The sequence below is a fragment of the Papio anubis genome, chromosome 1 (assembly GCF_008728515.1).
Source record: "Papio anubis isolate 15944 chromosome 1, Panubis1.0, whole genome shotgun sequence".
Lineage (NCBI taxonomy): Eukaryota > Metazoa > Chordata > Mammalia > Primates > Cercopithecidae > Papio > Papio anubis.
Window position 1 is genome coordinate 29,054,231 of NC_044976.1, and position 70,259 is coordinate 29,124,489.

The following is a 70,259-nucleotide window of genomic DNA, read 5'->3' on the forward strand; positions in this document are numbered from 1 at the left end:
ACCCCAGGTCACCACCCCCATCTCCTTCACCCTCTCCACCACCTCAACCATCAGCTTCATCTGCAGCACCCCATGCTGAAACTTGTAGTTGGCCTCAAGACCGACAGGCTGCCTGATATGTCATTTCTTTGAGAGGTGGTCATGGCTGGGATGATATGCTGTTGTCTCTGTGAACACTTTTCCCACTTATTGGCTAAGCAAGTTGCTTAAGCTCCCTATGCCTCAGTTTCACCATCTGTAAAATGGGGATACCACCTCTGAACAGGATCGTGCTCATTTATTCACTGCGTGCTACAGAGTGGGGTATGAAGGGGGGATAAGAAAGAGAACCTCCCCTGGGCTGGGGCCCTGGGCAGGGAAGTGGTGACTGGTGCTAACGAGGGCTGCGGTGGGGAAGTGCTGGAGCCTATGGGTGTGCCGCAGCAACAGAGGACACCTGGCTTAACCTCAGGTTCTGTGCTGAGCCCTGAACATGACAGCGAGGATACAAAGCCTGGGAAACGCTCAGCTCTCTGCCTGGAACCCTCGCTGACAGCGCAGGTGGCCGCACAACCTTTCCATTTCCGAGCCCCTGCCCTCAGAGGATTATGAAATTAAAAATTAGCAAATGCCATGACGAGGCTTATGTGGTGCCAGGCACCGTTCTGAGTGCCTTATGCTTATGAACTCAGTCCTTGTAGCAGCACGTGGGGAAGGTGTTATCATTACTCCCATTTTACAGGTGAGGAAACCGAGGACCAGTGTGATGACATCACTTGCTCAGGGTGGCGCAGCTTGTATGGTGAAGCAGGGCGTGAAGCCAGACAGGCTGGTGGCGGAGTCCACACCTTCACTCCTCCCGTAAGCATCTGGTCTGTCTGCAGTGTCTTCAAGGGGCTCAGACTGGTCGGGGAGCCAAGGTCAACTAAACTGAAATGATTGTGAGCTCCTAGGATGGAAAGGTTGGGTAAAGGTGGCTTCATATCCCACCTCTGTCACTTGCAGCTGGTAACCTCTGTCTAATGACCACCCCACTCTGACCCTGTTTCCCCAGCTATGAAATGGCCACCTCATGGGGCATCGTGGGAATTAAAGTGTCTGCAGGCAAAGCTCGTAACTCTGAGCGGGAGCCTCCAAACAACAGCATCCTAGCAGGGAGGTGTGCACGTACCTTGCTGATATCAGGGGACCTGGAACGGCCACCCTCTGCATCGCTGAGGGCTTTGGTGATGGCGAACTGGATGGCCAGGCCAGTCATGGTGCCTGTGGACAGTGGCTGGATGCGGCGCACAGCCTGCAGCAGGGCGGCCTTGGAAACGTGAGCCCGCAGAGAGAACTCCTGCTTCACGGTGCTGGCATAGTTGACCATGCCCACCCGGGTGGCATTGGGCCCCACGTCCAGCGACTCGATGACCTGGGACAGGAATACCTTCACCTTCTCAAATTCTACAGGCCGCACACTGCGGGAGCTGTCGACAACAAACACCAGGTCCGTGGGCCGCGTCCGGCAGAGATGGCCTGGGAGTGGGGCAGGAGGGGTAAGCAGAGAGCAGGGACACAGGTCAGGGACTGGGCCTGAAGACACAGAATGTGGCTTCTTAGATCCAGTGCGAGGCCTCAGGCCCGGTAGGCTGCAGACTTCAGCTGGGCTGGCTGAACCCTTTTGTCAACGTGCAGACACCAGCAAGCAACTTGTCACAGGCCCCTGGCTCAGCCCATGGGGAACACAGAGGGCCAAGCCTGGCCTTGGGCCATTCGCTTCACTTCTCTGAGCCTCAGTTTCCTCATCTGAGCAGTGAGCTGGCAATCCTGCCTTACAGAATGTTCTGAGGAGCCAGGAGAGGGCTGGGCATGCAGTGAGTATTCCAGGGGTGGCAAAGGATCCCATGGCCTTGAAAACATACTTAGGTTTCAGCCCAGACTTGCTGCCAGAAACAAGGGCAGCTATTTCTTCTAGCTGGGCAGGAGGGCACCAAGGATGGGCCCTCCGGGCATGGGTGCAGCCTTGAGAGCCAAAGCAGTGCCCGTCAACATGGCCTTTTTCATCTGAGCATCAAAGCAAATCACCAAAGTGGAACCAGTTTCCCTCAGCCTGGCAGCGCCTGCTGGCAGGTTGCGGAAGACAGGGGAAAGAGCAGGAATTCCAGGTGGCCACCTCAGCAGCCTGATCAGGTGCACCCCCAAGACACACCCCCAAGGAGCAGTGTCCTCCAGAGACCCAGGAAGGCAGCGCTATGTGCTGGGAAATATGCAGGGTCGGAGTGAGTTCAGGCCCGGGTTCAAATCCTGGCTCAGCCACTCTGTCGGGCCCTGGGCAGATCATTGCACCTTTCTGAGCCTCGGTAATCTCACGTGTCCAGTGGCGAGAATGAGGCTACTGCATGACACTATCACTGGCCTGGGCCTGCAGTCAGGAAGGGCTCACTACAAAGGCCCTTCCCTCCTCATCCCATGTGGAGTCTGAACTGAGCGGAGCCAATCCCAAAGAGGAAAGGAGAAACGTGCAGGGCCGTCCCAACCCCCAAGTCACAGTAACTCACAGTGCCCCAGACTGGAGCTCTGGACATCAGAGTTCCTCAGGAGACCTTAGACATCACCATGCAGCTGGCTCCCTGCTGTCTACGAGCTAAGGCTACAAATGGGTGAACTGAGACCCAGAGAGGGAAAGGGAGTTGGCCACATCGTACAGCAGTAGATCAGTAGCTAGAGGCTCTGGGGCTATCTCACTGTGTGGTCTTAGGCCCTCGCTGACCTCAGTTTCCCCATCTGTACAGGAAGAATGGGCATTCCAGGACTCAGTGCCCAAACCTGAAACTCGGGGGGGGGGGTGGTGTTGCCCCCAGGGAGCCCACGGCTGGAAGGACCCGCAAAGGGGGAATGAGCTCTTGGCATCCCAGGTGTGCTCTCATCAAAGAGCTGTGGACTCAGCCCTAGGCTTGATGCAGCTCCAGAGACCTGGAAGACCAAGGTCCTTGCCGCATGCATGGTCCCTGAGGGCTGAGGAGCACCCCTGCCTGACCCTTATCAGCACCATGGTCCCTGTCTGCTCCTGCACCAGCCCACTGCCCACTGCTGCCACCCTGCTCCCTTTCCCAGCCTGGATCCCATTTGCTCCCTGCCATATCAGCACCCAACCCCCAGTGCTGACGGTCAGGGCCCACTCGCTCAGTATCCCCCACCTCACACAGGCCCCCTCACCTCTGGACTGGGGAACGAGGCCGGGGCTGCACGGGGCCTGGAGCAGCAGCAGGCTGCAGAGCACGAGGCTAGTGCCAGAGAGGACCCTCATAGTTCTGGCAGCACAGGCAGTAGCCGGCGCGGTTGTGGGGGCCAGTGGGGTCCAGGTCTTATCAACCTCGCTGCCCGCCCAGCCTCTGGGTCAGGTGGCCCCCAACTGACGACTGATGTGGGGGCAGCCCGCCCTGGCCCCTAGGCCCCCAGGGGCGGGGCTCGGGCTGAATGGAGGTGTGTGTGCCCTGAGAGGGCGGGAGCGCCTGGCCCGGGCTCCGGAGGCCCCTCTGACCACAAGGGCTCCTTTGCCTGCAGAAGCAACCAGAGCCGCAGCTGGAATTTGGGAAATCTCAGGTGGGTGGGGGGTGGCTCCTCCAGGGGCTGGAGCCCACACTGCCTTGAAGCTCCACCCCAAGCCCAGGCATACCTGAGTCCAACGGCCAAGCCCAGCCCTGCCCTGCACCTTCATCCCACACCCAAATCCTTCCCCCACCCACAACCCCAAGTTTCTCATTAAACGCACTTCCCCTTCCCTAGCCTCACTGCGCCCTGCTCTCTGCACACACCCTGCTCTCCAGCTACCCCTGGATTCTCCTCGAAGGCCTCCAGGCCATCGCACATGCACGGCCATCTGCCCAGAATCCTTTCCTCTTGCTAACTGTCTGCCTTGCAGTATCTTTCAAGGTCATAATCAGGGCTAACGTGTACCTTCACTCAGTATGGGCAGGGCAGTAGAGACCATGGTTAAGAGCACAGACTTGGGAGCCAGGTTACCTGGGTTTGCTATACCAGCAAACCACCTGTGTGACCATGGGCCAGTGACCTCACCTCTCGTGTCTCAAATTCCTCATCTGGAAACTAGGGATGGTAAGAGCGCCTGCCTCCTAGGGTTGACTCAAGGAGCAAAGGAGTTAGGTGTGGTTTCTCAGTTAATCCTCATGACAACTTTGTAAAGCAGCTACTGTTAAAGAACAGAGAGGTGAAGTAACTTGTCTGAAGTAACACAGCTAAGAAGTGTTATTGCCAGGATAGAGCCCCAGGCCCGGCTCTCGGCCATGCTGCTGTCTCAGTGCAGCATGATGGGGGTGCCTTCTTCATGCCCATCTCTTCCCGCTGTGGGTCCCTGCTTGTCCCACCTCACCTGTGAGCCAGTGGATTCAACTCTACATCAGGCCCAGCACAGAGAAGGCAAAGATAAAGCTTTCTAAACAAAGTGAAATCACCAGGAACGATCCCTTTCATTGCATTTGGGTCTAGTAGGTCATGAGATAGAACGGAAAGAGCATGGGCTTGTCTACCTGAGAGATCCAGGTTGAAAGCCACTTCTGCTCCTATCTGGCTGTGTGACCTGGAGCTGGTGACTTAACCTCTCTGAGCCTCAGCTTGCCATGGTGCAGTGGGAATGGTCGTTCTTGATCTCCCTGCCCCATGTGAGGGGCAAGAGGGGGACAGAAGTGGAGATGGGGTTAAAAGATTGTCATTGCTCCCGGAGGCAGAATCCTAAGACTTGGGACCTATGCCCTTCACTCGGTGTAAGTTATCCTTAATAAAAGGAAATCTACAGACAAAAAGTGATTGCCGGGTGCAGCAGACCCAACTCATGGCAACCACGCTCTCTGGCAATTATTATAATGATCCCGTCCACCCTTGACATGGCACAGTTACTCATTCTATCACTCTATCTCCTTTGCTCTCCCAACAAACCTGAGAGGTCAGCAGATCTGAGTGTGTTGGCGCATTTGTCAGATGGAGAAACTGAGGCCCAGAGAGGTTCACTGACTTACCCGAAGCCACCAAGCCAGTTTGGGGCAGAGCCAAGCCTAAAGCTCAGGCCTCACTCGCCTTTGCACCAGTGTTAGGGAAGGAGGATGTTAAGAGCATCGCCTTCTGACTTTCTCCTCTTACATTTTATGTGTGCCTGATTCACAGCCCTCCCCAATTCCAAAAACCACGTGAAGCTGCTGATTCCTTTTTCTGCTACAACTTTGAAGTCGAATTCTCCTCCAGAGGTACTGCAGGGTGGGGCGATGGTGGTGCCTCTCCCTTCCCAAAATGGTGTAATAAAGATGTTACCTGTCTCCCCCACAGGACATGAGCTCCCTCTGAGCAGGGGACTTGCCTGTCTCAGTCACCACTGAATCCCTGGGACCCAGCGTGATGCCTGGCACAGGATCTCTGGTGAGCAAATGAAGGAAAGAATGAAAAGAACTAACTACGAACCGGTTCCATTTCCCTATAAACCACCCAGGGTCACACAAGGGCCATCGACGGTGACCAGGGGTGAGAAATGTACAGTGCTGTCCTCGTGCCATGCTGGAGGTGAACGAGGAGAACGTGAGCTGGGGTGTCCTCACCAACTGCGCACGCCCCCCCGCAACTCCCCTGACGGCCAGGGCTGTGTCCTGGGCCTCAGGGCACAAGGCTCCATTAGCTGGGCAGCAGCTGGCCCATGAAACAGCCCTTTCAGCTCCACCTCTGAATGGCAGTTCTATGGGCTCGTCGGAGGAACACAGGCGCCTTCTCTGTGTCACTTCTGCGCTCATTAGCAGAGCTGTAGAAATACACTACAGGTAAGTTTTCAGGAAGAGAGATGGGTCCCCCACCGACCACCACCAAATAAGAACCTTTGGCATTCTATAGCAAGGGGATAAAGGCCTAGAGGCGGTAGTGGAGATCTGGAAGTTCAGCATATACATTAAGGAAAGAAAATCAATATTTGTGTTTTTTTAATGTGAAACATTTTTCCCTAGGACTCAAAATCGAGAACAGTGTGTCTGGTATGAGCCGGAGGAAGAAAAAAAAATGCACGGAGAGGCCTTCTGCGTAGTTGCTCACAAGGCAAACAGTGAAGGGCTCTGCTGTTCCCTCCTCCTGTTTTCACATCCCTCGGGCTTCCAGAAACTTAAAGCCGTTAGTGTTTAATGCAAGAGAGAGCATTTGTGATCCACGGAGAGGCCCCTGGGCAGTGTGGTTCAGTGGGAAGCACCCAGGACTCCCTCTCCAGTGCTCCCAGGATCAACTCTTTCCCTAAAGAGCAAACTGGTTAACTTGCAATAACCTAGCTAACCAGATGCAACATCAGCCGGGGCAGGCTGCCCCCTTCACTCTTCGCTCACCATCATCAGTTTGGCAGTATCCACATACGCCTTTACCAGTACTTATTTAATCTTTTTGTATAATTCACTCTAAACCAACTCACTTCTTAAAAATTTCTCTGCCTTCTAAGAAATAATAGCCATGAAATCACTGGTTTGATGTACAGTTTATTTATTTATTCCAATAAACATTCATTCAATATAAAATTTAAATAAATTCAAAACTAATTAAATTTAGCTTTTTCATCCACATATCACTGAAAATTTTGTTTTCTGCCGGTGGCATGCACGACAGACTTTGAGGAATGCTGTGAAGTGAAACGGCTTCAGAATCAAAGAGAGCTGGGCTTGAGTCCCCCTCAGCTGTGGCGATTTCCAGTAAATCCCTCCCTTTTCTTCCTGTTTCATGTCTGTAGCATTGGAATCTTAATGCTAATGCCACTGGAAGATTGTAAGGAAGCAATGCAGTGAATGCTACATCAATGCGTATTGGACTTTTTGTTTTAGTTTTTGGGTTTTGTTTTTTGTGTTTTGTTTTTTGTTTTTAAGATGGGGTCTCACTCTGTCACCCAGGCTGGAGTACAGTGGCACAATCACAGCTCATTGCAGCCTCCACCTCTCTGCTTCAGGTGACCTTCCCACCTCAGCCTCCTAAGTAGGGGACTATAGGTGTCCACTACCATGCCCAGCGAATTTCTTTTTTTTTTTTTTTTTTTTGGTAGAGACAGGGTTTCACCGTGTTGCCCAGGCTAGTCTCGAACTCTTGAGCTCAAGTGATCTGCCCACATCAGCCTCCCAAATTGCTGGGATTACAGGCGTGAGCTACCATGATGGGCCAATGCTTATTGTTCTTACAATGCCATCTTGTATCAGTCAGGCTAGGACAGGTTATGTTGCAATAACAAACACGCCCCCCAAATCACAATGGCTTAATATAGGGTTTGCTTCTCTCTCCTGGCACCGTCCAGGGCCAGGCAGGTGCCCCCCACATAGGCCCTCTCCAAAGTCACCTCCACCATTTCCAAGTCCTTGTCTCTGGCCATGTGGACAAGAGAGAGACAGCAAGGGTCTCTCTTAACTGCCTCAGACAAGGAGTACACATTACCTGACTCTACCTGGATGCCCAGGGCCAGGATATGGCATTTAGTTAGCAATGACAGTCTCTGTCACCATTGCCAGAGGGGTAAGGCTTTGTTAGCCCTGTATCACCTCTAGATGGAAATTCAGACTTAGCTGGCGTTTAAAGCTCTTCACTGTCAGCTTCCTTCCACCTTCCGGGCCATTGTCAGTCTTTCTCTTTCTCCCCCTCTCCTTCCCTCCCGCCGTCTCCCTCTCTTCTCTAGCACAGAATGAGTCACTCCTTCTGTTTTCAGAGCCTCCCAGAGAGACTCCAGTCCTCATACTAACTGCCTATCAGAGTTTGCACTCAATCCATGGTGACCCATTTTATTTGTGGGGAAATGTCAAACCCTGAAGCTCAGGCTGTGAAGGAAACTCAAAGGTTATCTCTACCTGGCCACCCATGCTACTCACCTGTTGTTAAAACTACAAGCTCCACCCCTGCCTTCTCGGGGCCAGAGGGTCAGCTGTCACCCCAGGAGCAGCTGTGAGAGCTTCCCAAGCGAATGGTTCCTGCAGTCAATCACAATGGAAGAAGAAATGAGCATCTGGAGGAGCAGGCTCAGGTTTAGCACTGGGAACTCTAGCTGGCCCAGTTAATGCCCCGACCCATGGCCCTTCAGCCCACTGTGGGTCCAGCTCACCTACAGCTGCAGCAGGTAGTTCCCAGGGATGTGGGCAGTGGGCCAGGCAGCCTGGGATTTAACATCCCCAGGGGTAACCCACAACCCGTGGGGATCAGAAGACCCCAGCATCCCCATCCCCCACTGGACAGTTCTGAGACACGCTCCTCACCATTCCTCAGAAGGTCCCCAGCAGGAGTGAACCCCAGTTGCCCACGGAGGTGACCAGTTTATTCATGCACATTGTATTGGCTTTTATCCTGTCCCCACCTCACTTCCCCTCACTGTATTTCCTGGGATCACCTCCCAAATAAGCTACCTGCACCCAAGTCCTTTTCTCAGGATACCTGGTCACATCTCCAGGCCTTGGCCCAACTGTTTTCCAGCCTGGCATGTTTTCCCAGCAGGTAGAGCAGAGTAAGCAGCAGGCGAGTGTCCTGTTTGACCATCTAGGCCACTGAGATGGCAGCAAAATTGTTTCTCAGGTGGATGTTGTTTATTTATTTAGAACTGCGGCTCCCTCGTGCCAGCAGCTCTCTGCTGTGCCCACTGACCATCAGAGCGCTCTTCGTGGCTGATTAGGGAGGTTTCCTCCCGGAGACCCAGGAGACAGACTGGAATGTGAGCACTGGTTCCCAGAGAGCCCATCCGGGAGGGCAATGGGCAAGGCCTGTGGCTGCAGAGACACACAGTTGCTGCTGCTTACACCCTCTGCGGAGGCCCTGCTGCCACCCAAAGACCCAAGGAGAACCCAAGGATGGGTCCTGCCCCTGACTTCCTTTAACCTGCAACTGCTTTTCTTGACACTTAAACAGTTTCATTGCAAATTGGAGACACTGCCAGAGTATCGGACTGGGCATGAATCTCTGGTCTTCCCAAAAGTCAGGCAGAGACGTGGCGGGACCCACAGTCACAGGGCAGGTTCCTCATCTACAAGGTGGTCATGTTCATCCTGGCATCCAGGAGCCTGCAGTGCAGCTGGGCTGCTCCTCCTGCCCAGGCCCCATTCGGACCACAGTCCCCATGATCTGAGATGTCACATGTGGTTCATGACACCTCCCATGTGCTGTCTTGGTCTCAGGCCCCACGCCTGGTCAGCCAAACTGGAATCCAGGGTGAGGAGGCATGTGCTTTCGTCCGCGGGCCTGTCTGGGGAGGCTACGGTGCAGCAGCGCGTCCTGCTGATGGGTTAACACCTCTGTGAACTTGAGTGACACCCACCCAACCTGACATCCCACCCACACGTCCACAAGTAGTGCTCACATCTCAGCCTGCCTCCTTCCTCGCTCTCCTGAACTCCAGACCTAGAGACCCAGCTGCCTCCTGAGCGCCTCCCAGTGAATGTCCCCCAAGGTAGTGCAAATCCAGCACCACCGAAACTCGATGCGTCCTTTGCCATCCCCCACTCTGTGTCCTCTGCTCAGAGCTGGGCATCACTATCCAGGGGCCTGCAACATCCAAAAGCTCCCTGCCGCCTCCGAGGCCTCCCTCTTATGCCAGGGCCCTCCCAAGAGGGCTCAGAGCCTGGAATAGGAATTAAGTGAGGGCCTTGTGAGGTGGAAGTTCCCAGAGGAAGGGTGAGGTTACCCAGAAAGGTCTAGAGACACAAGCTCAGGTCCATTTGGGTGGACTGAAGTACAACCAGCTCTGCCCCTTGGCCGATGCATGACTGTGGGCAGAGGCAGCCCCTCCCTGAACCTCAGGAATGATCACCACCCAGCACCTGCCGTGTGAGGCCACTGGGAGCTTCATGGAGCCAACACACTGAAGGGCCTGCTCAATTATGGGGAGTCTTCCTGCTACCGTCACAGCCCCCGAGAAACCTGAGGTTGCCCCACTTAGCACCCCAGGTTTAATTTTACCAGCTCTTTTTTCCCTCCAAGAGACAGCCACTCTAGGCTGCCCTCACCTGCCCAGGCCTGGGAGCAGCTCCCTCTATCCTGGGGCCGGCTCCTTTCCAGGCATGAAGCTCAAACAGGCGCCGTCAGTGGGTCCAAACCATCGCAGCCCCGTCAAAGGACCCCTGTGTGAGCCTCAAACGGGGCATTGATAGGGCCTGGGTGAGGGCTGCCCAGGCGATCGTGGGCTCGCTTGGCTTGGCTGGTCATGCGGACTTCCCCAAACCCAGCTATTTCCTGTCCCTCGGGTGGCCCCCTCCCAGCTGCCTGGCCACAGGGTACAATCCCACTACACAGCTCAGCCTGTTCCTCGGCTCCAGGCCAGAGGTGGGAGTCGGGGAAGGTGGGAAGGACAGGAGAGTCACGCTGGCAAGTTCAGGGCCTCCTGGTCCTTGTGATACAGGCAGCCATGGCCCTTCGGTCTCCTTGTGAAAGGATGCAAGACTGGGCCAATGTCTCTCCTCCTGTGACCTCTGCTCTCAATCCACACTTCCTGGGGCTTCTCAGCAGGCCCTCTTCCCATGGGTCTTTGCAAGAAGCAACAACTCACACAGACTGGGGCTCCAGCCCCTCTAATAGCCTCCACTCGGAGTAGAAAAAAAAAGGTGCTTGGTCTCATCTCTGACCACTGTGTGGCCTCAGGAAAGTCACTTGATGTCTCTGGGTCTCTGCCCTCAAGTGTGAACAGGAGCTCGCTTTCCATTTCTGTGAGTTACACTGCACTGATTGCTTGGGGGTCTGATAAGGAGCAGATAACATCCATGAAGAAATCTGCCATTTCCCCCAAAAACTGACACCACCAGAAGGTTGACAATGCCTCTCAAACTCATCCCCGTCCCTACCTCCCCATAGGACGACTTCCCCAGCCTTTGTAGGGGTCCCTGCACTTGGGCTCTTCCTTCCTAAAACCCAAATCTTGTAACTCCTTGGCCCAAAATCCTTCAACGACACTTGTCTCAGGTTAGTCCATGTTCCTCGGTGTGACATTCAAGGCTCTATGAGGGCTCTTTTGGTATTGGTGACAGATTCCAATTCAAACAGCCCTGGTCTCTTTATTAACTTTACTCTCAGGTGAGCCCTCAACAGCTCAGCTACACCAGGGGAGAAAAGATAAGAGATGGAGAAAGAGAAAGAGACATTAATAAAGAGTTGGAGTCCTGGATCCTGCCATACCTGAAGCCGAAAATCCCTGGATTTTTTATTTGTATGAGAGCCAAGAAACATCGTGAACCACCTTCTGGTTTTTCATAATAAACTTGGTTCATAAGGCTTCTGTTACTTGCAACCATGTCCCTCCTGTAAATTCCCTTCTTGGCTGAACTTAGCCAGGGCGAGCTTGCACCCAAAGAGCCCCACTGTCTGCAAAAATGCTCTTTCTCACCCAGACCCCCACAGCTGGCCCACAGCTGGCTGGCCTCCTCTCCCTCCCCACCCAACTTGCAGCCACGCTGAGCGTCTCGCCCCGGCTCCTCTGCCCAATGCCACAGAGTCCTTGCACATCCTGCTACCTAGACCTAGAGCACCTTTCCCACTCTGCTTACTGCTGCCTTCTTATCCTTCAGACTCCACTTGGTGACACCCTTCAAGAGGCTTTCTCTGGCCCTCAGGCCACATCTGAGGTCCCCCAGGCTTTCCCTATTGTGGCAGCCCTTTTGTGGATCTGTCCCTCCTACCCAGACTGGGGGGAACTGGAGGCGAGTCCTACCTGTTGAGGTCATCCCGTGTCCAGAGCAGGACCGGCCCCAGGGGAGTGGAGTGCGCGCCCGATTAGGGAGACGTCAGAGTGCTTCATCTCAGGCTGTGGTTCATGATCAGTCAGCATCGGGTCAGGACCACCTCTCACTCAGCATGGCTCATGGGAGGAGTTTCTGGATGGAACAACCAGGTGTGTGTGTATTTATGTGGGTGTGTGGAGGTGGGTGTGATTGTGTGGAGGGGTGTGGGGAGTGTGTGTGGGTATGTGGGGGGTGTTTGTAGGTGTGTGGGTGTGTGTGTGTAGGGGCATGGGGGGTGTGAGTGTGTGGGTATGTGGGGGGAAATAATAGGTATGTAGGCCATATGAATATATAGATATTTAATAGAGTGTATGGAAGGTAGAGTGTAGAGTAATGTGGAGAATTAAGAGGATGTGAGTGTATAGGTATAGAGGTGCTATGGGAGTGATGTGAAGTGGGAGTATGTATATGGAGGAGTTGTGGAGAGGTAATGTGTGGGCATGTGGGAGGTGTGTGTGTGGTGGCTGTTTGTGGGTGTGTGGGGTGTGTGTGGGTGTGGGGTGGGTGTGTGTGGGAGGTGTGGGGGAGTGTGGGGTGGTGAAGGTATGTGCGGGGTTGTGGAGGAGTGTGTTTGTAGGCTAGTAATTAGTGGGGGTAGAGGGTATGTATGTGGATGTGTAGAAGTGCCAGAAGTGCAGGAATGTGTGGGTGTGTGTGGATGTGATTGCTTGATGGGTGTGGCTGTGTGTTGGATGTGTGTGGGTGTGTGGGGGTGTTGGTGTGTATGGTGGTGTGTGTGGGTGTGTGTGGCTCTGGAGAGTATTAATGTGTGGATGTGTCTGGGTGTGTGGAGGGTTGCTGTGTATGTGAGTGTGGGTATGGGAGATATGTGTGAGTGTGTGTGTGGGAGGAGTGTGAGTGCATGGGTGTGTGTGGATGTGAGTGTTAGGTAGATATGTATATGTATATATAGGAAGTTAGTATATATAGGTATTTGTAGGTATATAGGTGTATGGGTAGTAGGGGTGATATTAATGTATGTGGGTGTAATGTGGATGTAAGGTTTAGCTGGAGTGTGGAGTGTAGGAGGATTGGAGTATGTGTATAGAATTGTAGGTGTAGGGAGTATATGTGTGTAGGGTGTAAAGGTGGGAGTGTGTGGGTGTAGGTGTGGCTGTGTGTGGATGTGTGTGGGGGTGTGGGGGGTGTTGGTGTGCATGTGGGTGGTGTGTGGATGTGTGGCTGTGTGGGTGTTTGGATGTGTAGCTGTATGGGGGAGTGTGAGGGGGTAGGGTGTGTGAGTGTAGATGTGAGTGCATGGGGGGTGTGTAGATGTGAGTGTGTGTGGGTGTGTGGAGGGGTGTTGCTGTGTATGTTTGTGATGTGTGTGTGGGTGTGAGGGGTGTGAATATGTGTGGATGTGTGTGTGGGTATGGGGCGTTGGTAAGTATATGGGTGTGTGGGTGTCGGTGTGGGGGTGTGGGGGTGAGGGTATGAGTGTGCATGGATGTATATGTGGGTGTATGTGGGTGTGTGAGTTTAGGTGTGTGGATGTGTGAGGGGGTGGGGTGTGTATGTTGGTGGGTGTGGGGTGTGGGGGATGTGAGTGTAGAGGCATGTATATGTAGATGTGAGGAGTAGAGGGTGAGGGAGAGTGTAAGTTGTAGAGGTGTGTGTGAGGAGTGCATATGTGGATGTGTATATATAGGTAAGAGTGTGTGGGTGTGTGGGAATTAGGGGTGAGGGGGGGGTGTGGTTGTGTGTGGGGGTTGTGGGTATGTTGGTGGAGTGTGTGTGCTTTCGGTGTTGGGATTGTGAGTGTGGAGGGGTGTGTGTGGGGGTGGGGGGTGAGGGGTGGGTGGTGTGAAGTGTGGTGAGAGTAGAGATACCTGTTGGTGGAATTATGGTTGTGGGGGTTGTGAGGGGTGTGTATGTGGGTGTAGGAGTGGGAATGGGGTGAGGGGGTGGGTGTTGGTGTGAGGTGTGGGGGTTGGGCATGTATGTTGGTGGGTGTGGTTGTGGGAGGGTTTGTGAGGGGTGTGTATATGGGTGTAGGAGTGGGAGTGGGGGTGAGGGTGGGTGTTGGTGTGAGTGTGGGGGGGCTGTGGGTGTGTACATTGGTCAGTGTGGTTGTGGGGGATGTGTGAGGGTATGTGGGAGTGTAAATTAGAGTTAGTGAAGCAGAGTAGAGGTGGGTATGAAGTGTAGGTATGTGTTAGTGTGTACGTTGGGTGTGGTTGTGGGGTGTGTGTGTGAGGGTGTGTATATGGGGTGTAGGAGTGGGGTGGGGGTGGGGGATGAGGGTGGGTGTGAATGTGGGAGTGTGGTGTGTACGTTGGGTGTGGTTGTGGGGGTGTGTGTGTGAGGGGTGTGTATGTAGGTGTAGGAGTGGGAGTGGGGGTGGGGGATGAGGGTGGGTGTGAATGTGGGAGTGGGTGTGTACGTTAGGTATGGACATGCAGAGGTGTATTATTAATGTAGAGATGTGTATATAGGTGCTTAAGTGGGAGTAGGGGGTGGGGATGAGGTGGGATGAATGTGGGAGTGTGGGTGTGTACATTGGGTGTGGTTGTGGGGAGTGTGTGTGAGGGGTGGGAGGTGTAGGTGTGGGGGTGGGGGTGGGGGTGAGAGGTGGGGTGGGTGTGAGTGTGGGTATGTTGAGTAAGTTGGTGGGTGTGATTGTGGGGGGTGTGAGTGTCAGTGTGAGGGGTGCGTATGTGGGTGTGTATGTGGGTGTAGGAGTGTGGGTGTGTGGGGGTGGGAGATTGAGGGGATGGGGTATGAGATTATGTAATAGAGATTCTGAGTATATTGTTATGTATATTTAGTGAAGTGGAGTGTTAGGAGCGTAAAATTAGAGGTGTGTATGTGTAGAGGATGGGGGTGAGAAGTGGGGGTAGGTGTGTGTAGTGGGTATGGCCAGGTGTATGTTGAGTAGGTGTGGTTGTGGGGAGTGAGTGTGTGACGGGTACCTATGTGGGTAGTATGTATGTAGGTGTATGGAGGTGGGGTACAGGGGTGATAGAGGTGGGCGTTGGGGGAGTGTGAGGTGTGGGGGTGTGGAGGTGTGGCCATGCTGGGTAGGTGTATGTGGTTGGGAGTGTGTGAGGGGTGTGTATGTAAGTGTAGGTGTGGGGCTTAAGTGAGGGGGTGGGTGTTGGTGTGAGTGTGGGGGTGTGGGTGTGTACGTTGGTGGGTGTGGTTGTGGGGGTGTGTATGTGGGTGTGGGGGAGTGTGGGTGAGTCCTGGGGGTGGTGGAGGTAGAAGGCTGGTCTCCGCCCTCTCTACACTGTATTTCCAGAAACACATCAGCCAGAGAGAAGCTTGTTGCTGCTTTATTGAAACTTCCTCCCTGTCGCACACAAAGCAATTACACAAGGGGGTATTGCCAGGAAGCTTTTGCAGAGCCTTCTCCCTCTGTACCCCCCGACAGTCCCCAGAGACCCTGCCTCTGTGGTCTCCACCTCTGGGTCCGCTCCCTGGAGGACCCCGACACACAGGGAAGCAGGCACAGGAGGGCTGTGGGGGCCAAACCTCCCTGGTTGCCACAACCACCATGACCCCAGTGGCAAGGTCTGTGCCCACAAGGGGGTTGCCTGCTTTGACTGAACTAACCGGTGGGTTTAGTCCAACGAACAGATGTGCCCGACTTCAGGGCTGAATTTTTGCTTGATCACAAGCCTCAGGCAGAACTGAGTCGTCTATGACTGAATCGACTGAATGGATGGCCAGCAACGGCCTGGCCTGGGAATGGACTGGCAGCTCGTCACTAAAATGACTGTGATTGAGCTGACTCCTTTCATGGAATCAACCACTATGCAGCCACACTGACCACAGAGCAACTGAATAGGTGAGCATTGGACTGTTGATGACAACTCTTCCGCAGAACAATTGTGTGTTTGAAGAGACTGTTTTGTGATGAAATAACTGTTATTTCCTGGAGCTAATTATTGAATGACAGTCTGTCAACTGTTTAAATGAATCTCATTTGAATTAACAATTATACAGTCACTCAGAGGTCCTACATTCACCAGAGTTGGCATCCAGTTGATGGGTTCATTTGAATTAAATGGTTTGGAGGCTAACTTGGTTTTTTAAATTGAATTTCGTCACTATTCTATGTATTCTATTTATCACTATTCTAAACGACTCATGGTTGGCTAACTGATTATCATTTAAGCAAGCTAGTTGAAGAAATTGATTACATGTATATTTATATGTGGGGGTAGCTAATTGATGACTACTTGATTAAATTGCTATGTGAAGTGACAACTATTTATAAATCAATGCAATAGACTGTTGTTTTGACCAAATTATGTTACTGAACTGACAAGTGGGTTTTTAATGCGTCAGTTGCTTGGTTGAACTGATCAAGTCGATAGTTGCTTAACAAACTCACCAACTTTAGAATGACCGATGGTCTAAACAAGTGTCGGAGCTGATTGACATAAACCAAGCATTGTTGGGCTGAATTTTTGAGAGACCTGAGGAGTGATTCAGCCTAAAGCGTTGACCCAATTGTGAGCAGCTCACAGGCCCTGCAGGAGGAGCAGGCCAGCGAGGGAGACACAAGCAGATTGTCCTGCCAGGGAGGGGCAGGAGGGTCCACCCAGGCCGCAGGGGCCACCAAAGCAAAAAAGCAGATTATGAGGCAGCTCCACCCCTCCCAGCACTGGGGCTGGGGCCTGGCGAGGGTCACACTTCTGAGTATGGGGGTGGTGCTGGGTCGCCCTCTGGGGTCTTCGATGGCAAAGACAGGGCTTCCTCGTAGGACGGAAGGACCACCTGGGAGAGACACAGAGATGAGGGTTGAGTATGGTCAAAAACGACCTGCAATTCCAACCCGGGGTCATGGGACCCAAACCCCCACCTCTGGCAAAATGATGCTGGTGCTGCTGCTGCTGCTGCTGATGATGATGATGATAATGACTGGCAGGTCTTGGATGTTTGCTATGTGCTAGACACTGCCTGCATGAGATAGGTGCAGTCCCCAGCCCTGTAGTGGACATACTTGCCTTTGCCTATTCAGCATCAAGTCCCCCTTATTTTGAATACAGTGCACCATTTTCCTTGGGAAAACATTCTCTGTCCATATACCTCCAAACGAACTCGTCCCATCCCTCAGATCCAGCGGGGTGGCTGGACTTGGCCACTCAAAGTAGAATTCCATCCTCCTGGCTATCGTCCTTGGTTTGGGGATAGGCACGTGGCCCAAGTTGGTCCAATCAGACAGACTCCTGGGACCTTCTTTTTCTGTTGGGATTACTGAGAGGGTGGGATATCGCCTAGGGGTTTTGGCAGTCATTTTGCCACCACAAGGGACGGGCTTCCTGAAAACGAAGCCGACATCAAGGAAAGTAGAGTCAAGAGATGGAGAGGATGAGATCGTATCCTGATGTCATAATTCAGCCAGGCCCAAGCCAGACCTACATTTGGCTGCTAAGTTCTATGAGCTAGTAAATTCCTTAAGTCAGATTGAGTTGGGTTTTTGCCACTTGCAACCAAAAGTGCCTTAACTAATACAATCTCCACCTTACCGGGGAGGAAAGTAAGTTACCAGGAATTTAAACCATCACTTTCCAATAAGCTACTTCTAAGTACACCCCATCCTCTCTTTCCCGAAAGCCTCCTTCTCCTTTCCCAGCTATCTCATATCCATTGTCCCTCCAAGACCAGTCAACTGTCACCTCCTCCAGGAAGCCTTCCCTGATATCCAAAAAGAGGCCAGGTCTTTCCTCTGTGCTTACTGTCCCTGTGCTTCACACCAAGTTGTAATTGTATCTATGTGTCTGAACTATACACTCCTCTAAGGCAGAGGTGGCATCTTAGTTTTCTCTGCGCCCCCTGGGATTGATATGAGACTAGCAAAGAGTGAGAGGTAGTAAATACTGAATAAATGAATGAGTGAGTGAATGAGTGAGTGAATGAATCTTAGACTACCAGAACTGAAAGAGACCACATTTCTTCTGTTCCAACCCTCGTCTTACAAATAGAGAAACCAAGGTCCAGAGAGGGAAGGAGACTCGACCCAAATGGCACAGGCAGTGAATGGCAAGGCTGGCACCCACCTGCAGCCAAACTCACCTTCTGGAACATCTTGGAGTTGCTCCTCTCCTCAATCGAGTTCAAGCACTTGATGAATCTGTAGCACCGCCACACACACTTGAACATGTAGACCTGGAAAAAGGCCCAGGTCAGGCTGTGCTCTGCTGAGCGTCCTTCTCACACTCCAGCAGGCCTAGGACGTATGCCAGGGAAGAGCCACCACTCTCCCCAGAAGCCAGCATCCAGCCGCTCCTGCTCAGACCTCTCATTCTGGTTGGGGGTTCCTCACCAGCCAGTCCAGAATATTCCAGGTACTGCCCTTTTCGTTGCCCCATAGACACCACATAGCAAGCGGATTTTGGTGGCTTCTGGCCCACCCTCCAATTTCCCCAGCAATAGACCCACAGCTCCTGCTTGACTGCCCTCACTGACCGGGAGCTCACTACCTCCCGAGACAGCCCTGGCCATCTGGAAACAGAGCTGATGGTGGGACATGTTTTCTTCAAAATTGCTTCTGATGTGTTGTTTTCTAAAGCAGATTACAAAACAGCATGTGCAGTGTTGGCCCATGTTTATAGAGGAGGAACAATTGGTATATATCCATCAGCTGATGCAAGTTGATGTAAGAATTGGGCAGAAGCTTTCCAGAGTGGGGCGTACAATCCCAAGGGGCGAGCTCAAGAAACAACAGAAAACCCCCAGGATGCTCCCTGAGTAGGAGGAGAGGGTCCTGTACTGGAAGGTCTTATTTGATGGATTCCCTGATTGGGCACATAGGTGGGGCAAGGAGACATATGGAGGTACTGAGTGACAAAGAATGAGGTATGAAGGCCCAGGGAAAATCAAGTAGGTGGAGGGGGCCAGCAAGGCAGAATGAGGGTCAAAGAGGGAAGCCCCTCATTCTGGAAGATAAAAAACAGAAGGGGAGCTGGGGGACGGAGCTGTGTGGTGGGATCTGGGGAGGGGTCCTGCAGTAGAGAGTGCCATGGAAACCCCACACTGACTTCCCCCATGAATCCTTTGGAGCATTCTCACTGCACACTCACTAGTGCTTTTGTGCTAGGTCAGTCCTTGGAGAAGATGTTAAAAGGGGCAAGGTTCTGTTTCTAGGTTGGCATTAGGTGACGGCAGAGACTGCCCAGGGCCTCAGATGGAAGCAGGAGCTGGAGTCCGCAGACGCCCACCCACCAGCACAGAAAGGCTGGGGGGAAATGCCCCAAGTTAGCAGTGATGTTCTCTGTGTGGGATGGGGATGGTGGAGTGCTTGTCTTCTTTCTACTTATCTGTAGTTTTTTGTTTTTTGTTTGAGAGAGAGATTCTCACTCCGTCACCTAGGCTGGAGTACAGTGGCACGATTATGGCCCACTGCAGCCTCAACTTCCCAGGCTCAAGCAATCCTTCTGCCTCAGCCTCCCTAGTAGCTGGGACTACAGGCACGTGCCACCACATGCGTCTAATTTTTTTTTTTTTTTAATGTTTTGTAGAGACAGAATCTTGCTATGTTGCCCAGGTTGGTTTTGAACTCCTGGTCTCAAGCAATCCTCCCAACTTGGCCTCCCAAAGCACTGGGATTACAGGTGTGAGCCATCACACCCAGCTCATCTGTAGCTTTTTAATTTCTACAATGACCTATGTTACTTTTATGATCAGAAAAGAACACTTCTTAAAAGCCCTTCCTTCTGTTCTGTGGTCATCAGCATCCCTGTGGCTTCAGGCCACAGGCCCCCATTGTGGCCTCTAGGATCCCACAAAATTCCCCACGAGAGTTCTTCAGGTGTTAAGAAACAGCAGTCATGTCCCCCTTGAGTCCTCTATTTTCCATGCAGAATAGCACTCAGGTCTTTGTTGGGTTTTGTGGGGGGTTTTTTGGCTTCCTAAGATGGTACGTTTTCTTGTCTCTTCACATTGCTGGTTGCACTGCTGTGAACACACTCTGGTGCTTCACCATCAGTCAGACCTGGGACCTGAAGCTGGACCCTATCCCTGGGCCTGACCACCCCAGAGAAGAATGAGACCATTCCCCTCCCTCCTTCTCATCAACAAACCTCTATTAACACGATCTCAGGCACATTTGGATGCCTGAATTACACAAAACTGTAACATAGGCAAAGTAAGACTCATGCCCCTGAGGCCCAGAGAGAAGTGACTTGCTGAAGACCAAGCACACAGCTAATGACAGTGGGGCTGGGATTCAAACGCAGGCCAGTCCAAATCTAATTCCGGACAGCTGGAATTAGACATCTGAACGCAGGTGGCCTTCATGGATTCACATCCCCTAAACGGGCTGTCTCGGAAGATCCCAAGTAAAGTCAGAGGAGCTGGCATGGGATAGCAAGAGAAAGGAGCTAAAAGCAGGAGAGGAGGCATGGAGGACATGTGTCCCTGCCTTCTAACAGCTTGGCACGGGCAGGCCTGGGCCCAGCACGCCTCACCACCCCTCCCAGAGCCACAGGGCAGGGGTCCACTCACCTTGAAGATAAGGACAGTGATGAAGGCGATGGAAAAGATGATCATCATCTTGATGAACTGGTTATACGGCATATCCTCCTGGCTGGGGAGGTAATTCTGCAACAGATTTGGGAGCCACATCAATGTCTCTGGACATAAGGAATTCCAACAGCACCCACACATCCAGGACTAATGATCCCACCCTCCACACACACAGGAGCACAGTGTGGCACAGCCGTCACCTTGGTCGACCGCCACAGCAGCCTTAGGAAGCAGGTGCTACCCTCAGCCCCATCCCACTGACAGGCAAACCAAGAAAAGCCAAGTGGCTACTACCTCCAGATCCGCTTCCCAAGCTGGTGCACCCGCCCATCCCCAACTGGCAGGTGTCAGCTGCCCATGGGCCACACCTATGCCCTTCTCTAGAAGATCATTTGGGCTGATAGGGACCACCTAATCCACTAGTACCTGGGAGGTTACATTCGCTCCTCTAGGGGCAGCTTGAAACCAATGACTGATGCAGAGGAACTCGCCCTAGGTGAGACTGCCTCTGTGGTCATTTGCAAATATTACCACACATTCTTTGAGACTCCTCCCTTCTAAAGGTAGTGTTTATTTCCTGTCCCCGTGAGTGTGGGCTGGACTTAGCAACTCACTTCTAACTAACAGAGTGTAACAGAAGTGATGGAAGTCATAAAAGACACTGCCTTTCCTCCTTGCTTGTCTCTTACATCACTCCCGCAGGGGAAGCCAGCAGCCATGTCAGGAGAGCACTCAAGCATCACTGCTACAAGTCCACACGATGAGGAATTAGACAAAGAGCCCGCGCCCTGTGAGTGAGCCACCGGGAGTGCATCCTTCAGATCCAATCAAGCCCTCAGTTGTCCACAGGCCCAGGGACCATCTTGGGTGCAGCCCACCAGAGTCCCTGGGTCAGAAGAACCCAGCTAAGCCACTCCCAAGCTCCTGATCCTCAGAAACTATGTGAAATAATAAATGTTTATTGCTTTAAGCCATGGTGTTTAGAGATAATTCATTAGACAGCAATAAAAACGAATATTATGTCTGTGTTGCAATTCACACACCAAGGCCCTCTCTGGGATCATGCAGGGCTGCTCCTATAGTCGCGTCTTTGCTTGGTTTCCTCCTTTTCTCGAACCTGCCTTCCTCACTCCTTACAAGTTTCCTCCTGAGAGGGCTCCCTCAATACATCACCAGAACAAGAATCTTCCTCCCAGGTTCCAGCTCCAGGGAACCCAGCCTAAACCACACACAGAGACATGAAGTAACTTGTTCAAGGACACAGCCAGCAAATGGGCATGGACCCCTGCCCCAGACTCACCATGTGGTTCATGGACTTGAAGTTGAGATAGGTGGGCACTTCCATGTAGGAGCTGCAGAGGGTCAGGATGCTCAGGCAGAAGTCCAGCAGCTGCAGCGTCATCAGGGGGAACTTGGAGGGGCTCTGGGGAGGACAAATACAAGGAGGAAGAATAAGGAGCGGCAATTAAAGTCCCAGTTACTGAGCAGCACACAGTAGGCCCTCACTTGAGAGAGCATCTCAGCTACAGACATCATCGACTCATCCCCTGTGCACAGAGAGACGTGAACACACAGATGTTCATACCAAGAGCTGGTGGCAGACCTGGGACTAGAACCAGGGTCTCCAGACTCCCGGGCCAGGGCCCTTTCACGATGTAGTCCCTCGGTCTCTTCAAGGACAACAGTTGGGGAAAGTGAGAAAAGCAACTTTGGGTGACTGTGTCCTTGACTGTTGGCAGCCCTCAAGCCACTCCACAGTGGACACTCACTGGCATGAATCATCCTTCTCTTCCTTTCTTCAACTTGGAATAACACTGGGGGCTGGGGGCCTGAAAGCACACGTGCCCTTTCCTCGGGTGTCAATTCACTCCCAGCGGCACTGACCAAGTGCTGACCGTGGGCTGCACCCCCCAATGTACGTGTTCCTCATTTAACCTTCCTAAGGCAGCCTGGTGAGATGTGATTGCAAGTACATTCCACAGAGGAAGAAACTTGGGGCAATGTGGAGGGACTCAGAGACTGGGTCAAGACCCCAGCCAGGAAGAGGGCTCCTACCCTCCCCAGCCTGAGCCCAGGGCCCATGTCTGGTCCCCTCCCATCTCCCATGCCAGGCCTGGGGTCTGCTGTCCGGTGAGAGGTGGGGGCTGGGTACTCACAGCACGGCTCCGGGAGGCCAACTTGAGGTAGGCGGGCAGCTCAATGTAGGAGCCCAGCAGGGTGAGCAGGCACAGGAGATAGTCCATGATTTGCAGGGACAGGAAGGGCAGCAGGTACTTCTCCCGGTTCTGAAAGGTAGGCCCAACACCATCAAGTGTCCCCTGCATGCAGCCAACACTTCCCCACCCAGCCTGATGTCCTCATGCATCCCCTGCCCACCCTCTCCCAAATCTTCCCTGCCCTCTTCAGTTGAGGTCACCTCCTCTGAGTGACACTCTGGGGACAGGGAGTGGACAAAACCCAGGCCCTGAATGAGAGGAGTCTTGGTGTCCCAGGAGACGTAAGGGAACCGTCCCCATCTATCAGGGCTCAAAGAGCAGGATTTGACTCAATTTGCTCACAAGAACCCAGCAAGGAAGGGCTTTGTGCACTTTTTACAGAGGAGAGGGGATCGGAGAGGACTTGCTGGAGTTGGGGACACCAGGGCTAGATCGGGGAAGGAGACTAGGAGCGAGCAGGAGGGAGGGGTGGGGCACTGGAGGCAGAAGGACCGACATGAGCGAAGGCCCAGAGGCAGCAGAGAGCCCTGGCCCCCCACCCCCTCCATCTCCCCCACCACCACCCCACATACAGTTGGACCTCCCTCCACGGGCCACTCCCAGGGGTCCAAAGTCACAGTAAGAGGCCCTGCCAGGAAGAGGCTGAAGTCCCTCTCCTTCAATTGAAAGCAAGTGACCACCGTGACCAGTATTCATTCATATGCTCTCACAGCTGGGGACAAAATCACGGCAACAGGGGTTTCCTGGTGTCTCATGTGGTCATTTAAAATCACTCAGGAGGCAACCAGAACAACCTTGACTGATCTCAGAGTCAAGGACCACTTGCTCCATTTCTCCATTTCCCTAGCTGAACCATTTGAGTTTCTGCACAAGCACCCAGAGCCACCCTGCACAATGCAAACGGCCTCCCCGGGGAACATGGGTTCCAAGACACAGTGGATGTTAGCAAGGGGAGAGGGTGTTGGCATTTTAGGCAGGGTGGGTGCATTCCAAACCAGCACCAAATCATCGCCCCACTCCTCCGGCCCTGCAAGTGCCAGGCCCCTGTCTGCTCAGGAAGGACTCTCTTTCTGGATCCTACTCTCATGGCCATGTGGTGAGGCCCTGGCTTCCTGCCTTTCTGGGGACCAAGGGACAGCAGCTTCCTCTTCTGCAGGGGGTTGAGCTGCAGCCCATCTCAATCCTCCCACCAGATTTGCCTCGGGCCCAGGAGCCCCTCGTTGTCACACTAGACTGTCCCTGTCTCTCTGAGGGCCCATCTTCCCCAGTTAGATCATGAACTCTCTGGGGGCTTTCCAGGGCGTAGGTCCCCCTCAGGGTGCTGGCACCTGTCACTGCATGGATAGAGCTACATGCATCCTACGTTCCTCCTGCTTCGGCTCCTCTCATCCATTACAAAATCCAGTGCTTTCTCCCCTCCCTCACCCCCAGAAACAACACTTCCTCTTCTCACTCTCCAAATTCCCTGCTTCCACCTGCCATTTAAAAGGATGTGGGTCATCAGCTAGTTCTCACCGAAATGTCGGCGACCAGCATGGCCCACCAGGCCCGGCCCCATGGAGGCTCATGTTACCAGGGAACCGAGGTCACCAGCCCAGGGAATCTCAGGGAGAAACATGGTTCTCCAAAAGGTAAATGTGAAGATCTCCAGCATGCAGGTGGGACCTCCGAACACACCCGCCTCCCACCCTCTCGGCACCCAGCACTGCCCATCAGCGGGTGTGAATAACAGGAAGGGGCAGGGGCAGTGGGGCTCCCGAGCCCTCACCTTGACCACACCGATCAGCAGGCTCAGGCTGATGACGAAGAGCATGGCGATGAGCATGAAGCTGGAGATCAGGTCGGCTGAAAGGCAAGGAGAGCAGTGAGGCGCTCAGGGGTACCCCCCGGCACCCAGCCAGGCTCCCAGGAAGACACTTGGGGAACCACTGGTTTGGGGACACGAGGGTGCACAGGAAAGCCCAGGCCCTGCCCTCACCCAGTCCTCAGTCTGGAGTGGGTACAACGACAAAAGCAGAACATCACGCATAGCACAAGGTGGATGCGACAGAGGGTGTTGGGCTGGAGGTGCAGGCTGGGGTCCACTTCAGCCAGGGTGAGGCCGAGGAAGGCATCCCTGGGGAGTGGCCTGAGAGCGATGAGGAGTCGGCCTGAGACAGGGACAAGGTTGCTGAGGTCAGTGTGGCTGAAGCAAGGTGTGGGGTGAAGAATTGCAGGGAGATGCTGTCAGAGAGGTGGGCAATGGCTGGATCCCATGGTGAGGAGTTTCCATTTTATTCTAGTGTGATGAGCAGCCACTGACAGCTTTAAGCAGAAGAGTGAGGCTGTCACCTTTACCAGCTGGTGGGGGTTTGCAAAGTGCCATTCCATCTGCTCTCACCACCTGCATATGTGGGTGGGGTCAGGTGGAACATCCCCATTTGCAGATGAAACAGCCGAGGCCCCAAGAAAGGAAGACACTTGCCAGAGGTCATCCATCGTCCATGGAGAGGTGACAGGGCCTCCAACCCCAGCCTGGCTATCCCCGGCCAGGGCCCTCCCTGTCCTCCTCCCCCCGCCACTCCACCGGCGTCCCCTGGACCTACCGATCCTGAGGTAGCCCATCTTCGAGAGCTTGCAGGACGCCTTGCCATGGGCCACCTCTATGGAGTGCTCGATGAACAACAAGACGCTCATGATCTGGAGGCAGAGCAAAGCGTCAGTCAGCTGAGCCTGCATCACAGCCCCCCGACCAGCTCTTCCCACCTTAGTGGTGTACAGCAGGGAAGCCAGTAGTGAGGATCCTGGCGTGGATGGCATGCCAGGTCAGTAGGGCATCCCAGACAAAAGAGTGGCCTTTACATAGAGAGCCCATGCTCAGAATCCTGGGTCTTCCTCTCTCCAGCTGTGTGACCCTGGACAAGCTACTTGACTTCTATATGCCTTGGTTTCCCCATCTGCAAGATAGGGATAATACTAGTAACTTCCTCAGGAGGCTGCCGTGAGGAGTAAATGAGACTATCCCAGGAGAGCCCTTAGGCCCGGCTCTCAGTAAGAGTGGTAACTGTTACTACTGAAGGTCAGGCTTAAAGGGGTGGGGTGGGGGGTAGAAGCTGAAGGCCCCTCCGCTGTACCCCCTTCTCTAACAACACGCTCTGGGGATCAGAGAGCATCATAGAGCTTCAGGTTCCCGGAATCATCAACACAGGCCCGGGAGGGCCCTGGAGAGCATCTAACCCTGAATCCCCGTCTCCCATGGCCCCTCAGGGAATAATAACATCTTCCTCATAGGATTGTGGTGGAGCCAGATGGGATAATTCACTTAAAGTACCTGGCAGATAGTAAGCACTCAATCTGTGCTATTATTATTACCGTTACCCCACTCGACTGTAGGTTCCAGGCAGGGAAAGCTTGTGTGTGTCTTTGTTCATCCCCCTAGCTGTTGTATTTGTTGAATGAATGAATGAATGAATGAATGAATGAATGAATGAACAAATGAACCCCACACTCTCAGAGGACCGTTGCTAAGAATGATGGGGAAGGGGCGAATCTGATAGGCCAGAGTGTTGGGGTGGACCTAGAAACCACTGAAATTCAGCCACAAAACTGCAGTTTGAAAGAATCTTGGAGATCACCTTGTCCATGCCTTCCACCAGCCAGTGCAGGAATCCTGTGCCATGCAGCCTCTACTGAAGTGCTTCCAGCCATGGGGAACTCACAACCTTATGTGTGTCCATGTCCTTGCAGCAAGCCCTCCACCCTTCCCCTACGACACACATGCAGTTCTCCAGGTACCCTCTGCCCATATAAAGAACAAGAAGACTCTCCCCTCCCTTCTAGTGGGTGACCTATCTCTATTAATATAGCCCTAAGTTTACATTGGCTTTCTAGGCAGCCCTGCACTGGTAACTTATGCTCAGCTGACAGGCAACCAGCTACCCACCATCTGTTTCCCCCTTGCTGACTGTGTGGGTTTGTTTTTTTTGTTGTTGTTGTTTTTAGCTCAGACACAGGTCTCAACTTGTCTTCCTGCCACATTACATCCTGTTTAGGGGCGTGGAAAGGGACTGAACAGAAGAGTGATGAAGAGCTTGGCTCAAGATCAAGAGGGATTTGAATCCAGATCACTGTGTGACCTTGGGCAAGTCTCTTAACCTCTCTGAGTTGCCTCATCTGGAAAATTGCAATCGCTGGATTCAGTGAAGATTAAATTGCATTATACTTACAAAACACTGAGCTCAGGGACTGGCAGGGGGTGCCCAGCAAACAGAATCTGCTTTTGGCTGGGGCAAGCTTACGTAGTTGGGCAGTAGTACCAGGAGCATGGTGCATGCTCTAACTGCCCCCTCTAGCTGCTGGAGAGTGAGCTGGAAAGGCTTTGTCTCATCATGAAAGTCGAGAGCACCCTGAGCAGAAGGCAGGTGTGGTGAGGGCTGTGGCTAACACTCAGAGGAAACAGCCCTGAGAGAAAAACTCCTTCCTCAGTCCCTAAAGGCCAAGCCGCAGCCCCTCTCCTCTCAGTTTCACCTTGAACGAGAGAAAGAGAAAGGGAGGCAGATGACAGCTCCATCCAGCACAGAACGGGGTGTCCTGTGAAGTGGTGAGCTCCCCGTTCCTGGGAGTATGTAAGCAGATCACAGATGAGTCACAGCTGGGCTTAGAGAAGGACCATGAGCATCAACCAGCTGTGAAACGAGAAGACTTTCAAAGTCTCAAGATTCCAGGAGTATCTGAGATCTGGAACGAAGCCTAGAATCAGATCATCTCAACCTCCCCTTGCTAGAAGGAGCCTACCTCTACTTGTTTTATAAGCTCTCTTTGCTTGTTTTATAAACTCAGAGAGATTAGGTGGCTTGCCCAAGGACACACAGCAAGTTGAGTGGGGGATCCCAAGTCTCCCAGTGCTATTCTAATGCCTTCCCATTCCCCTGACCCCCAAAATGCCTCAGAGCCCTGCTAGCCTGAACCCTGGGGAGGACTTAGATGTTTTGATCATGCACCTATGTCAGTAAAACCTTTTGAACACACGCCTCTATCTTCCTTTCTTTCTAAATTACATGAATGTGTTACTATCCTAGTTTATCATGAACATCATAAAACAGCTACTACAAAATTTCCAGAAATTAAAAAATTGTATCATTGAAAAATTTAGAATTTTAATATTGTCATCCTGAGGCCATGAGGTCACCCTGAACATTACCTGACTTTAGAGACCTCTACTAATCCTCAACTCCCCTCTCAACTCCTCTGTTCTCCTCCAAGCATCCCTCACTGCCCTGCAACCCCTCCAACCACCCCAGGGGAAGAAGGGGACATTTGTATAGCCTAACCCCACGCCACATGATCTTCCCCTCTACTCAGCAGAGGGATTATTAATACTTTCACTCCCATTTCACAGATGAAGAAAGTGCAGCTCAGGGAGGTCCAGGGCCTTGCCCAAGGCCTCCCAGCTGGTCATATGTAGGGTTAAGGTTCAAATCTTGGCCAATTCCCTCCACTGCCCAGCATCTCCCAGCCACCCAGCTCTGCCTGAGGCCTGACCCTTCCCTGTGCCTCAGTGGAGGCAGAGAGGTGCCCCCATCCCCTCTCCCTCTGTAGTCCCCCTCCCTCCCCTCAGCCTGAGCACCAGACACCAGAGGTATTTCTACTTTTGTGAAAACCACGTGCACTTAAAACCCAGGTCACCCTCCCCCTATTTCACCTTCTCAACAACCCTGAGGCAGGGGACGGGGGAGGACTTTGTCCCTATTGCCGGATGGCCCACGAGGCTCATAGAGAGCAGGGACCGGCCCACGGTCACGGAGCGAGGCAACCTCAGAGCCTGACTCAGACTCTGCGGGGCCCCGACCTTCCACGAAGATGCCAGTCCCTGACCCGGGAGAAAGGGAGGAAGCTCGGCTCCAGGCGCCCATGCTGCTCTCTAGGACATAGAATGGAGAAGAACTCATATTTATTCAGCAGCTACCGTGTGCTCAGACCCGCACACAGAGGCTTGCACTGCAATCTCCCAAAACTTTACAAAAGAGGCAACATTTTCCTGTTTTACAGATGAGGAAATGGAGGCTGAGACAGAACTCACATGTCCTGTGTCACGTGGCCCGGCTGGGGTGTGAACCCTGTTGCCTCTCTCCTGGGGTCCGGGGCTCCCCACAAGGCTGGGCTGGCTCCCCTGGGACTCCAGAATCTCTCCAGCCATCTGCCCACTCTTCCCTGGCAGCCAGGCCCCAGCCCCTCAGAGCTCAGGAGACCAGAGCTGGGGAGCAGGAGGCCTCTGCCACTGCCTCACTGCTGTGTGGCCCGGGCCAGGTTCTGGCTTCTCCCCGGCCTCAGTGTTCGCCTTTGGTCAATGAGAAGAGACCCTCATTTTCCCCTGGGGCCATGGGGATGACAGAGCGCAGGAGGGTCAGTGGGGTGGAGCTCCTACACACTGCAGGACATCTCACCCAGGCTGCCCACAGTCCTCCACCCCCAGCCACCCCAGGGCCAGCACCCTACCCCTCAGAAGGCCCTCACTGCCCCACCCATGTCCCTAACCAACAGCTATTGGTAATTCCTGGAAAGTACCTGGACGACCTACAGAGTATGCAAAGAGTCAAAATTTCCAAGCTGGCCAGGCACGGTGGCTCAGGCCTGTAACCCCAGCACTTTGGGAGGCCGAGACGGGCGGATCACGAGGTCAGGAGATCGAGACCATCCTGGCTAACAAGGTGAAATCCCGTCTCTACTTAAAAATACAAAAAACTAGCCGGGCGAGGTGGCGGGCGCCTGTAGTCCCAGCTACTCAGGAGGCTGAGGCAGGAGAATGGCGTGAACCCGGAAGGCGGAGCTTGCAGTGAGCCGAGATCGCACCACTGCACTCCAGCCTGGGCGACAGAGCAAGACTCCCTCTCAAAAAAAAGAAAAAAAATTTCCAAGCCCCCAGCCCTTGCTTTCCCTTTCATGCCCCTGGTTTCCACCTGAACACAGGGCTGGCTTCTCCCTAAGCTCTGAGAGCCCAGCTGGGCTGTGACCTTGGAACCCAAGTCTTCCCACGACAGGCACAAGGCTTCCCTCCTCCAACAATGCCCAGGCAGATAGCATGCCCTCACCCACCTGTTCCCCCATTACAGCATCTTTTAACCCACTGTCCCTTCATTCTATGCTGGTGAGATCATGAAGATAAGAGTTGGGGTGCTGGAGTCAGATGGCCCCAGGCCCCAGCTGAGCTCTGCACCCTTGAGCCAGCCACTAACCTCTCTGGGCCTCGGCTCCTCATCTGAGGAATGGGGTTAATCACTGACCTGCCTCACAGGATTGCTGAGGTCAAATGGCATCATGCGGTGCACAGAGCCAGGCACACAGCAGGTGCGCCACAAGCAAGCACATTTGGGTGGTGGTTTTTGCTACCTCTGGGCATTCACTGACTCTCAGTAAACACCCGCTGAGCACCCACCACCTCCAAACTCTGTCTAGACAAGCCACTGACTCTGACGTGCCGGTGTCTCAGTCTCCAGGGAACTCAGTGCGTGAATGGTGTGCTCAGAGTCATGACAGAGGACACGCATGGGGCTTGGGGTCCTTGATGAGGGATAATGCATTGCTATTTAAAAACCTTAAGGAGAGTTTCACCAACAGGAAACCCACAAGCATGGCTTTGAAGGATAAGTAGGAGTTTTCCAACACAGAAGAGAAGAAAGCATTCCAAAAGAGGGTACATCGTGTGCAAGGCTACAGGCCTGGCAGTGCAGGTGTGTTTCAGTCTCTCCAGGGAAACTCAGAAGGTGCGGGAGTGTCTCTTCCCACCAGTGGGGAAGTGTGGCCCAGAGAGAGACAGCAACCAGCCCAAGGTCACACACCAAAACTGTCGCAGGGTCAAAATCAGCTCTGTCCTCCTGCCTCCAAGCCGGGCTCAGGCTGCGGTCCCAGCCATGCTCAGCCACCCTTCCCACCCCCACTCTCCTTTCCCGCTTTTCACCTCTTCCTTCTGCCCCTCTTTGGTTTCAGTTCTTATTCCTGTCTGCATGCAGCACTTCTTTCTTAATGACAAACACAGCTTCCCCAAGCTGGCCAGTGGGGAAGTGGCCAGGGCGCAGGGCGATTTGTTTCTTTTCCTGGTGGCTCTGAGGAGCAAGCAACAGGTTGAGCTAAAAGAATGGGGGCAGGGGCTGGAGGAGGGAAATCAGGGAAGGTGGGGACAATGGGGTCAGTACTGAACATGGCTGGGCAATAAGGATGGCGGTGCCAGAGGGGATGCCGTGTAAACAGTGCACCAGATGTCACCCGGGAGGCACTGGCCATGGTGACCATGTGAGACGGGGAGTGGCTGTTGGGATGTTGTTGGAGTTGGCGTGGTGATGACAGTGATGATCAGAGATGCTGCTGATGATGCTGGTGACAGTGATGGGGGTGACGGCAGTGGGGACATCAGGATAGGATGGTGATAAGGAAGATCATGTGGATGGTGGTGATGACACCAGAACCCCCAATTCTGGGGTTCAAAGACCAGTCCCTTCTGCAGGAGAACAGGCCCACTCTCTCACACTCTCTGATGCCCAGGACCCACCATCTCAGAAGCAGACAGGCAGAGACCCACCCTCTGAGATTTTCAGGGAGGTGAAGGTTACAGAGAAAGAACCCAGCCTTCAGTGAGCACCCATCGTGCCAGCCGGAGTGTGGACACTTTCCTGTCCATTTACTTCATTGGCTCCTCCCACCAAATGTGCGAGCCCAGGACAGAGGCTGCACAAGAAGACACGCCCGGGCTTGTCCTCAACCCTTCCCAACAGACAATGCAGTTTGCCAAATGGGTCCCAAGTTCCACAGCCTTCCCTTGCCCCTCCCGCTCAGGGCTGCTCCACCCTGACCCTGTGTCCTATGGCCTCACACTTCTGCCATCATCGTTATCATTATGGCCCCTCCCTGAAGCTCAGTCCCCTCAACCTCATCTGCCCACCCTGATTTCCCTGGGTTGTCTGGGAGGAGGATGTCAGAAGGGAGTCAGATGTATCACTGTCAAGAGGAAGCTCCCCTCCCCCACCCTGTGCTTCTGGTCAGAGCTTATAGGGGGCTCAGTGGGGGCCAGCCCCCCAAGAGCTCTATCTCCCCAACCACCTCTCCAGCCAGCGCAGATACCACCAGACGCCCCCATTCCTGGGGCCACGCACTCCGCAGCAGCCCCGCCTGGCTGCCTACAGCTCCCCAGAGCCTTGCTTCTCTCTCTTCTTCACTCTTCTGCAGTCCTCATCCTCCCTCCCCCCTCCACCTCATCCCCTCCTCCCTCCACTGGGCTCTGGGGCTCACAGACTTCAGTGAGAACCCCAGTGCTGATCCCCTGTGGGATCCTGGCCTGGCCACGTTACTTCATCTGTAACATTTCCTCATCTGTAGAAGGGAGGGAAGAATCCATCCACCTCCCGGAGTGGGTGTGAGAAGTAAATCACTGAAGACAGTGATTCAGAAAGATCAGCGGAGCTGCAGAGGTGGCTGTGTGTGGACACCCAGCACGGAGCCTGCTGGCCGTGGCTGCCTTATTTGTAACAGCCCCAAGCTGGAATCCATCCAAATGTTCTTTTGCAGGAAAACAGGCAAACGCATTGTGGTAGATTTATACAATGGAGTATACACAGCAATGGAAAAAATGAGTTAGCTACCCGCAACCACACAGATGACACTCCCAAACACATCGTTGGGAGAAAGAAGTGCTCGCAAAAGAACACGCGCTACAGAATTTCATTTCTACATAGTTCTACAGCTGTATGTGATATAGAACTACATAGATGGGTAGAAGTCAGTGGGGGTGGGGCAGTGGCGAGGGGGGGCTCTAGGGGCCTCTGGGTGCTGGTTCTGTCTGATTTCTTAGTTTGGGTGGAGGTCACATGGATGTGTTCACCTTGTAGAAGCTCACCAAGATGTGCGCTTACGATAACTGTGCTTTTCTATAGGTAAATTACACATCAAGAAAAGGTTTGCAAAAATAAAATAAAATAACATAGAGATGGGCTGACACCTACTGTGCCAGGTTCCACAGGATCATGAAGATGAGTCAGGCTGGGTCAAGACCCAAACGAGCATCCAGGCCAGAGGGCACGACTCCCAGGGACCCAGCACACACGGCCCTGGGTCAACACCCAAAGCTTAGGGTCCAATGGTGGGGGTCCAGGAGGGCTTCTCAGAGGAGGTGAATATTGAAGAAGATTCCCCCAAAGAGCAATGGGAAAAGTGTTCCAGGCAGAGGAAACGGCATGAGCAGAGGCCAGTGTGTGTGAGTTGCATTCAGGAAGCCGCAAGACGTTCCTCTTAGTGAACTGTGATTTGGTGTCATCCATGTGCTGAATACGCAGCAGGCCTCAGTAAATGGCAGCAGTTGGCTGGGAGAACACACGGATCCACTGGTTTGGCAGGGGTGGGGCCTCTGGGGTTAGAGAGAAAGGGGAAAGAGCATGCAGGAGACATGACGGCTCATGCAAAAGCCTAGAGAACCTAGACTCAGATGGCTCAGATGGCACTGGAGGAGGCTGTCACAGGCAGCACAGGAAGTGCTGTGACTGGGCGCTAGCAGCTAACTTTGCCCCAAAAACAAACAGTGCCAGTGAATCCCAGCAGCAGAGGTATGCTGGCTGGTGGTAGCTTATCAAATCTCCCTTTAGGAGCAGCCAGTTGGGGGCTCAGAGTTGGCCTCTAGGTATGACACAAGGCCCTGTCATCCTCCACTTCCTAGATATCTGGGGAAGCGCCCTCCACTCCCCCAACGATTCTCTCAAACCATCGCTTCTCCCTTTATCTTCAGAACAAAGACCCACGACAGTGATAATAAGTATTGATACTATTATTATTGTGCATTTATTAGACGCCAGGTCCTCTTCTGAACATATACAGTCGGCCCTCTGTATCACGGGCTCTGCATCTGAGTATTTTCAATCTGCAATCCAAGATGCGGAACCTGCGGGTAGGGAGGGCCGACCAACCACACGCTCTCTCACGTCATCCTCGCGCCAGTCTTGAGGGACAGGTTCTGACATGAGTACCACGTTTTTCTGATTTTGCAGGTAGAATTGAAATCAGCTCTTCACACATGGGCTCTGTGCTTCTCAGAACAAGGCTCTGGGGATGGCAGAACTGACCTCCCACCCCATCCCATGGCTGCCAGGAAGCCTGCCCTCCCTGCCTCCGCCTGGAGCAGACACTTGGGCTCGGATTCTTTATCTAACACAGGCTTCAGAGTCACTTGCCCTCCTGAGCCTCAGTTTCCTCATCTGTAAACTGGCGGCCCCGGTGGCAGCTGCCATTTGTCCGGTGCCACAAATGGGAGTTACTGATCCCCATTTGACTGGGGAGGAAATTGAGGCCAGGGGAGGGGTGCCTTGTCCCAAGCAGCCCCTGCGCAGGGCTGAGGCGGTGCAGCTCATGGCTCTGCTTCCTGCCTCATTAGGGGGTGCTTTGCGCCACTTCCCCTGGCAGGGTGGGGTCCCCTGGGAGACCAACGCTCGCCTCACAGTGAGCTCAGAGCGAAGTCCTGGTTTCAGGCCGGTGCTCTAGGCTCAAAATAAAAGCCTCATTTCCTGGAGGCCTCGGGGCCAGGTTGGAAACAGAGAAGTCTCGGCCAGGCCAGGCTAGAACCTTCAGCCACTCTCTCGATGGGATGGGCCACGGGGCCCTCCTGCTTTTAGAAGCTGGGGTTCACGCCCCTGAGGTGAGGAGAACAACTCAGTTCTGACACTGAGGAGGGGCTACAACTCCCACCCTGCCCCCACCGGCCTCCTCACCCCTCCATGAAGGGCACAGAGCTGCAGTGGCAGAGAACGCAGCCTCTCTATCCAGCCCGGGGCATCGGGCGTAAAGGTAGCAAGTTCTAACAGATTCTCATCCAGGGTTTTCCCCACCTGGCAGTTTGGACCCATTTTTCAACCCCAAACAGATGAACTTTCAAGAGGGGAGCGGGGCCAGGCACAATGGCCCATGCCTGTAATCCCAGCACTTTGGGAGGCTGAGGCGGGTGGATCACTTGAGGTCAGAAGTTTGAGACCAGCCTGGCCAACATGGTGAAACCCTGTCTCTCCTAACGATACAAAACTTAGCCAGGCATGGTGGCACACACCTGTGATTCCAGCTACTTGGGAGGCTGAGGCACAAGAATCACTTGAACCCAGGAGGCAGAGGTTGCAGTGAGCCAAGATCACACCACTGCACTCCGGTCTGTATGACAGAGTGAGATTCAGTCTCAAAAAAAAGCGAGGGGCCTCGTGTTCTTCTTCCATAGCCCACTTCAGGCATTCGCCTGCTAGCCCCCGACCCAGCTTCGCTAGGGCCTCCTCCAAATGATCATTTTTGAGGCAGGGACCACTGGCCCCATTTACAGATGAGGAAGGCAAGGCTCAGATAACAAAGGTGCCTGCCTGCTCAAGTCGCATTGCCAGTGAGTAATGGAGATGGGCCTGTGTTCCTTTCAATCACAAATCACTGTCCCCGAAGTGGAGCAGAGAAAAGAGCCCCAGGAGTTCTAAGGAGGTCAAATCAGGAGAGCTTCCTGGAGGAGGAAGCTTCCCGTGAACTGGACCATAAAGAAGAAATGAATGGTGGGAGGCTGGATGAGGGCAGGGCCTCTCAGACAGACACACCACCCCAGCCATGGGCCAGGGAAGGAACTCATTTGCCCACTTTCTGGATCATTCCACACACTTGTGTGCCAGCAGTGGGGCCTGAAGGAAGCTCCTGCCCCACCTCTCCATGTGTCCTGGAGCAAGTAAGGGGCCCTGCTGGACCTGTTTTCCCATCTGCAAAATGAGCTGACAGACCGAGCAGAGATCCATCCTCTTAGCTCTGAAGCTTGTAAAAGCAAAGGACTCGGGCAGGTCCCACCCCTGGGGACCTCTCCACCCTACTCCCCCACACACCTCGTGGCCACCCCTCCTAACCCAGCTTAACAAACCTCCTAGGTCTCTGAAGCACGGCAGGGTCCTTGCCCTTCAAGCCTGTGTTCATGCTACTCCCCCCGCCCAGCATGGCCTCTTTTCCAAGGTGCCCAAGCAAAGCCCTACTCATCCTTAGGACTCAGACGTCCTCCAAGAAGCTATTCCAGAATCCCAACCTCCAGCCCTGCATCTGTGCCCCCATCATAGCCAGCAATGTCATCTGTTGTCCTTGTCACAGTTTTTCCTTGGCATACTGGCCCCTCTAGGGCAGAGGCCATGAATGAGTCAGGGCTGTATCCCGGCCTGGGACTGGGCACAGAAAGACATGGGGGGACTTACCTACACGAGGTCAGGGCAATAGACACTCCTTCTTCAAATACTATGATTTGAATGCTTTACCTTTTTTTTTTTTTTTTTTTTTTGTGGAGACGGAGTCTCACTCTGTCGCCCAGGCTGGAGTGCAGTGGCGTGATCTTGGCTCACTGCAAGCTCTGCCTTCCGGGTTCACACCATTCTCCTGCCTCAGCCTCCCTAGTAGCTGGGGCTACAGACGCCGCCACCGTGCCTGGCTAACTTTTTTGTATTTTTAGTAAAGACGAGATTTCACTGTGTTAGCCAGGATGGTCTCGATCTCCTCACCTCGTGATTCGCCCGCCTTGGCCTCCCAGAGTGCTGGGATTAAAGGTGTGAGCCACCATGGCCAGCCCTTTTTTTTTTTTTTTTTAAAACAGAGTCTCACTCTGTCAGGCTAGCGTGCAGTGGTGCGATCTCGGCTCACTGCAACCTCCGCCTCCCAGGTTCAAGCAATTCTCCTGCCTCAGCCTCCAGAGTAGCTTGGATTACAGGCTCCCGCCATCATGCATAGCTAATATTTGTATTTTTAGTAAAGACGGGGTTTTGTGCTGACGTCAAGTGATCCACCCGCCCCAACTTCCCAAAATGCTGGGATTACAGGCATGAGCCACCACACCCGGCCTTTTTTATTTTTTTTATTTTTTTTCCCCCGATTTAAAAATAGTATACTTGAGCCACAAAGTAAAGTAGCATTGGGTTATAACCCAAAGCATACAGTAAAGATCCCGGGGTCCCTGTGATACAAATACATCATTTATTTATTTAATAAATCAGGAGTACAGACAAATCTCCTTGAGAAATTCTAAGTAATTTATGTAGCTACTCTGCCCTCAAGGAGGTGGGGCGGAACTCCCCATTCATCAAACTTGGGCTGCATGGAACAGCACTGTGACTTCCTTCTAAAACATACAGCATGGAAAGGAGAGAAAAAAGAATAACTTTACAAGGGAGCAACCTCAGCCGGGGGCTCAACATCACCAGCAACAGTGGTGAGTCAAGTTGGCAGAACCTTTTCTTAGTACGATGTTCTGAGACTGGCACGTCACCTCCGTGGGCTTCCTCCCAAAAGCACATTCCCAGTCTACTCATGAGAAAATCACCAGAGACCCCAGCTGAAGAACATTTGATAAAATGCCTGACAAATACTCCTCGAACTGTCAAGGTTTTCAAAAACAAGAAAAATCTGAGAAACCATCATACCAAGAGGAACCTAAGGAAGCATGAAGACTAAATGGGACGTGGCATCCTGGATGCAATCTTGGAACAGAAAAAGGATGTAAGAGGAAATCTGGGGAAATAGGGGTAAAGCGTGGATTTTAGTTAATAACAGCTCACGAATATTCATTCACCCATTGCAACAAACACATCACGCTAACTGTGCTCTATTGCTAATATTGAGACGTTAGCAATAGCGGAACTAGGCACAGGGGACGCATGAACTATCTGTACTGTGTTTGCAATTTTTTCGTAAATCTAAAACCGTTCTGAGTACGTGCTCATTGTACCAAATATGGAAAATACAGAAAAGTAGAAAAAATAGAGCCTTCACCATCCTAGAACCCAGACACATTTCCTCCTCGCCCTGTTTTGACGTATCCTGTTTCGATACTGTTGAAATCATAGCAGGTGTTAAGTTTTTTAACCCAGACAATGCATTTCTAAGAGTGGAATTCTGGGCACCCTGGGGAAGAGGGGTCAGGAAAGGAAGAGATTTCTGGGCAAATGCGTCTTCTGGGGGTGCCCACTTTCTCCCATTGACTTAAGACATGCTTCAGGTTGACAAAAAGCCAGGACCCAAGAGATGAATTTAAGAAATTTATCTAGGCTGGGCTCAGTGGCTCATGCCTGTTATCCCAGAGTGTTGGGAGGCTAAGGCAGAAAATCACTTGAGGCCTAGAGTTTGAGACCAGCCTGGGCAACACAGTGGGACACTGTATCTACAAATAGATATATAGTAAAAATTAGCTGGGCATGGTGGCATGCACCTGTGATCCTAGCTACTCAGGAAACTGAAGCGGGAGGATCACTGGAATCCAGGAGTTCAAGGCTGCAGTGAGCTGTGATGGCACCACTGCATTCCAGCCTGGGTGACAGAGCAAGACCCCATCTCTTAAAAACAAAAACAAAACAAAACAAAACCACACAAACAACAAAAGATGGGCAAGTTACTGAACTTTGGAAAAAAGAATAAATTTTAAAAAGAAAGAAAGAAAGTTTGTTGGCTTCCCAAAGTGTGCAAGTTTGGGTGACCCAGAGAATCCTCCACACAAACCCAGTGACATCCTGAGGAAGACGCCCGAGCCCAAAGCCACGGACCAGGCTTCTCTCATGTAATAACGCCCTCATGACTCAATAGAGCATGCCATCTCAGGATGGCAAGGGCCCAATTTAACCCTCCCCAGAGGGGCCAAGTCCACAAATAGCTCATGATGTGTAGAGTCGTCACCCATGGCTGGGTCCAGATGACAGCCAGCATGGGCTATTGACACATCTGGACCACAGCTTCTCTTTTTCCATTCAGATGCTCAAGGTCCTATCAGCACACCTGCTAGCCTATGGGAAAGCCCCCAGGCCCTGCCCTTTCTGGGAAGGAGAGAAGACTCTTTCGGGGTGCAGGAAGATAACCCCCCACTGGAGTCAACTGAGGACCACAGCCTGGAGACAACCTGGGCCGAACGCACAGCTTCCAGGACACCCCTCTGTTCTTATGCCTGCTCCTGCTCTAGAACATCTCATCACTCATAGGCATTGGCTCTCAACTGGGAGAGACTGGGCCCCATAACTAGAGACATTTTTGGTTATCACAAGAGGCAGGGTAGGGAGAGGGGCAGTGCTACTGGTATGTAGGGGGTAGAGATCAAGGATGCTGCTGAACTTCCTCTAACGCACAATTCACTCCCCCATGACAAAGAATTATCCAGCCCAAAATATCAACGGTGCACTGCAGGGAAGATCCAAAGTCTTAGCTTGTCACTCAAAACCTTTATCACCTCCACCCCAAACTCCAGGCTGGTCTCTATTGTGTCCCTGTAGAAGCCAAACATATATGCCATTGCTCACCCGTTTCTCCTCCCCTTCCATACTGCCCACAACCAAACTCTCCCTCTTGCCAATGGCACCACCTCCAAGAAGTCTTCCATGATTGCTTGGGCCCACACATTCTTCAGCTCTGTGAGCAGGGACCGTATATCACACCACCATTTACAGGTGAGGACATCAGATGGCACGATCAACAAGAAACCTTAACAGCCCCACAGTCCCGGGTTTGCACGGCAGCCTCTGGGCCCACACAGCCTGCAAATGGATTCAAGTTGGCTGGCACAGAGATTTTTTTCTACCGTGCATCAATCACTAGCATTGAAACATCAGAAGATGTGACACAAAAGCCTGCTCCCTATTCTCCAAACATCAGAAGAGTGGCCACCAGGGCCCACAATCCTTTGTGGCAACAACCAGCAAAAACAGAGAGTAGCTTCAGGGTGGGACAAGCAAGGCCTCCCCAGGTCACCGCAGGCCCATCTGCCCCCTGCTGTCACTCACATGGCCTGCCCAGACCCTGGAGGCATCAGAGTTGGAGACCTCTGAGCCAGTCAACGTCACCTTACCCCGACTTTATAAAAGGGAAACTGAGGCCCGGAGAGAGGCTTGTCTGAGCCCACACAGCCAGTTAGTGGCAGGGCTGGGGTGAGGACCCAGGGACTTGCTACCTGTGAGATGCCCCTGCATGCCACACTGTCCTTCCAAGAACGCTGCATAGTCTCAGAGCTTGAAGGCCTAAAAGACAGGGTACAGGGACACCCAAAGAGTGATATGCTTCTCTCAGCTCTTGCATTGGCAGGAGCTGGGCAGGACAACCTCTGAGTTCCTGCTCCCAAAACTAGAGTCCTTGAATCTGACAGCTTGACTCCAAGGATGCTCACAACAGGTGCCATGTCTGATGCACAATGAATGATAAGGCACTCACCTGTGCGTCAGGCATGGTTCTGCAAGCTTTGTATATATCAACTCCCTGAGCCTCACAACAAACCCTATCAGATGGGTACGATAACTCACATCCCCATTTTTTTAAATGAGAAAACTGAGGCTCAGAGAGGTTAAGTAAATCACCCAAGGCTGCACAGCTGGGAAGCAGGGAAGCCAGAATTTGCATGCAGAAGTCCGCATCCAGAGGCCGCACGCTAACCACTGAACAGCATCGCCCCCCTGAAGGCTGGGCTCTTGCCACAGCTCTGCCTGCTCTGCCTGTGACAGGAAGCAGATGCAGGCAGGTCTAAGTGTGCGGCAGCCCACCGCAGCATGTGGATCTAGGCTAATTTTGAGGAAGCCCTTCCAGACTCATGAGAAAACTGTCAACCAACCACAGGCCCTGAGTCACCCCAGGAGGAAGTTGCCTGGGTCTAGGGGAGATGGGTGTGGCCAGGAGTTTGGGGGTGAGGTGGGTCTAGGCAGGACCGTACAAGGACCCTGACCCTCAGCCACCCCAGGCAGAGGGGGAGCCTTGGCCCCCGGGCACTGTGACTTGCCCAAGATCACACTGTGAGTTACCAGGAAAGGAGGAACCAGTGACAGCCGTGACTTCACAAGTTGCCCAACAGGAGCTTGGGCCGGGCAAGTTACCCTAATTATTAGCACAGGTCGCAATTCTCTTTGGTAGGCAGAAGGCCGTGGTTTGACTGAGCTGGAAGCTAAGAGGACTCGGCCCCTCCCTTCCCACTGGAAGCACAAAGGGGTGATGCCCACTTCTTTTCCCCTTGAGTGGCCCAGGCTCCATTCAGGCCCCAGGGGAAGAATCGGGGCTGTGTCTGTGGCCGGCCTCACATCCTGGTCAAGCAATCCCAGCCCACGTTCCTTCCAAGATCCTTGACTTCCAAAGCACTTTCACATCTGCTGTTGGCTTTGCGCACAAACAACCTTCGGGCCGCTGCTGTGCCGCATCTCACAGAGGCAGAAACAGAGCCAGCCTCGGAGTGAACGTCAGTTACATTTGCCTGGAAAGTGGATTCCTGCTCCCTTACTCCTCACTCCTGCGGGTCCCCCCAGCCATTTGACAGAGAAGGAAACTGAGGCCCAGAGCAGGACAGGGATTTGCCCAGGATCCCCCTGAGAGGTGGAGAGCAGGAGCTCTTTCATTTGCGGGGCTCCGTAGATGAGGGGTCACCGCAGACACGCACACTCACGCACGCACACACACACGCACACCCGGGGCCCCCACACTCACCACATGGTAGATGGCCAGAGCGGTGGTGGCGATGCGGACATTGAAGCAGCAGCAGGTCTGGCGGACGGTGGACAAGCGGGAATCCATGGTGCTGCTGTCCCCTCCTCTGAGGCACTGAAGGGGAAAGAGCCCGGTGCCTGGAGCAGGGCAGAAAAGGGGAAGCTGCTGGCTGCCCTCCTCACTTCCTTCCTGCCCCTTAGACAGGCAGGGACAAGGTCGTCACAGCTGGGGTGGGGCAGCTGGGGAGGGGGAGCGGGGGCAGGGCAGCAGCCTGCCTCAGAGCACCCCACCGCCCTCTGCCATTCCCAGGAGGGGGTTCCGGGGAGGACAGACCCTAACACCGTCATCAGGCCCTGCTCTGCACCAGGGCCAGGGTTCTGCCGTTTCACACACCTTGCTTACTAGAAGCACACTACCAACTTTGGAAGCCAGGACTGTTACCAAGCCCGTTTCCAGATGAGGAAACAGCTGTCCAGAGAGGTCAAGGCACTTGCCCCAAATCACACAGTAGTTAGCACTGGTGGCGGGATTCAAACCCAGATCTGTCTGGCTGCAAAAATAGCTGTTGTGTAGGAGGCATTTCCTGCCTCTTCCAGGCATGCTCCTGGATTCACTCCTTTCATCCTCACCTCAACCCTTTGAGGGAGGTACTATGATGATCCCCATTTTATAGATGAAGAAACTGAGGCACAGAGGGGAAATGATTTGTGCAAGGTCACATAGCTAGTCAATGAAGGTACAAGGATTTTAACTGAGGCTGACTGGTGCTAGAAGCCTCCCTGGAGCTGGCATTCTCTCCCACTTCCTCACCCTGAGCCACAGGGAGAAGCATGTTCTTCCTAAGCTATGAAGAGGCATGCAGGGCTCCAGACAAGAACAGAAGAATAACCACTAAGCAAACCCATCAACTGTGCGCCAGGCCCTGAGCTAGGCTTCTCTTCTAGCTGGGTCAATAACTCTTCACAGCAATCTGCGAGACCCAAACCTCATTTTCAGGACCGCGAGACACCCTCCCCATACTCACACAAAATCAGGGATTGCTTTTCCCCTTGATCTTGGGAAAAGTTGGAATTAATAAGCACAACTATTCAGCAAGCTACCTTGGGATCTCTACTCCCTCCTCAGATGATAAGTTATCCATATTGCAATAAAGAAAGGGAATAGGAAGTAGATGCAACTTTTCTGGAAGAAGCCCTGCTTTGTCCCACAACTTAGCCCCTTTGCAATGCCAAGCTTCTAGTGGAGAGCAGACAGGAACTGCCATGAAGCCCTGTCCTCCCAGGAGATCGTGGAGTTAGGATTGGACACTGCTGCAACCCATCATGTCTGCCCCAGGAGAGGTTATAAAAAGTCCCTAAGCTCCTCCCACTTGGCAGAAGTTGCACTGTTAGACCCACAAAACTTGGTTGGTGGACTTGATCAAACCATTCTCCTTGTGCCAGTGAGACCAAGGGGACTCTGCAAGCTTGGGGCTCCTGGGAGGCCTGGCCTATCCTTTCCCAACTTCATTTTCTTTTTTTCTTTTTTCTTTTTTTTTTTTTTTAAGACAGAGTCTCCCTCTGTCACCCAGGCTGGAGTGCAGTGGTGTGATCTCAGCTCACTGCAAGCTCTGCCTCCCTGGTTCATGCCATTCTCCTGCCTCAGCCTCCCAAGTAGCTGGGACTACAGGCACCCACCACCACACCCGGCTAATTTTTTGTATTTTTAGTAGAGACGGGATTTCACTGTGTTAGCCAGGGTGGTCTCAATCTCCTGACCCCGTGATCCGCCAACCTCAGCCTCCCAAAGTGCTGGGATTACAGGCGTGAGCCACAGCACCCAGCCCCCAACTTCATTTTCAAGTCTGTTTCTGTTCCTTCATACGCCTTGCTGAGGCCGGACATCATAGAAAGGTGACACAGTGCAGTGGTTAAGAACTTTGGCTCCACAGGCCCATGACCTGGGATCTTCTGGCTGAGTAGGCAGAAAAACAAGAGAAGTCCTCCTTTGTCTAAGAGTAGCAAGGCCAGAGGAACTGGAGATCAGGAAACCAGGGGCCAGGAGGGCCCTGAGACCATGCTGGGGAGTCTGCATTTGATTGTGCACAGAAGCCATTTGACGATTTCATATCATAATAAATGATAGCCATTCATAACATTGTGATTTGGTGAAACTAGGACAGGTGCGAAGCCGACTCCCAAAGAGAGGGATGAAACACACTGATGGCATGTGGAATAATTGTACATGGTCTATGGATGAACATTTCTCATTTTTACGGTGATAAATTCATTTTAATGTGCATTATAAAAATATACATAACTGGCCCATGAATCCTGTGATTTTCCATTTATAGGAGTAATATAAAGTCTCATTTTAAAAGAATGCATTCAAATAAAAAAGGCAGTAAGTCGATTTAAAGAACATATTAAGGAAGCCACAGCCTAGGAGGAAGCAGATGTGGCAGACAGCCCTGGAGGTGGAGTGGGTGGCATCCGTTTGGGAATCCTGGGGCATGGGGAATCCCAGCTCCCCACTTGGTAGCTGTGTGATCTCAGACAAGGCACTTGATCTCTCTGAGCTGTTGTTTCCACCTCTGCGAAATGGCGGGGGGGTTGGGAGGGAACAGAAGTTTGCCTGGCAGGGCTGCGGTGAAGGTGAAATGAGGTCACATGAATGCATCTGTTTGTTTTCTCCCTTCCAGCCCCTCCCTGCTCCCCGATCTCACCCATACTCAGGCTGCTAGGAGGAGGCAGAGCTGGGATTGAACCCCTGATCTGTCTGATTCTGAGTCCCCTCAGGCACTGCCTCCCTCGCAGAAGCAGGAGTTCTGATGGAATCATTTGTCCATCACCGGGTCACCAGGCTCCAGCACACACTGGCCCCTTGGCAGGTGCTTCAGTCACTCCCTGTGGAATACAAGTCTGAATCACCTTATTTTAATTCCCACCAAACTCCCTATGGAAAGGATAGCTATTATCCCAAAGGTCAGACCCTTTGGCCAAAGCCACTGCAATAGGCAGAATAATGCCTCTCACCCCCCAAAAAAAAATCCACCCTGATCTCTGGAACCTGTGCATACATGGCCTGGCATGGCAAAGGAACTCCACAGGCGCCAGGAAATTCAGGATCTTGAGGTGGGTGGGGAGATTATCCTGGATTATCTGGATGGCCCTGAGGTCATCAGATGGGACCCCATAAGTGAAGGAAGATCAAAGAGAGACTGAAAGTTGCCACATGCCTGGCTTTGAAGATGGAGGAAGGGCCATGAGCCAAGGAGTGCAGGCTGCATCTGGAAACTGGAAAAGGCGAGGGAATCGCTTCTCTAGAGGCTCGAAAGGGAATCACTTTGATTTTAGCTCAGCGAAGCCCATTCCTGACTTCTGGCCTCCAGAACTGTAAGACAATAAATGTGTGTTGTTGTAGTCACTGTGTTTCTGGTCTTTTATTACAGCAGCCACGGGGAACAAATACAGCTGCTCAGTGGAGGCCACAGCCAAGCCTGAGCCCCCTGTCGCTGGAGCCCAACGCACTCCACCAAGACCACAGTCCCCATCTGCACGAGTACAGCGCTTACTTCCTTGCTGTGTGACCCTGGCCAAGTCGTGAACTTCCCTGAGCCTCCGCTTCCTCCTGCACCAAGTGTGGATAATGGTAATGCCCATCTCGTTGTCTGTACGTGCAGGTGGCAGCACTCTACGTAAGCTCACTATTTATATTCTGCTGTTTTCCGTTACGAATGATACGTTTTGAGTTTCTTCAAGTTGCTTTTCATACCTTCTTTGCAGACAGGTGGAACCCTTGAAAACTTCAGGCCCTCTGAATTCATCAAGATAAGGACAAGGAAATGCTCCATGCTGCCACAGCTGCAGCAGGGCAAATACAAATCTGCTTGTCAAACTGCCCTTGTCAATGTTATTTCTGACAGAGGAATCTTCTAAGAACCCCCTGACTTCAGAGATGGTCCCCAGACCCTAGAGAGTCGTCTTTAATCCTGAAAAGTTCTGTGATTCTGGCTGGTTATCCTACTTAATAATTTGCTGCCATGGTATATTAATATTTAAACAGATAATTCTGTTTCCTCAAAGGCAGAATTACTTGTAAGCTTTCTTTATTAAGTCAGAACATCACTAGAACTTCCCTCTTCACCCACATGCCTGGAGGTAAAAATAAAACCCACGACTCTGCCAGCTTTCATATTTAAACAAAGACTTTGGGAGTCTTATGTCCTTTCCATTAACCTAGATGAAGCTCTTAGGAGGGGCTGGGTCATGGTAAGGACTGCACACAGTGGAAGGCATTTTGATCACGATTATCACTGTGATTCTTCTTCCTGTCCTTTAAACCCTTTCTCAGCCGAGCCTCCCCCAGCCCCGGCCAGCAGAGGAAGGCAGCAGAGAGGCACAGATCAGCTCCCGTAGACCCAAGGGGCCAGTGATCTGCTGCAAGACACACAGCTGGTCAGGAGCAGAGCCAGGACACAGGTCCTCCTTGGGGACAGCTGCGTGGGCGGCATGTGAGTGGTGGCAGCCAAAGTAACTCCAGGGCTGTCTTCTCCTGAGGGGCTCCTGGATGCCCCCTGCAGCTCACCCAGGCTGAAGGTCAGCTTCCTGCCAGACCACTGGCCTGTGACTCCCTCCTGGCTGCGAGCCCCACCTCACTTTGAGGTTTGGGTCTGGAACCTGTACGGTCAAAGCCAAAGGCCTGAAAAATGTGAGAAATGGCACAACATTCTCTCCTGTCTCCTGCTCCGAACCCAGCATGGTCACCAGGGGTCAGGGCCTGCACGTGCAACCCACAGGGTTCCTCCCTTACTCCCCTGCCTGTGGAAGGGCTCCAGGCCTTGAAGTCAGCCTGGAGAGTCAGCCTGGTAAGGGCAGCCCACAGGCCTGAGGCCTGGGGATAATCAGACCTTCCAAAGACCAGCCGCTCAGTCCAGCGGGCAGGCAGGGGACCCCAACTGTCTGCCAGACACTCCAAGGAGGCCTCCCCTCAGCCAGGCAGTCCAGGGGTCCCTGGCTGCACCCAGGGGCACAATGACACCATATCCTAGTCTGTTGCTGCCACAGGATCTGCAGGCAGGAGGCTCCAGGGAGATGGGAAGAGCAGGCATAGCCAAGCCAGCACCCTCCAGCTGAATATCAGCTCTGGGCACACCCCAAGATGGAGCATTTTAGATCATGGTGCAGCCAATGCTGTCCGTGCAGCGCTGGGAAACCCGGCTCACTCCTGGCCCTGGTCTCCACCCAGCCTTGGCCTCACTCTGAGTTGTAGAGTGGGGATTGTCATAGCACATCCAGGGTGCCGCAAGGACTAGGTAATTCCCTCCTAAGCACCGGCTTCTGCCAGAGCCTCCTCCTCCCTGCTGCTGACCCCATCCTCAGGAAAAACCTCAGAGATCGAGGCACCTTAAGAAGTTGGTGGCTAAAATAGCACAACTGCCATTAACATCACAGTAGGAGTTACCTCATTAGGGGATTCTCCCAGCTAGGAGATTTTTATTTTAAAAAATAAAACAATAACCACCTACAAACAACAAAAGTGACAGTTCCCACTGAGGACCAAGTCTGGGGCCAGGCTCTAGATAGTTTAAAAAAAAAAAAAAAAAAAAAGAAGCGAGGTAGAGAACTACTACACACGGTGTGCGATTTAGTCACTTCTAAGAAAGCTGCAACTTTCCTGATTTGAAAGGTACAGACTTCAAAAGCACATGACTTCTACCCATTGTCCTAACTCCCTTCTACCTTCTGGAAATGCAGGTGCAATGCCTGGAGGCACGGCAGCCATTTGGGGATCATGAGGACAAAAACCATACCCTAATGCAGAGAGGAGAGAGAGGAAGAGCCAGGATCCCGGATGCCATCATGAAGCCTCTGTACCAGCCCTGAACCTCCTTTCTCTGGACATCTTGTAATATAAGGGAAAAAAACCTCACCAGGCCTTCTGACTTCATCCCTTCAACAAGAGCCTTGTTTTGTGTGCTCAGGACATAGCAGTGAACAAGGCAGACAAGGTTCCTGGTCTCATGGAGCAAACATTCTAGTAGGAGAGGTGGTGAACAAGGACACACAGGAACAAGAGCATCTCAGCCAGTGACGGCTCTCCATCACTTCCTCCTGCTGCCCTCCTAGACAGGCTTCTGGTCTTGACTGGAGCACCAAATTGCTGTGAGGCTTTGAGATGGCCACTTCCCCACTCCAGCCTGTTTTCCTGTCTATAACTTCAAGGAGGGGTCCAAATCCATGCTCTCTGAGGCCTGGCCCCTCTCAGCCAGGCCCTGGCACCAGGCAGGTTACTCCGAGCAGCTGTACCCAGAGGCTGGACCCCCTCCAAAGTGACTGGGCTGTTGCTGCCCTCAAATTCCTCGGCACTGAGTAAACAGCTGGGCAGCTCTGGTCAGCCAGCCAGGCCTCCTGACTGCATCCTTCTCAGGGACATCCACAAATCTTCAGCCAGCTGCAGGCTGAAGAGCCTAACTGCGACTCAGGCTCCCCCTGCCAGTGCCTGGCACAGAGCAGCCTGAAGGGCCAGGCCATGAGGGGGCCACCCCTGCTGTTCTAGGGCCACCATCCCTACTCTGGCGACTCCAGCTGTAGCTAGTGCCTGCCCAGATCAGTCACTGAGTCTCAGCACCCCTGTATGGCGCACACACACACACACACGCACACACATACCCCACAGCCATCGTGCACTCCATACATCTCAAACTGGCCCGTCTGAGTGTTGGCCCCTCCAGTCTTCCCACTGCCCAGCCAGAGACTGCAGCACAGCCTCCTCTCTCTCCTCACTCTCACTTCCACCTCCTCTCAACCGCCAAGCCCTGTGGATTCTGCTTCCCTCCCACCTCCCAAATCTTTCTGGTTTCCTCCACCCCCACTGCCCAGATCCAACCCCCAACGCCACCCCACACCTGAGACTTTGCTGTGACAAAAGGCGGGGAGCAGAAGAAGAGGCCTGACCTGAACCAACCAGGCTCCAGGGGCTGCTGCCTGGGCCAGCCGCACTGCTCCACCCAGCAGGGCAGGGTTTCCTTGGCCAAGGGGCTTGGAGGGCTGGGATCTATCAGGCCTGGGGTCCAGGCCACTGTCTAGCAAGTGGCTAAAGAGCAGAAGGTCTAGGCCACCAACAAATTCAGAATATATATACACATATTCTTTTTTCTTTTTTCTGAGTCAAGGTCCTGCTGTGTCACCCAGGCTGAAGTGCAATGCTGCCCGCAGCTCACTGCAGCCTTGAGCTCCCAGGCTTAAGCAATCCTCCCACCTCCGCTTCCCAAGTAGCTGGAACCACAGGCATGCACCACCATGCCCAGCTAACTTTTTTATCTTTTGTAGAAATGGGGTCTCACTCTGATGACCAGGCTGGTCTCGAGCTCCTGGGCTAAGAGATGCCCCTACCTCAGCCTCCCGAGGTTCTGGGATGACAGGCGTGAGCCACCACACCTGGCTACATGTATACTTGAACCATTAAAACCTTTTGTCAAACGAGGAGATCAATTAGGGCACGCATCCAACTGAAAGGTCGCACTTCCCACAGAATAGCTCTGCCGTGGCTCCTGGAGCCCACGACCTGTGCTTGTGAGGATGCCCCCATTAGGACGCATGTGAGGAGACCATGTGGCCCCGCACACACCGGCCTTGTCATGAAGAGAACTTGGGTCTGTTCTGGCATCCTCCAGGGGGACAGTGTGAATATGCTAATCTGGCAGGCAACTGTATCATTCATTTCTCCAAGCAGCGTCAGGTATGTCTTGAATGCCTGCTATGTGCCAGGCACTGCATTAGGCCCTAGAGCGGTGACCAAGACAACCCTGGCTGCAGGGGCTGCCGTCTACTCAGAGTGCCCGCCAGATCCCAGCCCCACTCACAGAAGCCCTCCCACCACACTTCCTCCCCAGTCCAGGCTGCCTGGGGGCTGGGTGAGGCTGGGGCCGCAGATGGCAGCCCCAAGGACTCCAGGTGGGGAAGGCAGAGGTCAGTAATAGTCACAACGTGAGTGACAGCATCACGAGACAAGCCGGGTAACAATGCCATCTCTTAGTCAAAGGCACAATCGAGATGACACCAGTGGGCTAAAAATAGCAAGCCCCTCTTTAGAGAGGTATCAGGTGTAGGGGAAGTCCGCAGACCCTGAAGGGACAAACCTGGTCCACATACCGGCTTTGCCCCCGGCACGCTGTCTGACCAAGAGCCAATCTCACCACCTCTCGGTTGCTCCGGTTTTCTCAACTGTAGAATAGAGGCAACAATATGTCGGCCCCTCTTGAAGAATTACTTCAAAGAATAAGAAAACATTGAGGAAGTTGGACTGGACAGGTGGTCCCCAACCTGTCACCTTCCCCTTTGCCACCTATACTTCCTAAAGGCTCATTCAGAACAAGCCTGCCTGGCTCAAGCACTTTCAATGGCTCCCTGTTGCCTGCAGAGTCATAGCCAGACAACTGAGCCTTGGAATGTTCCCCCTAATCAGGTGCTGCCTCTCTGTCTGAAGCTTTCCACAGAAGCCAAGGCCTTCTTGGAAGCAGAGCCCACATGCAGCACCTCTCCTGGGTCCCAGAGCAGGGCAGCCAAGAGGGCTAAGGCCCCTGCTAGTGCACTCTCCACCACCCAAGGATGCCTTGGCCAAGAAAGCTTAGGGGTACGAGGCCTGAAGGTATACAAGGCCTCACCAGCCTCAGCCCCACCCCACTCCCCTAAATACTGGAGGGAAACGTGGGGGCGTTTGTGGTTGGAGAAGCACGCCATTTCCCATGGTGCTATCTGATGTTGACATTTTCCACTCCACCCTCAGCTGCTTTGCTAAGCAATGTGGCTCTGTCTCCTGCCTGGGGAGGGGAGTGGAGAGGGAGCCTGCCCCAGAGGGAGTTCCCAGAGGGTGGCAGAGGGTCATGGTGATGTCTGGGAACGCCGAAGGGGCAGCATCACACAGCACAAGTGTAACCCTGTGAATGAGGCGCTGTGTTGCCCCCATTTTACAGACTTAAGAAACTGAGGATTGTGGAATGAAGCGGTTTACTGGAAGTACATTTGGACTTCGGGCTCAGGCATGAAATTCTGTATACTTACCACCACCCCACATGATCTCCTGATGCTGCTTAGGACTGAAAAGAATTCTGAGATATGTACAAGGTATAGATCTTCTTCATCTCCCCTCCCTCTCCATCAGCCCCTCAGTGATGTGTGAGATGTTGGCATTAGCCCTTCTCCTTGTGGGTAAAATAATACCCCTGCTGCCCACTTTTGAAAATTTATGTTTTAATAGATAGCAAATGCACATGGTACAAAGTTGAAAATATACAAAAGGATATACAGTGAAAAATAAGTACTCATCTAGCCCCTCCCATCTACCCTGTTATTCTTACTAGGACAAACATGATTACCTATTTTGTGGTGTTCCCTTCCAGAGATTTCTATGCATATGCAAACACATTCAAATACACACCAGCATCACAAATAGTAGTATAACTTACCATGTTCTGAACCAGCTGTTCAACACTTAATGTGTTTGGAGATTGTTCCGTTTTTTTTGTTTGTTTGTTTGTTTGTTTTTGAGGAAGGAGAGAGTTTCACTCTTGTTGCCAGGCTGGAGCACAGTGGCACAATCTCAGCTCACTGCAACCTCTGCCTCCCGAGTTCAAGCAATTCTCCTGCCTCAGCCTCCCAAGTAGCTAAGATTACAGGCACCTGCCACCACGCCCAGCTAATTTTTGCATTTTTAGTAGAGACCATGTTGGTCAGGCTGGTCTCGAACTCCTAACCTCAGGTGATCCACCAGCCTCAGCCTCCCAAAGTACTGGGATTACAGGCGTGAGCCACCAGGCCCAGCCTTTTCCATTTAATTACATGAAGAGTGCGCCCAGTCTTTATTTTGGCTGCATACTATTCCTTTGGGTGACTATCTCATCATTAAATAAATTTTAACCACAGACATAAGATTGTTTCCAGCCTTTTGCAATTACACACGCTAGAGCAATAAGCACTTATTGTACACGTATCATTTTCACATGTGTGAATACAATACATGTGGAAGTTAGGTTCCTGAAAACGGAATTACTAGGTTAAAGGGTACCGTCATTCCAGTGTTTTCCAGTATCAGCAAATTGCCCTTCGCAGAGGTTGTACCAATTCATACTCCCACCAGCAAGGTGAAAGAGTGGCCACTCCCCATAGCCTCACCAACACAGTGAGGAATCAGACTTCTTAATCTTCACTAATATGATTGATAAAAAACGGTTTGCATTGCAGTTCAACTCTTTTTAGAAGGTTAAGAATATTTTCACATATTTAGGAACCATTTGTATTTCCTCTTTTAGAAACTGCCCCGATCCTCTGCCCACTTTTTTTTCTGGTTGTTGGTCCAGTTCTTATTGATTTGCAGGTATTCTTTTGATGTTAAGGAAATTCTTCTTTTACCTGTAATGTAAGTCGCAAGAATCCCTGGATTTGCTTATGGAATTTTTCACCTTTTTTTTTTTTTTCTTGTTTGAGACAGAGTCTTGCTCTGTCACCAGGCTGGAGTGCAGTGACACGATCTCGGCTCACTACAACCTCCACCTCCCAGGTTCAAGCGATTCTCCTGCCTCAGCCTCCCGAGTAGCTGGGACTACAGGCACCCGCCACCACGCCTGGCTAATTTTTGTATTTTTAGTAGAGACGGGGTTTCACCATGTTGGCCAGGCTGGTCTCAAACCCCTGACCTCAAGTGATCCACCTGCCTCGGCCTCCCAAAGTGCTGGGATTACAGGCGTGAGCCACCGTGCCTGGCATTTCACCATTTTTAAAAGGAACTTGAATGTGTTGATAATGTAATTTATAGTATCTGTTAAAATGAAAACTTTCCTCCACGGTTTTTGCTAGCACTTTCATGCTGCTGCTTTTACATCAGTCCCTCTTCTGAGTCACTTGTGTGTCCTGGCTTGCACCATGCTTCAGGCCCGGACATGCTGTGTCCTCATCCTGTCTGTGTTAGTCTGGAGCGGAGGTTCGAGCAGGCAGAGGTGAGCCTGGGCACAGAAGTGAGCATCCATAGTGTTTGTCCACCGAGTGGCACAGGCCACTGTTCGGGGTTGCTGGAAGGGAAGGGCTGTGAATCACAAGGCCAGGTGTTGTGGCGGGAAGAGCACTGAGCCAGAAGTCAGTTGTTTTACTTGCTTCGTGTACAGACTTACTCTGTGTGCCTCAGTTTACCCCTTTGTAAAATAAGAGAGCCTCCCCTCATGAACTTCAAAATGCAAATTATGTACTAGCTGCACACTAAAGCTCCTTCCTGCTCCTCTCTCTCTCCCCCACTTTGGAGCTATTTTATTCTTTGGGAGTTCCACCTGGGCTTTAGCAAGCAGGAAAGGCTTCCAGGAGGAGGTAGGCCCTGGTACGCTGAGACCTGAGTTTCTGATCCAGTCTGGGAGCCAAAGCTGCAAGGAGGAATGTGTGTTGAGCAGCAGCTCTGGACCTCACTCTCTTACCTTACCTGGTTCAATCCTCACAACAGCGCAACCCAGTGATCCAGCAAGGCCAGATGACCTTTCATTTTACAGATGAGAAAACCAAGGTTCTGAGACGTTGAGCCATTTGCCCAAGATCCTAGAGCCCAGGGTCCTAAGTGGCAGACTGGAACTCAAATGCTGGCCTTGGATGAGCAGAAGCAGGTTCTCAGCTTCTCCAAGGGTTGGAGGGGTCCGGGGAGGTTGGCTCAGGGTGTGGGCAGCAGTTGGTGGTCAGTGACTTTCCCTTGTGGCAGGAAGAAGAGGTGGGGGAAGCAGCTGGAGTTGGGAGATAGGAGGCTGAGGCAGCAGGGCCTACAGATAAAGCAGGAGGTGGACAGGGGCGGGTGTGCACATCCCGGCAGCTGGAGTGTAGATGAAATCTCAGAGAGCCCGGAAGAAGGGCTGGACCAGGGACCACGTCACTCCCAGGCCTGACCAATCCCTGCTTCTCAAGGCCACGTCTCACCCCTGAGCCTCGCAGCAGCCATTAGGGTACTTTCCGGGGCCCGGACACTGCAGCCCCAGCCAGGCCTCCCTCTTCTCCAGGGTCAGGTGCGGAGGGACATGGTGCGAGAGTCGGGGCTCTGTCCTTCTGCTCTGCCTCAGCCCTGCTACACCTGAAAGTCATCAGCCGGGCCTGTAGATGCTCCGGGCTTCTCGCGATCAACGTGGTCCTACCACCTTGTTGTTTTACTTTGAATGTCTTCATGACAGGCGCACACCTTCCAGCTCTCCACTGTCCCTGCCTCTCCCTGTTGTCCCAGAACCGGTCACATCCCACATTTACCTTCTCTACCTGGCCTCTAAAGAATTTCCATTTTGAGGACCTGAATTAGTTGAGCAGATGCACTGAAGGTCGAAGTTTGTAATTTTCAGGGAGAAGGAACCTTTGAGATAAAAGGACCCAGAATGAAGCAGTAACATCCCCAGAGTCCCACCGCAGAGCTGGACAGAAATGGGGCCAGAACTCCCGACTCCCAGTCCAGTGCTCACTGACCTGACTTCTGCTGCTTCCCAGAAACACCTGAAGGAAAAGAGTGGAGAATACACAGTTCGGGAGGCTGAGGCGAGAGGATCACGTGAGACCACGAGTTCAAAACCAGCCTGGGGAACATAGCAATACTCCATCTCAAAAAAAAAAAAAAAAAAAAATTAGGTCAGCCAGTATGGAAGTGTGCACCCGTAGACCTACCTACTCCAGAGGCTGATGCAGGAGGATCCCGTGAGCCCAGGAGATCAAGCTTTCAGTGAGCTATATTGCACCACTGCACTCCAGCCTGGACGACAGAGCAAGGCCATCTCCAAAAAAAAAAAAAAATAGAAAGTAGAATAGAAAGTAGAATACAAAAGAGTGTTGTTCTGAGCACTGTGACCCAAGGCAAGTCCCTGCCCTGCCACATCTGAGCCTCAGTTTCCCCATCCACACAGAATGAGGCTGGCCCAACAATAGTAAGCACTGCTGTGAGTGCCTGAGTCCACCTCTCCCTCCCAGAGGCCGAGCGGGACAAACCACACGTTCCTCAGGCCTGTTTCGCACGAGCTAATATTGACCCAACGCTGTTTCCCTTGGCCCTGCACAGGGGCTATATTTGCTCTGCAGGACTCCAGCCTCGCCTGTGCCCCTCTGGGCTTCAGATGTGCTGGCCCAGGCGGGAGAGGCCAGGTCAGGGGCGTGCGCCTCACAGGCTAATGGGCGAGGGAGAAACCACAAGAGGCCCAGGACACCATCCCAGGCCCCCCTTAAAGCTTCTAGTGTATTTATATATTTTTTTTAAAAAAAAAGAACTGCCCAACCTCAGTTTTAGAATCTCTGATCTTTTTTAATGTTATATTTCATAAATACACTTTTTTAACACACATCTAACATGCATGCATACACACACACACACACACACGATATGTTAACTAAATGTTCAGCCTCATCTGGGAGTCTGGTAGAAAGCTTAAAATTAGCCCCTGCATTGGAGAAATGGCTGATTCCAGGGTTACGCCAGGGAAAGAACAAGAGGAGCCTGAAACACCTTTTGTGCCAGAAAGTAAGGAAGAAATCAAGGAATGACAGGGCCATCACTGGGGACATGACAGAGGTCCCTCCGGGTTCTTCTGAGCATCAAAATAAACACGCACAGTAACACATCATCATCCACTGAAAAAAACAGGGAACTGTGAGTTCAGGCTGATGTGAATTAATGAATGCATGACAAAAGTTTGGTGTGGAGTTGGCTACCCACGGCATCTCAGCGTCCCAACCCAACAAAATCCTTTTCCACAATGAAGGGGAAAGAGTCACTCTACAGTGGAGAAGCCAACCAAGGGAGCCCAGTGGATTTCATCGGTACCAGGGCAAATGAGAACCGCGAGCCACCTGCAGGGATGCAGGAGGAGACGCAGCATCTCTCTGAGATCAGCCCTCTGAAGATGCCCGGCCTGATATAACCAAGAGGAGACAAACCCAACATAAGGAACGTTCTCCAAAACCAGCCTGGAATCTCCAACAATGTCAAGGGCGCAAAACCAAGACTCGATGAGGAGTTGTTCCAGGCTAAAGAGACAGGACGACTCAATGGCTAGGACATTCCTGGAACAACAGGGGGACCTAGGATACAGTGTGAGGATCGCTTTGGGATTTTCAGGTGGCATCGTGTTTGTGTAGGAGAACGTCCTTGTTAGTAGGAAACAGACACAAGTATTCAGCAGGGATAGAGCACGATGACAGCAACTTAGTCTCAGATGGCCAGGGAGAAAAATAGCTTTCCCTAGTGTACTTGGGATGTCCTTATATGTTTGAGATTGTTAAAAAAATCAGAAAGGAGATGAGGGCTTCAGAAATCTCAGGTCATAGCCAAGATGGTCAGACAGGAGACAGGAAGAAGGAGCCTGCCTTGAAACACATCCCTCACTTTTTTTTTCTTTCCTTTGGAGACAGGGTCTCACTCTGTCACCCAGGCTGGAGTGCAGTGGTGCGATCACAGCTCCCTGCAACCTTGGCTTCCTGGGCTCAAGCAGTCTTCCTGCCTCAGCCTCCTGAGTAGCTGGGACTATAAGCATGAGCCTCTGTGCCTGGCTAATTATTTTATTTTTTGTAGAGATGGAGTCTCACGATGTTGCCCAGGTTGGTCTCAAACTCCTGGCCTCCAGCAATCCTCCTGCCTCAGCCTCCCAAAGTGCTGGGATTACAGGCATGAGCCACTGTACCTGGCCCGTCCTTCGCCTTTCAAAGCACCCCAGCAAAGGAGATGACAAATAGATGTTCACAGGGGACAAGCGCTTCCTGAGCCACACAGGAACAGAGCAGCCAGCCTAGTAGCTCCCTGCTCTAACGTTTCTCTCCTCCTCCCTCAGGCTCTCTGAGGCTTCCGGGGGGTTCTGGGCTGCAACACCAGGCAAAGGCGGCATGCTGAGTTCTAGTCCTCGCTCTACCTCGACTTGCTGCATCCACTTGGGTAAGTTTCTTCCCTGCTCTGGGCCTCGTCCCGATGTGTTCAAAGGGACATCACGATGTTCTCACTAGTTGCTTTCTACTGAGCTGGAGGCCAAGGACTCAGATTTGGTTTGGCTGGTTCTGCCTCTGACCTGCTGGGTGACCTGGAGCAGGTCATTTAACCTCTCTGTGTTTGTTCTATCAGGATAATCTGTTGAAATATTCACCAATGCCTCTCTCTCCAGAATTTGCTGTTGCCCCTCCCTCCCTGCCCTCTGCTCCCAGTCCCCACATCTGGGCAGCTGAGCAGGACGCAGAAGAATATAGGCACAGCAGTCAGAGCACCTGGTTTTCCACATTTCAAGAGCCCACGCTCTGAATAGTACAGAAAATTTAGAAGCTCACGTGATGAACCAGAAATATCCTCCCCACCCTTGAGACCGGGGTAAAAGGTGAGGAACAGAGGAGAAAGCTGGGGTTAGGGGGTCCCTGCAACCCCCTGGAGGTGACAGTTCTCCCAGGCCCAGGGAAAGACAGCATATGGTGAGAGCAGAGCCCAGGGCATGGCCAGAGCCACCCCATGGAAAGCATGGGGTGTTGCCTGGAGGGCAACAGGGCCAGAGAGCTCTCTCAGAGGGACAGATGCAACCGGATGCTGCCCCTCTACCCACAGTGGCACAGACCCAGCATTGACGTGGTGGCTCTCACAGTGGCACAGACCCGGCACTGACGTGGTGACTCTCACAGTGGCACGGACCCGGCACTGACGTGATGACTCTCACAGTGGCACGGACCCGGCACTGACGTGGTGGCTCTCACAGTGGCACGGACCTGGCACTGACGCGGTGGCTCACAGTGGCACGGACCCGCACTGACGTGATGACTCACAGGCACGGACCGCACTGACGCGGGTGGCTCGGCGGCACGGACCCTCGCACTGACGTGGTGGCTCTCAGAGTGGCACGGACCCGCACTGACGTGGTGACTCTCACAGTGACATGAACATGGCGTTGATGTGGAGGCTCTGAAGACACACTGTGGTCAGGAACAAGGAAGGACTCTGCAGTTCCCTGCAAAGTCTAGACAAGAACACAAGGCCAGGCACTCGAGCCCATGCCTGGAATCCCAGCACTTTGGAAGGCCGAGGTGGACAGATTGCTTGAGACCAGCCTGGGCAACATGGCAAAAGCCCATCTCTACAAAAAAAATTTAAAAATTAGCCAGGTGTGGTGGTGCATGGCTATAGTCCCAGCTACTTGGGAGGCTGAGGTGAGAGGATCGCTTGAGCCCAGGAGGTTGAGGCTGCAATGAACCATGTTCACACCACTGCATTCCAGGCTGGATGACAGACAGAGAGAGACCCCATCAAAAGAAAGAAAGAAAGAGAGAAAGAGAGAAAGAGAGAGAGAGAGAGGGAGGGAGGGAGGGAAGGAAGGAGGAAAAGGAATGCAAACATCACAGGGGAAGCCGAGAGGGGACAACGCTAAGAATCTAATGTGTCCCTGCCCACCAGTGTCTCAGCGCCACCTAAACCCCCACACCCTAGACAAGCCTGGGCAGGAACCCATGCTGTCTAGATGTGGGGCTTCCATCACTTAATGGAATGAGGATCTAAAATAGAAACAAAGGTCAGTTCAGGAAGCAGAGGCAGGGTGCTTTCCCCAGGCATCTGAATCTGTGAATGGAGACCGCTCCCCAGCTTATGGTGGTTGTGGGAACAGGACGGGTGCATCCCTTGGCTTAACTCTGCGTTCAGTGGCCTCACGGGCCTCTGTGGAAGTGTGAGAATTGATAAATACTACAAAGCAGTAGTTGTTGTGCTTGGGGTTGGTTGGTTGCTTTGTTTTTTCAGAGAGCCTGTTTACCAGCCTCCCACTGAATGGAATCCATCCGCATGGCATCCATGTTGCCATGACAGGAACTGCCGGTGTGTGGGGGCTTGGCCCCGGATATAACTGGTATAACTTTTTGCAAAGCTGGTTTCCGCAGCTGCCCCTGCAGTCGTCCTGACTGAAAGACAGGGGACAGGGGAGTCTGTCCCGCTGCGAGCCTTGTCCCTTCCCCGCTGACTGCTGGGAGCGGGAGGATCTTTTAGCTCCGTGGGTCACCAAAGGTGTTCCATGTGAGGGACCCTCTGCCCCATGCCCTGAGCAGGCCTGGACTTGAGGATGTTTCACTCACTAGAGGATTGGAAAAGACCCAGGCCAGCCCCAAGCGGGCAGTGGGACCTTCTCCGGACCTCCCAGGCGAGCTGGGAACCCGGCCTCTTGGGAGGACCTTGAGAGAGCAGGCAGTTGGGCATGAGCCTCTGGTTGGGGGGCAACGCAGAGGGAAAGAAGGGATGGGACCCCTGGACCCCCAGACACTCAACCAGAGCCAACCTTGAATGTGCTGAAGCACTTCTCAGTGGGAAAATCACAGGGCGGCTTTGCCCGTGCTGGGCTGTGTGCCCACGGTAGGCCGGCAGGGACACGGTCTTCTCCCGGCGTCCGGCTGCACCGCACGCCCTGTCACACGCGGGGAGGCCTCCCAGAGGGGTGACACTGGGATTGCTATGTTTATCTTATTTTTATTTTTCTTCAGTTCAGGATGCCCCTGCCTGGCCCAGAAACCACACTGCCATGAATAGGCCAAGACATGTTACCGTCCTGTGCCCACTCCACCCAGCCTGGGGTGAGGGAATGGGGGCAGATGCCGGATTGCGGCCACTGACCAGCCGCAGAGCCCAGCAGGGCCATAAACAAGGCTGGGTGGGGTTTCCAGGCCCACTCAGTGAGGCTCGTTTATTTGGACGAGGGCAGAGAGCACCGACCAGAGTGCCTCAAAATAACTCACATGGCCGGCCGGGAGCCAATCCCTCCGTGGAAAATTTAAATGAATTCTTCACAGCTGCAAGACCCAGGCCCCCAGACAGCCCACCCAGAATCACCAGACACCATGGCTCTGATGGTTCCAGAAACCCAAGAATGTTCTGGAAGCCCAAGGAAGCCATAGTCGGTCTCTGGTCTTCTTCACACAGCCAGAGGTCATGATACACTCAGAGAAGGATGATCCAGTCACCAACAGCTCAGCCCCTCAGGACACTGGTGCCAGAAAGGCCCATGCCTGCCAGCCTGGTCCTCGTGGACATTGGGCTCTGGAGGAAGGGCTGCCCAGGTTTCACTTAGCGCTTCTGGGAGCATCCTCCTTTCCTTATCTGGGGACACTGAGGCTCAGTCAGCTCCTCCTGTGAGGAAACAGACATGTAGCAGCCAGTGCTGACCACCAGGCCATCCCACCCCCGTGCCAGTGCCTGAGCCACAGTGACCGGGTCAGGCTGCAGATGCGTGGTGAGGAGAGCAACTGGGGAGGGATGAGGGGAGCTGAAGTGGGGAGGGAGGGAGGGAGTCTGAGGGAAGGAGTGAGAATGGACCCCAACGAGCATGAGGCCAGCAGCAAAGGGTTAAGGAAATGCACTCTCGGCCTGGCGCAGTGGTTCACGCCTGTAATCCCAGCACTTTGTGAGGCCGAGGCGGGGGGATCACCTGAGGTCAGGAGTTCGAGACCAGCCTGGCCAACATGGTGACACCCCATCTCTATTAAAAATACAAAAATTAGCCTGGCGTGGTGGTACGTGTCTGTAGTCCCAGCTACGTGGGAGACTGAGGCACGAGAATCGTTTGAACCTGGGAGGCAGAGGTTGCAGTGAGCCCAGATCATGCCACCCCCACTCCAACATGACAGAGTGAGACTCCAAGGAAAGGAAAGGGGAAAAGGGAATGGGAAGGAAAGGAAAGTCACAGGGACCCAGGGGCAGCCAGCAGGGCTGGACTGAAGAGACCGACCTTGACCTGAGAAAGGGGGATCAAGGCCTAGAAACAGCACAGGCCAAGGTAAGAGGCAGAAATGGTGACACCCTACACACAGCCCTGCAGACCATGGGGAATGCAACGTCCAGTGTCTCATCTCACAGCAAAAAGGCCACCCCTAGGCCACTTGGTGGGAAAGAAGAGGCCGAGCCGGGGCTGGAGTCCTCGTCCCTGGTCCTCAACCCCATGCCCTTTCCGTGACCCAAGGCTGCCTACTGAGAGGCCTGGAGGAGTCCGGAGCAGGCCCAGGGACTCTCACTGCCGCCCTGCACTCTGCAGTTGGTCATATCATGTGGGTGGGGGCCTCGGATGGGAAGGGCCTGCACCTCGGGGATTTTCTTGTCCCCAGGAGGAAAGAGCCTGGGGCGTTTGGAGGAACTTGGGCTTCGGAGTCAGACCCATGGAGGCAGACTCCAGGCCACGCCACAGTTTGCCAAAGGTCATGGCCAACTCTGCTCTTGCCCGCCACGTGCCAACATCTCAGTTAATGCTCCAAACATCCCGTGAGGACATATGGCCATCATTCCCACTTTACTGATGAGGGGACTGACACGCAGAGGTGAAGCAACTTGCCCAAGGTCACACAGTTATTCCTTGGCCGATCCAGGAGCTCAGCCCAGGATGCCTGACCCCAGAGTGGCCACCCAATGCTTTCATTTCCAGGCCACCTTGAGCAAGTCACTGAACCACCCCAGGCCTCTGTTTCCCCACAGCCACAGTGACTCCCACCTTGCAGGGTTGGAGAGGAGTCAATGAATTAATGCCCGAGTGTGTGGCTGGTGGCAGCCACCTTGCCTGTTTTCAGACAGGCTGCAAACTGACCCCAAAACCCCCATCCCCTTCATCTTTCTCAGGGGCACTGGCACCCGGGACAAGGTCCTAGCCCCTCTCGCCTAGCAGAGCGAGGGACCAGGAGAACTGAGGCCACTCTGGGGTCCTGGACAGGGCAGAGACCGGGCGGGAGAACTGAGGCCACTCTAGGGCCCTGGGCAGGGCAGGAGCTGGGCGGGAGAACTGAGGCCACTCTGGGGCTCAGGGCAGGGCAGGGGCCGGGAGGCCACGGGAACACAGGTCCACTTCACCCTCCTGCTCAGCAGGGCTGGATCCTCCCTGTCCCCCAGGGCCCACTGGGGATTTGGGGTTTTCCTGCATCTGATTAGCATAAATTAGCAGCTGTCAGCAGCAGGGAGGAATGCACCCTTCCAAGGGCCCAGGCTTGTTTTTGGAAACGATATCGAGTTCTGCTGAGGGCTCGCCTTGTTCACTGGCCACTGGATGGCTGAGTGGTGTTTGTGTACCCAGCAGAGGCTCACCCCCACCCCTGGTGAGCCCCCCGCCCCCAGCCTCAGCTCCAAGGATAACACAGAGGGAAGGAGCATGGTGCGGGTGGCAGCAGGATGAGGGGGGATCCGGCCAGACTCCCCGCCCTCATCCCACTTCACACCTCTCACCTAAGCTCCCTCCACACTGAGAGAGCCCTCTGTGCAGGCTGGTGGGGCGGAAGGGCCCAATGACCACCTTCTGTTTTCCTAGCGGGGGAGCAGTGGCCATTGGAGCTTCCTAGGCTGGGGCTACGTCCACAGAGAACTTTCAACCGGACAGCACCAACCTGGTTCCTTGGGGATAAAGTTGGTCTGCCCTGATTTTCCAAGGAAAGGGAAGAACATCTATTCCACAAGGCCTACTGTATGCCAAGCCCAGGAAAGGGTGACTTCTTTGTCATCCAAGAATTCCACGGGTGCTGGACGGAGTAGGGTTTGTCTGCCAGGCAGCCCTTCCCTTCTGCTTCTGATAACGCCACAGCCTTCCTCAAGGTGAACTAGAGCCTGTGCTCTGGAACCAGAATGGGTTCAAATCCCACCACTCACCAGCTGTGTGCCTCTCTGCCTCGGTTGCCTCACCTGTAGAATGGGACCCTGGTTGTGAGAATTAAATGAATTCATGCGTTCAATGTGCTGAGAACAACACTGGCACATGGTAAGTGATGCGTTAGCTATGACTGATTGCCCTGGCCCCACTCCAAGTGGTTCTGGAGAGGCTGCTCACCCGGACCCCACTCCCAACCACAGGGCCACACATGTAACCTAGATTAGCCAGTTAGGATGCCTCATCTCCAATTGGCCACAGTGATTGGCCCAGGAATAGATAAGCCTAGCCAATCAGACTCTTTCCCTGTGATTTAATATTTGGCTGTGAGTAGAGAAGCGCTTTCTCTCTCTCTCTCTCTCTCTCTCTCTCTCTCTCTCGGGTGAAAAGCTGGAAAGATGTAAGCTCAATGTTGTCTGTGGCCCTGCCTTCCTTTCTTCACCCATCACATCAAGAAAGCAAGCCTGCAGCAGGAGAAAGTGAGGCCACCAGCCCAGAGATGAGCAGAGCCCAGAGAGGTGAAGAGGCGACTGAGAAACCAAGAATAAATGATAGAGAAGGATAACCCTGTTATTTCCATCCCTGACAGCGGCTGTGCCCGGGACTTCCCTTTAACACAAGATGTTTCCTTTCACTGTTAAAATCCGGAATCATCCAAGGCTTATTAGCCCTATTGTACATATGAGAAAACTGAGCCTCGCGGAGGTGGAATGATCAGCCCTTGGGGGCAGAACTAGTAGGTGGTGGAGCCAAAGGCAGGTGGCCTGGCCACAGAGTCAAAGCGCACATTAGCCTTTGTTTGAATGGTCACCTGGAGGAGAAGGAGAAGCTGGGTTTGAACTCCAGCTCTGTCGTTTTCTGGCTATGTGAGCTTTGAGCAACTCACTTCTCTTCTCCGAGCCCAGTTTCCTCGTCTGTAACATGGGAATAACATTCCTTACTTCACTATGCTGGCATAAAATAAAATGTCCTATTGGAAGCACCCAGCACCTAATTAGTACCCAGTAAATGTTCATTTTTCCATTCCCCAAAACAGCAGCATCATCAACCCTCCAGGAAGTCAAAATGCCTGACTTGCAGGGCTCTCGATGGATCCTCAAGACAGCAGTGGTAGCCCCCCATTTCAGAGATGGGAAACAGGCTCTGAATGGTTCAGCCGCACACATACCCAAGGTCACACAGCTTGTTAATGGGACCTCTCCCACTTCTATCAAGTTGCCTGAGTCCCTGCTGCAGGGTTCTTTGCAGTCAGGGGCTGGGAACTGGGTTGGCGGTGAGGAGGGTAAAATGGGGATAAAGTAAGTGGTTTGGACTGAGGGTGCCTGAGCCCTCCGCTCTGCCCTCCCCACCCTCAAGCCCAGGCAGACTCCGAGTCTTGGGTCAAGGACGCCCCCTGCTGGCCACCTAGGGAACTCCATCCCAGGCACCTGATAAATCCCAGAGAAGGCACCACAAGGGCGTTTTTTTTTTTTAAGGCAGGATCTCACTCTGTTGCTCAGGCTGGAGTGCAGTGGTGTGATCACAGCTCACTGCAGCCTCAACCTCCCAGGCTCAAGCAATCCTCCCACCTCAGTGTCCCCAGTAGCTGGGACTACAGGCGTGCACCACCACACCCAGCTAACTTTTTTTTTTTTTTTTTTTAGATACAGGGTCTCACTATGTTACCCAGGCTGTTCTCAAACTCCTGAGCTTAAGTGATCCTCCTGCCTCAGCCTCCCAAATTGCTGAGATTATGGGCATGAGCCACTGCACCTGGCCATCTGTTATTTTTTTTTAAGACAGAAAATAGCAAGTGTTAGTGAGAACGTGGAGAAATTGGAACCCTTGTACATTGCTAGCAAGACTGTAAGATGGTAGAGTCGCTGTGGGAGTACAATATGGCAGTCCTTCAAAAATTAAACGTGGAATTATCACATGACCCAGGAATTCTACTTCTGTGGATGCACCCAAGAGAACTGAAACAGGAACTTGAACAGATATTTGTTCACCCCCAATGTTCATAGCAGCATTATTCACGATAGTCAAAAGGGGGAAGTAACCCAAGCGTCCATCCATGCATGAACGGATAAACAAAATGTGATCAAGACACACAATGGTATATTATTCAGCCTGAAAAATGAAGGAAACTCTGACGCATGCTACAATGTGGGTGAACCTTGAGGACATTATGCTGAGTGAAATAAGCCGGACTCAAAAGGAGAAGCCTATTATATAATCCTACCTGTATGAGATACCTACGGTAGTCAAGTTCATGGGGACAGAAGGTAGAATAGTGGTTGCCAGAGGCAGAGAGGAGGGAAGAAATGGGGGTTGTTGTTTAATGTTTAATGGGTACAGAGTTTGAGGCTGGGAAGATGACAAAGCTCTGGAGATGGACGGTGGTGATGGTTGCACAGCACTGGGAGTATAGTGAATGCCACTGAACTGTACACTTAAAATGGTTAAAATGATAGATTTTATGTTATGTATCTGTGCTACAGTTTCAACATTTGTCCCCTCCAAAGCTCATGTTGAAGTTTAATCTCCAGTGTGGCAGTACTGAGAGGTAAGAGTTGGTCTTTTTTTTTGAGACGGAGTCTTGCTCTGTCACCCAGGCTGGAGTGGAGTGGAGTGGAGTGCAGTGGCACGATCTCGGCTCACTGCCAGATTCAAGCTATTCTTCTGCCTCAGCCTCCCAAGTAGATGGGATTACAGGTGCCCGTCACCACGCCTGGCTAATTTTTGTATTTTTAGTAGAGACAGGGTTTCACCACGTTGGCCAAGCTGGTCTCGAACTCCTGACCTTGTGATCTGCCCACCTCGGCCTCCCACAGTGCTGGGGTTACGGGCGTGAGCCGCCGCGCCCGGCCTGAGAGGTTGTCCTTGAAGAGGTGACTGGGTCATGAAGGCTCTGCCCTCATGAATGATCTAATCTATTCGTGGATTCACGGATTAATGGGTTAATGGTTAATTGATTATCATGGGAATGGGACTGGCGACTTTATAAGAAAAGGAAAAGAGACCCGGGCCAGCACCTCAGCCCCCTCGCCATGGGATGTCCTGTGCAGCCTCCAGACTCTGCAGAGTCCCCAGAAGCAAGGAGGTCCTCACCAGATGCAGCCCCTCAACCTTGGACTTCACAGCCTCCTTGTCTTTGTAAATTACCCAGTTTCAGGTATTCTGTTACAAGCAACAGAAATGGACAAAATACGTTACCACAATTTCTAACATAAGGATAAATAAAAGAGCATTTGAGCTAAGACTTAAAGGATGGACAGTCCTCCCAAGTAGAAGGTATTCTGGGCAGAGGGAACAGTGTGAGTCTCGCCTGGGAGGCCAGAGGCCCTGGGTGTCCCAGGAAGGGGCAGGTGCTGAGGCTGGAGAGGTCGGGAGTGGCCCAGTCACGAGGCCGCCTGAAACTCAGTCTCCTCAACCACCATGTGGGGATGCTGCCACTCATCTCACAGAGACAAGGTACCCCATCAGCTCATCAGACGGGGGTCTGCAAAACAGGAGGAAAAAAATCCCAGTCAGGGCCTTAGTTCCTCTGAGGTACACATGTTGGTGATGCTGGTGGTCAGAACTATATCAACCCCACCTCCACCCATCCCCCCAAAAGTAAAGAAAATTGCTACCCCTATAGCCCCGGCGGGCCACCCCCACCTCCCGGCCCACATCACCACCACCAGCAGCAGCCCAGTGGAGAATTTAGCGACCAGGGCTCGGATGGAGCAGTGTTCCTGAGTAGCCACCAGAGGGCGCACTGCACCCGCCAACTCAGCGAGTCTCCCGCTCTGGACAGGGGAGAGGGACAGGGAGGATGGGCTACTGTCCTGGGACACATTCCTGGGCAGGGGGCTCCCAGGTAGTGTGGAAAGCTGTCCTCGGGCAGAGGACATCCTGAGCCATGGATTCACAGCCACAGAGATGTCCAGGTTGGAAGAGGTTTAGGATGGGGACCCTTTTACAGAGATGGGGCCCAGAGAGCAGAAGCCAGCTGTCTAACATCACACAACGGGTCAGGGCAAAGCAGGGACTGGCGCCCCAGAGACCCGCATCCCCTTGCACACCACATCTGCGCCTGCTCTCCAGGCCCCGGACAGCTGGGCCTAGATGGAGACCAGGGGCCAAGACAAAATGGAACTGTGGAAGGGGCTCCAGCATCTCCGCCATCCCCTGTTCTCCCAAGATGCTGAGCCGCAGGGAAACTGAGGCATGGAGAGATGAAGAGGCAGAGGTTGTCTGCATCCCTCCTGAGCAGGTCAGGGCCCCAGGCCGGTCCCAGGGAGCCCCTCTGCTCTCCCTGGAGCCAGGTTTGGGGACAGCGGCTGTGACTAGCCAAGCAGGCCGGGCCACTGTGGCTGAAGGCTCAAAGCCCAGCAGGGAGCCATTGATCAACCCGGGACTCCAGCGGGAAGGGTGCCGGGGTCAGCCCATGATGGGCCCCTGGAAGGCGGACTATCTGATGGGTCCCTGGGCCTCCCCTGGAGGAAGTGGGGACCTGAGCGGGAGGTGTCCGGGGGCTTCTGGGCTTTGGCAGGGCCTCCCTCCCCTCTACCACCTCCCTCTTCAAAAAGGCATCTGGAAACAGTACCTTCCCTCTTGGGTGAAAGAACCTTCACAGGGGCCTTGACCTTCTATGACTCCGCCCCACAGAAATCAGCAGAAGCAGATGAAGATGGCCCCTGAAGCACGTTGGTGCTTAATGTCATTTAATCCTCAGAACGACCCCACGGCATAGAACATGATTCGTTCATCCCATTTTGCAGCTGGGAAACCTGAAGCCAGGTTGAAGAAGGCAATTGCTTGGCAGCAGCACTCCAGAAACACCACGTGCCACGCGGCATCCACGGCTCAGCCGCCGCTGCCCCCATGCACGCTGTGTCATTTAATCCCCCCAGCCACTCTGTCAGGGAGGTGGGGTGAAGGCCCCGTGTTAAAGATGAGGAAAACGAGGCACCGAGAACAAATTGTCCTGTTGCTCAAGCTCTCTTGGCTTCCTGACACCTCCCAGACTTTGGGGGGCAGAGGCACATTAAGGAAGCCCCTCAACTCCCCTGCGGGGGTGGAGCCTCTGCAGCGGGCATGGCCCCAGTAGCAGGACCGCAGTAGCCAGGCAGGGACATGGATCCCCCACCCCCAACACCTTCCCCAGGGGCCCCTCCATTGCCTTACTCAGCTCTTGAGGCTGGAAGGCTCATGGCTCATTTTCCTGACTACCTTCCAGTCGTGAGCAGCCAGGGGCATGTTCTGGCCAAAGAGATCTAAGTGGGAGTCTATGAGGAAGGCTTCACTTCCCAAATTTTATTTTTATTTATTTTATTTTATTTTTTCGAGAAGGAGTCTCTCTCTGTCGCCCAGGCTGGAGAGCAGTGGTGCCATCTCAGCTCACTGCAACCTCCACCTCTCAGGTTCAAGCTATTCTTCCTACCTCAGCCTCCCACATAGCTGGGACTACAGGCCCCTGCCACCATGCCTGGCTAATTTTTGTATTTTTAGTAGAGACGGCATTTCACCATTTTGGCCAGGCTGGTCTCGAACTCCTGACCTCAGGTGATCTGCCCACCTCGGCCTCCCAAAGTGCTAGGATTACAGGCGTGAACCACCACCATGCCCAGTCACTTCCCAGACTTTAAAAAAGCCTCCCAAGACCTTTGCCTTTCCAGTGCCTCTCTGCCTGCAATGAAACGTGAGTGCTGGAGGCACAGCAGGCACTTTGGAACCACCAGGGCACACACCACAAGTTAGGGACAATGGAGTTGGGAGAGCCTGCACTCTGACAATGCTGCTGACCTGTGCGCCAGCCCTAGAGTTCCCATCATGCGAGAAGGATAGACCCCTCCTTCTCATAACACGGGGGACCGATGTCCCTGCTGGTTGCTGCCTACTCGAGTTTGCACTCCCCATCTGACCCACAGCAGCCCTGAGTAGGGGTTAAGAATGTAGTTTTTTTGTTTTGTTTTGTTTTTTGACAGAGTCTCGTTCTGTCACCCAGGCTGGAGTGCAGTGGCATGATCTTGACTCACTACAACCTCCCAGGTTCAAGTGATTTTCCTGCCTCAGCCTCCCAAGTAGCTGGGATTACAGGCCCCTGCCACCACGCCCAGCTAATTTTTGTATTTTTAATAGAGGTGGGGTTTCACCATGTTGGCCAGGCTGATCACGAACTCCTGACCTCAGGTGATCCACCCACCTCGGCCTCCCAAAGTGCTGGGATGACAGGCGTGAGCCACCACACCCAGCCAAGTAGTCTTCGAATCTTGGTTGACGAATTGGTAGCTGCATGGCCTTGAGCAAGGGCTTTTGTGGTGGACGAACCTCCATTTTCTCTTCTGGATCAGACCCAAGTGTGCTTCCTGCACAGAGCTGTTGGACAGTCAAATAAGACACCGAGTGCCCTGAGCCGAGGACGGGGCACACACACACAAAGGTTGGGTGTTGTTAGGAAAGGAGAAATGGGCCATAGGGAGAAGACAGGGAGAGGCCCTGTCCTGGATCCTTCCCCCTCGGGAAAGGCTGTTTCGGAATGAGGTCTGATCGGGGAAAGCTGAGCAGCGCCTCCTGACAGATCTGTAGCTCCTGAACGCCCAGACGCTGAGTCCCCATCCCTATAACGAAGTGCAGGCTCAGCCAGCTCAGTTACCTGCCGCCCAGCATGGCAGCCGTTCCGCCGGTAGGGCTGGCCGCACACCCTGGAGATGTGGGAAGGGATCCCACACACTCCAGCCTTCCAAGCCTCTTCTCCACCACCCACCACAGGGTCGGGCCTTCTGCCACTGGGGATTCACTCCTTCTGACCTGAAGGCTTGCAGGAGCACCCTGGGTGATTAGGGCTGGCACCCTGATGAAAGGCCGTGGTTCCGGGGGGTGCTCAGAGGCCACTGCTGAGGTGTAAGTGCCTTGGAACATGTCAGCCCCTGAACTGTGGTGAGCTCTGGCGCCCGGGTGCAGGGAAGGGGAAGAAAAGGAACTGGCACCTCGGGGATGTGCCCCACCCCAGACAGAGGTGTGTCTCAGTGCGTCGGGTCAGCGCAGCCATCCCGCAGGAGGGTGTTGCTGGCCTCAAGACAAGAAAAATAACACTTAGGAGAGGTGAGGGACTCGCCCAGGTCACACAACAAGCAACAGCACAGAGCTGGGATTCAAACCCAAGCCTCTTCCACTCCAAGGCCCAGCCCTGGGCTCTGCTCCCTAACCAGCTATGTGACATGTGCAACTCCCTTCCCTCTCAAGGCCTTCTTTAAATGTGGCCGTTAAAAGACATGAGCCTGGCCTGGTGCGGTGGTTCACGCCTGTAATCTCAGCGTTTTGGGAGGCCGAGGTCGGTGGACCATTTGAGGTCAGGAGTTCGAGACCAGCCTGGCGAACATGGTGAAACCCTGTCTCTACAAAAAATACAAAAATTAGCCCGTGCGGTAGTGGCGCTGAGGCAAGAGAATCACTTGAGCAGAGGTTGCGGTGAGCCGAGATCACGCCACCGCACTCCAGTCTGGGCGAGAGAGTGAGACCCTGTCTCAAAAAAAAAAAAAAAAAAAAAAGACAAGCCTGTATGACTCCCTCCCCCAAGTCAGATGCTGTGGGCACACTGCAGGGAGCTTAGGAGAGGGGGCTCTGGAGTGGGTCTTTTGGGGGATGCTCCCAGCTCACCCCTTACTTGGGAATTTGGATACTTAACCCTGTTGTGCCTGCGCTTGCTTGCCTGTGAAACAGGGAGAACTGTCTCCCTTCTCAGAGCTGCTGCACCTGCTGGGGCAGCTCCGTGTGAGAGCTGCACTGTTGTGACAGGCTCCTTGGAGGGCCAGAGCAGGAAGAGACTGGGGGACGAAGGGAGAGCCGAGCAAGGAGGTGGAGGAAGGAAGATCGGTGACATCATAGAAACAGGTCTGTGAGGACCAGGGCTCCTGCCCTGTGGCCCTCAGATGGTCCCACGAATCCCTGGGCAGATAAATCCCAGCTCGCCACTTCCTGGCCTCTCAAAGAAGCCCTTTGTCTGGTGGGTATCAGAGGCTACTTCCGGCACCACGAGGGCCTGATCAAATGGAGACAAAGGACCCTCACACTGGCCAGAGAGGCCCCAGGGGATGCCCACCGGCCCCCAACTTCCGCGGCCCGGGTGGCCGAGGGGGGCCCCCGCAGCCCGGCTGAGATCAGAGGCAGTGGGGACAGCAGCCGCGGCTGCTGGGAAGTCAGGGGAGGGCCTGAGAGAAGTGGGTGGCAGGAAGGGAGTCAGCAGGGACAGGAATTATAGACTCCAGAGGGCCCCTTTCAGGAGCCAGAGGGCTTTTTTTTTTTTTTTTTTTTTGAGACAGAGTGTCGCTCCGCCGCCTAGGCTGGAGTACAGTGGTGTGATCTCAGCTCACTGCAACCTCCACCTCCCAGGTTCCAGCAATTCTCTTGCCTCAGCCTCCCGAGTAGCTGGGATTACAGGCACGCACCACTATGCCCAAATAATTTTTGTATTTTTAGTAGAGAAGGGGTTTCACCATGTTGGCCAGGCTGGTCTCAAACTCCTGACCTCAAGTGATCAACCTGCCTTGGCCTCCCAAAGTGCTGATATTACAGGCGTGAGCCACCGCATCCAGCCAAGGGCATTTTTAAAAAATAGATAAATCAAGCACTCAAAGCCGTCTGCAGCTGCCCATCAGCCTCAGGCAGACTCAACTCCAGCCTACCCCCAGCCCACGAAGCCCCGGGCTGCCCACCTCCTCCAAAACAGCCTTCTGCTGGTTCTCCAAACACAGGCAGCCCTGCTCATGGTTGAGGACTTTGCCCCAGTTTTTCACTCTGCCGGTAGAATTATTCTTCCAAGGCATCCATGTCCCTGACTCCCTCCTTTCA

At 53.2% G+C, this 70,259-nt stretch overlaps 2 protein-coding genes and 1 long non-coding RNA gene across 4 annotated transcripts in view; 1 reads left to right on the forward strand and 2 right to left on the reverse strand.

Annotated features, from left to right (window-relative positions):
• Positions 1–3,268, reverse strand: part of MATN1 (matrilin 1) — a 10,302-nt gene extending 7,034 nt beyond the window's left edge. The window contains exons 1-2 of the mRNA XM_017959006.1: positions 3,178–3,268; positions 1,151–1,497 (exon numbers count right to left, since the gene is read on the reverse strand). Of these exons, the coding sequence (XP_017814495.1) occupies positions 1,151–1,497; positions 3,178–3,268 (438 nt within the window). The remainder of the gene's footprint in view (positions 1–1,150; positions 1,498–3,177) is intronic.
• LOC101019684 lies at positions 1,239–6,457 on the forward strand. Of its 2 annotated transcripts, XR_002522094.2 has the most exons (3): positions 1,239–1,468; positions 5,140–5,780; positions 5,961–6,457. It is a non-coding gene; the product is annotated as an uncharacterized LOC101019684 (long non-coding RNA). The 2 variants fall into 2 exon arrangements; XR_645133.4 differs by lacking the exon at positions 1,239–1,468 and having other exon boundaries at positions 3,439–5,780.
• Positions 6,458–14,979: 8,522 nt separating this feature from the next.
• Positions 14,980–41,022, reverse strand: LAPTM5 (lysosomal protein transmembrane 5). The gene is made up of 8 exons (XM_003891467.4): positions 40,850–41,022; positions 24,997–25,090; positions 24,180–24,256; positions 22,352–22,480; positions 21,496–21,618; positions 20,175–20,270; positions 17,745–17,837; positions 14,980–16,445 (listed from the first exon to the last, which is right to left on the reverse strand). Exons 1-8 carry the CDS (start codon positions 40,934–40,936, stop codon positions 16,356–16,358), a joined length of 789 nt encoding a protein of 262 aa, XP_003891516.1. The 5' UTR covers positions 40,937–41,022; the 3' UTR covers positions 14,980–16,355.
• Positions 41,023–70,259: the final 29,237 nt, after the last annotated feature.

Excerpts from the sequence above, each read along its gene's own strand:
- LAPTM5 (XM_003891467.4), bottom strand. The coding sequence starts at position 40,936 with ATGGATTCCCGCTTGTCCACCGTCCGCCAGACCTGCTGCTGCTTCAAT. Across the intron at positions 25,091-40,849 it reads CTCTGGCCATCTACCATGTG|ATCATGAGCGTCTTGTTGTT; the intron begins GTGAGTGTGGGG and ends CTCTGCCTCCAG. Across the intron at positions 17,838-20,174 it reads TCACTGTCCTTATCTTCAAG|GTCTACATGTTCAAGTGTGT; the intron begins GTGAGTGGACCC and ends GCCTTTTTCCAG.